The sequence below is a fragment of the Triticum dicoccoides genome, chromosome 2A, assembly GCF_002162155.2.
Source record: "Triticum dicoccoides isolate Atlit2015 ecotype Zavitan chromosome 2A, WEW_v2.0, whole genome shotgun sequence".
Lineage (NCBI taxonomy): Eukaryota > Viridiplantae > Streptophyta > Magnoliopsida > Poales > Poaceae > Triticum > Triticum dicoccoides.
In genome coordinates this window covers 390,739,801-390,803,769 of record NC_041382.1, presented here as the reverse complement: position 1 = coordinate 390,803,769, position 63,969 = coordinate 390,739,801, and the positions used below count along the sequence as shown (strand labels likewise).

At 46.1% G+C, this 63,969-nt stretch overlaps 3 protein-coding genes across 3 annotated transcripts; 2 read left to right on the top strand and 1 right to left on the bottom strand.

The window, feature by feature from the left end:
• Positions 1-3,616: 3,616 nt before the first annotated feature.
• On the top strand, positions 3,617-6,524 carry LOC119354660 (26S proteasome non-ATPase regulatory subunit 11 homolog). Its single transcript, XM_037621391.1, has 2 exons — positions 3,617-3,776; positions 4,986-6,524. Exon 2 carries the CDS (start codon positions 4,998-5,000, stop codon positions 6,273-6,275), a length of 1,278 nt encoding a protein of 425 aa, XP_037477288.1. The 5' UTR covers positions 3,617-3,776; positions 4,986-4,997; the 3' UTR covers positions 6,276-6,524.
• Positions 6,525-6,800: 276 nt separating this feature from the next.
• Positions 6,801-9,467, top strand: LOC119354659 (la-related protein 6C-like). Its single transcript, XM_037621390.1, has 9 exons — positions 6,801-7,432; positions 7,579-7,673; positions 7,768-7,839; positions 7,907-7,986; positions 8,092-8,173; positions 8,371-8,418; positions 8,516-8,584; positions 8,682-8,810; positions 8,911-9,467. Exons 1-9 carry the CDS (start codon positions 6,979-6,981, stop codon positions 9,235-9,237), a joined length of 1,356 nt encoding a protein of 451 aa, XP_037477287.1. The 5' UTR covers positions 6,801-6,978; the 3' UTR covers positions 9,238-9,467.
• A 221-nt stretch (positions 9,468-9,688) lies between these two features.
• On the bottom strand, positions 9,689-16,673 carry LOC119354658. The gene is made up of 6 exons (XM_037621387.1): positions 12,094-16,673; positions 11,847-12,023; positions 11,597-11,779; positions 11,357-11,533; positions 11,173-11,289; positions 9,689-11,082 (listed from the first exon to the last, which is right to left on the bottom strand). Exons 1-6 carry the CDS (start codon positions 16,486-16,488, stop codon positions 9,874-9,876), a joined length of 6,258 nt encoding a protein of 2,085 aa, XP_037477284.1. The 5' UTR covers positions 16,489-16,673; the 3' UTR covers positions 9,689-9,873.
• Between the last annotated feature and the right edge of the window lie 47,296 nt (positions 16,674-63,969).

Below are 63,969 nucleotides of genomic sequence, written 5' to 3'. Positions count from 1 at the left end.
CCCACTGCCCGCGCCCACGACCGCACGCTCGTGCCCCGCCCTACTTCTGCTGCTCGTTCGCCGAACCGCCGCCGGAGGCACTCGCTGGCGCACCGGCACACGCGCCCCGCCTCTGTCCTCGTTGGCCGTGGCCACGCTCGCCGGTGCCCGCTCTCGCGCGCTCCGCCCCAGGACTCCTCTCCGCTGCGGTGGCCGCCGGCGCTGCTGCCCCCACCTACCGCGGCCATCGCCGCCGGCTATGGCCCACGCTGGTCGCGCCCGCTCCGGCCCCAAACCGGCCTCGCCTCGCTATCGGGCAGGGGTGCGGCTTCGCCCGCACCAACCTGCCCGTATGCCCATTAAGGGCCTTGGCCCTATGACAAGTGGGACACACCCCCAGAACGTTAAAAAAAGTATATAAAATAAATAAAACAATAATTAAAAAAATAAATTTAATTAATTAACTAAATTAATTAAGTTAATTAACCTTAATTAATTAATCTAATTAACTTGTTAGCTTAATTAAACAGTAATTAGTTTAACTAAACCCTAATTAACCTAACAGAGTATGACAGGTGGGTCCCACTGGACCCACGCGTCAGTTCGACCCAGTCAACCCCTGTTGACTGCTGATGTCAGCATGACATCATGCTGATGTCATAAATCTATTTTGAATTAATTAAATAATTAATTAAATTCCAGAAATTAATAAAATCTTTAGAAAATCATATCTTTTAATCCGTAACTCGGATTAAATTATTTTCAACATGAAAGTTGCTCAGAACGATGAGACGAATCCGGATACGCAGCCCGTTTATCCGCCACGCATCCCTAGCATAGCGAACACGCAACTTTCCCCCTCCGGTTCGTCTGTCCGAAAACGCGAAACACCGGGGATACTTTCCCGGATGTTATCCCCCTTCACCGGTATCACCTAATACCGCGTTAGGGCACCCCTAGCACCGTTACTTGTCTTGTCATGCATCATTATGCATCTGTTTGCATTATATTCATTGTTTCTTCCCCCCCCTCTTCTTCCGCTAGACACCGAGACCGACGCTGCTGCTACCCAGTACGACTACGGTGTTGACGACCACTCTCTCTTGCCAGAGCAACCAGGCAAGCCCCCCCCTTTGATCACCAGATATCGCCTATTCTTATCTCTACTGCTTGCATTAGAGTAGTGTAGCATGTTACTGCTTTCCGTTAATCCTATTCTGATGCATAGCCTGTCCTTGCTACTACTGTTGTTACCTTTACCTGCTATCCTAATGCTTAGTATAGGATGCTAGTGTTCCATCAGTGGCCCTACACTCTTGTCCGTCTGCCATGCTATCTACTGGGCCGTGATCACTTCGGGAAGTGATCATGGGCATATACTATACACTTTATACATGTTCCATTACGTGTGATACTGTTCGGAGATGGGGGCTGAAGGGGCAGGTGGCTCCATCCCGGTAGAGGTGGGCCTGGGTTCCCGACGGCCCCCGACTGTTACTTTGAGGCGGAGCGACAGGGCAGGTTGAGACCACCTAGGAGAGAGGTGGGCCTGGCCCTGGTCGGCGTTCGCAGATACTTAACACGTTTAACGAGATCTTGGTATTTGATCTGAGTCTGGCTACTGGCCTATACGCACTAACCATCTACGCGGGGACAGTTATGGGCACTCGACGTCGTGGTATCAGCCGAAGCCTTCGTGACGTCAGCAGCGGAGCGGCGCGCGCTGGATTGGACTGGAACGCCTACTAGGCTAGGTCTGCTTCCGGCCGCCCACGCAGCGTGCAGGTGTGCTAAGGGCGATGGGCCCAGACCCCTGGGCGCTTAGGTTTAGACCGGCGTGCTGACCTCTCTATTGGTCTAGGTGGGGCTGCGACGTGTTGATCTTCCGAGGCCGGGCATGACCCAGGAAAGTGTGTCCGGCCAAATGGGATCGAGCGTGTTGGGTTATGTGGTGCACCCTTGCAGGGAAGTTAATCTATTCGAATAGCCGTGATCTTCGGTAACAGGACGACTTGTAGTTGTACCTTGACCTTATGACAACTAGAACCAGATACTTAATAAAACACACCCTTCCTAGTGCCAGATACAACCGGTGATCGCTCTCTCACAGGGCGACGAGGGAAGGATCATCGGTTAGGATTATGCTATGCGATGCTACTTGGAGGACTCCAGTCTACTCTCTTCTACATGCCGCAAGACGGAGGCTGCCAGAAGCGTAGTCTTCGAAAGGATTAGTTATCCCCCTCTTATTCTGGCATTCTGCAGTTCAGTCCACATATGATACCCTTATTCCATTTGATACCCATGCATATGTAGTGTAGCTCCTTGCTTGCGAGTACTTTGGATGAGTACTCACGGTTGATTTCTCCCTCTTTTCCCCCTATCCCTTCTACCTGGTTGTCGCAACCAGATGTTGGAGCCCAGGAGCCAGACGCCACCTTCGACGACGGCTCCTACTACACCGGAGGTGCCTACTACTACGTGATGCCCGCTGACGACGACCAGGAGTAGTTTAGGAGGATCCCAGGCGGGAGGCCTGCGCCTCTTTCGATCGGTATCCCAGTTTGTTCTAGCCTTCTTAAGGCAAACTTGTTTAACTTATGTCTGTACTCAGATATTGTTGCTTCCGCTGACTCGTCTATGATCGAGCTCTTGTATTCGAGCCCTCGAGGCCCCTAGCTTGTAATATGATGCTTATATGACTTATTTTTATTTGTAGAGTTGTGTTGTGATATCTTCCCGTGAGTCCCTGATCTTGATCGTACACGTTTGCGTGTATGATTAGTGTACGATTAAATCGGGGGCGTCACAACTGCACAGTAAAATGTTACACATATAGAGCATCACATTGTGAACAGCTGAAATAAACAAGACATACTGCAAACAAAAGGGGCTTGACAAAACAAATGGGTTCCTCCCTGTGAAGAGGCATGGCAAAACTATCAATTCGGCCATCCCCTCAGCCATGTCCGCGGGTGTTTTAAGATTTGTGCGAGTCAACATTTTGATGCGACCCAGTCAACAAACAACCCAATTTCATACTAGACGGACTTGGTTGGGCTATATGCGGCCTACCAAACATGCCCCTATTGCACGCTCTCATCCTCGTTGAAGATCTGGTTTTAAACAAAGTAAAGATGGCTTCTGACTGTCTAAGAGTCGTTCAAAATCTTCGGTCTGACACGTAGCTTGATGATAACTGCATGATCATTAAGGAGATAAACACCATGCAATCTTCTTCCTTGGGGCCATGAACGGTCCTCATGTAACATGAAGGCTCATAGACTAGCTCGTTTCGCTATAACTCTTAGTCTGGGATATACCTGGCCAAACCTCGGGCCGGGCCGGGCCTAGCCAAGCCCGAGGCAAAAAAAACCAGGACCAGGTACGGGCCGGCTCGGCCATCGGGCTCAAAATCTAGGCTCGAGCCTGGCCCGGGAGCAGCGTCGGGCCGATCCGGGTCGGCTCTTTTCGGGCCGAGCTTTCCATGACCAGGACTAGTCTGGAACGTCACTTGTGGCTGTCCTCACCTTCTGATCTTCTTTGTATCCAACTCAAACAAAATAACTTGTGAAAAGGAGAGAAATCTGAGAGTCAGGCAACCGGGACCCGTTTGGCAGGGAGACGTAGCAAACACTTCCACGTCCTCGACGCAAACTAGCAACCTCAAGAGAACAGACCAGCACCAGCTTTCTTCTCCAAGTCCAGTTCCTTCTACCCATTGGGCCGGCCGCCATTGAGAGTTTGCTTCCTCCGCTCCGTGTCATCTCTGCAGGAAATCCGCCATCGCTCGCCAGGTACTGCGGTCCCTCCCCCGTCTCTTCTTCTCCCGCCTTCCTCCCCCAATCTCCTAGATCCCGCCGTCCCAGTTAGGGTTGAGTCTTACTTCGGATTGGATAGCCCCGCCATGGCGAATTCGTGTCTTTATTTTGTAATGTCAGTAGGATCCAGTTTCTTCGATTACAGTCGTGGTCCGGTGCTTCTGTTAGCTCGCGCTGCTTGATTTGGTTTGAGGACGAGATCTGGCTCCTGAGGGCTCAAAGGGAGCGATTCTTAAAGGGGGATTCTCAGTTCTAGGTTGTTGCATCTTCATATGGATTTGTTCGTTAGCTGTCGAGCCAACTCTATTCGCAAAATACCCATGGAACCTCACCGAATTGAGAAGGGGAATCATCAATTTAATTTAACGCCTTGTTGCTTTCCATCAAGAAATCTGTCAAACGCCATTAGTAACTTCTTTTTCTCACCTGTTGGCATTTGATGAGATATAGGCTGAAGGCTTGGGGTACAATGGCGATTTCGCCCAATTTTCTTAACTTTACTTACTGTATCTCACAAGTCTTTTACTTACGGTATCTCTCAACTCTAATCAGTATGCATGTCAGCCATGACGGTGGTAGGGTTTAGGCCATGCCAGCTACCAAGGTGTCGGTACATATGTTCTAATTTTCAAGTCTGCAATGTGATGTAGCTATTCCAAAATGCATAGGAGCTGACTTACCTTCTGAAACCTTAAGCTGTTCTTTTGCATTTTAAGTGGCTGATATTAGGATCTGTACAAGTATATCTGCATCTCAAATCCTAATGTTAGGCCTAGTTGAATAACTATGTCTTGAAACTAGTTTATTGAGCCATTGTACTGGCTGAGCTCCTCTTAATACGTTCCTCTCCAGATGATTCAGTATAATGTTTGGTGTATTAACTAGGTGTTTTGTTGGTTGCCAAAGATGGTGAATTTAGTGTCTGATCTTAGGTTCTGTATAAGTATATCTGTTTTTCGTTCTTGACTTTGGGCCTCAGTAAATAACAAGGTGCTGCAACTAGTTGCGTACCAATTGAACCATTAAAGCTGTTTTTATTTGGTTTATGTTGGCCGAGCTTCTCTTCATATTTATGCCCTCCAGATGCTTGAGTATTATGTGTTGTCCACTCTATTGGTTATTATTTACACTGCCTTCTTCGTCGACCTGATTTATTTTTGAATAATCCATATCCTGTTGTGACAGGGTGTACTGACCATGTCTGCGATGCAATCATCGTATCTTCCTGCTACCACTGAGTCAATTGCAATGGCTCAGGAAGCTAAGGATGCTTCAGAGTCCATTTTAATCCTCTACCGTGTGCTTGAAGACCCGTCTTCTTCTTCAGATGCAGTTAGAACAAAAGAAGTTGCCATTACAAATCTGACAAACTATCTCACAAAAGAGAACAGAGCCGAGGAACTTAGGAATCTGTTGACCCAGCTCAGGCCATTTTTCGCACTGATTCCCAAGGCAAAGACCGCAAAGATTGTGCGTGGCATCATTGATGCCGTTTCCAAGATACCTGGAACATCTGATCTTCAGATCTCACTCTGCAAGGAGATGGTGGAATGGACACGTGCAGAGAAACGTACCTTCCTGAGGCAGCGTGTAGAAGCAAGACTAGCAGCCCTTCTTTTGGAAAGTCAGGAGTACACTGAAGCTCTTACCCTTCTTTCTGGTCTTATCAAGGAAGTGAGGAGGCTGGATGACAAATTGCTTCTTGTTGACATTGACCTTCTGGAGAGCAAACTCCATTTCTCTCTAAGGAACCTTCCAAAGGCCAAGGCTTCTCTGACTGCCGCAAGAACTGCAGCGAATGCCATTTATGTTCCGCCAGCGCAGCAGGGCACTATTGACCTGCAGAGTGGAATCCTTCATGCTGAAGAGAAGGATTACAAGACCGCCTACAGTTACTTCTTTGAAGCGTTTGAAGGGTTTAATGCACTGGATGACCCTAAGGCCATCTTCTGCTTGAAGTACATGCTTCTGTGCAAGATAATGGTCAACCAAGCTGATGATGTTGCAGGAGTAATCTCGTCTAAGGCAGGCCTGAAGTATGTTGGTCCTGATGTGGATGCTATGAAAGCTGTTGCAGATGCCTACTCAAAACGATCTCTCAAGTACTTTGAAACCGCTCTTGGTGACTACAAGGCCCAGCTGGAGGAGGATCCTATTGTCCACAGGCACCTCTCGTCTCTGTATGATACCCTCCTGGAGCAGAACCTGTGCAGGCTGATTGAAGCCTACTCAAGGGTGGATATTGCGCACGTAGCAGAGATGATCGAGCTGCCAATCGAGCATGTTGAGAAGAAGCTGTCACAGATGATCCTGGACAAGAAATTCGCAGGGACTCTGGATCAGGGTGCGGGCTGCCTTATCATCTTCGAAGACTCCAAGACGGAGGCGATCTTCCCAGCTACGCTGGAAACAATTTCGAATGTGGGGAAGGTTGTCGAGAGCCTTTACATGAGGTCAGCAAAGATCATGGCCTGAGGAGATGTTTTGTTCTTACCCGGCGTCTCCAGTTAAATCTTACACTTGAGCTCTGCTAGTGTCTCGAGGACATGAAATCCCTGCGTGTTGCCATTGTTTCTTCCTTGCAAATTGTCTTCTGTTAGCTCTATAAAATTTCTAGCCTCGTGGACAAGAAGATACCGTTGTTTCTGCGTGATGGAAATACAGTTAGCACTTGCTGATATCAACCATTTCCGTTCTAGTGCAATGTGCAATGTTCTGTTGTTTTTGGCCTCTCTTTTTTTCATACAAATCTGATGTCAGATCTTTAACCATGGCAAATCTGGCCTTTTTTTGGGAGCATCGCAGATTCTTTTTTGGTGTGCTGGTGCAACGTTGCAGTTGCAGATTTACTGCACTAGTGCAAGATTAGCTTGCTTGTTTGGTGATGCTAGCAGAGAAGGGGTTAGTGGCGATTGAGGTGGCAGATGAGTGGAGGCGCAGGTCGAAATTAGCAGGGAGATTTAGGGGCCCTAGATGTAAGCGGAGTCCCTCATTGGGGTCAAGGGTCAAGGGCGGGAGAAGACGAGACATGCGGGCGTGCAGTGCATGCGTGCGCGGGAGAAGCGGCCATGAAACGCACAGACCAACCATTCCTCCTCCCCCCACCCGCCTTTATATAGGCTCGCCGCGCCGGCCACGATCCATCCGTCATTCCTGGGTCTCCACCTGACCGCCAGCCATGGCCGCCGCGAAGGAGAGCAGCCCTAGCCCTAGCCCTGACCCCGACGCCAGCGCCACCGCCACCGCGGCGCCGCCCACTCCCATGTCGGCGCCGGCGTCCTTCAAGTTCAACGTGCACGCGCCGGAGTTCGTGCCCATGTCGCCCACCGCCACGCCAATGTCCGCGCCTGCGGGCGGCTACTACTCGCCCTTCCTGCAGATGCAGCCGGCGCCCGACTGGAGCTTCCTCCATGACCACGAGCCCGTCTTCTTCATGCCCGACTTCGCGCACGCCAAGTTCGCCGCCGCCGCGGCCGCCGCCAGCAACAGCGCCCAGGCCAAGGGCACCGGCGGCGGCGGAACCGACGTCGCACAGAAGATCGTCAAGCAGGTCGAGTACCAGTTCAGCGACATTAACCTGGTCGCCAACGAGTTCTTGCTCAAGATCATGAACAAGGACTCCGAAGGCTACGGTAAGCACAGGAAACAATGTTCATTCACAAGAGATTGTACGTACGTATTTCATTCTTCTGCAGCGCAGGCACGCAGCGAAAGAGTACTTCAGTATAAAACATTCAGACTAAGCTAGACATATTATTTCTTTATTACATGCATACAGTTCCCTTGTCAGTCATTTCATCATGGAAGAAGATCAAGTCTCTCGGAGCAACCAACCAGATGCTGGTTAAGGCTCTCCGCACCTCCACAAAGCTTGTAATTAAGCTGCTCCTTGCAACCTATAGCCATTGTTTGTTGAAGCTACCAGATGAAGCATCCTTCTCACAGGATAATGAAATTTTGGCTGCAGATTGTGAGCGATGATGGGAAGAAAGTTCGGCGCAGGCAGCCCTTCACTGAGAAGCACAAAGAAGAACTTCAGGTCTACAAAGACTCCATCTCATCTCTGGCCTGCCCACCCACAACTGAACCTTCTTTTGTCTGTGCAGTCTCGGATGATCATAGCGGAGAATTTGCCAGAGGACTCATCAAGAAACAGCCTCGAGAAGGTCTTCAGTGTCGTTGGAAGGTCAGAAAAGGCAACTAATTCCCCCACAGTTTTCAAATTGTCAACAAATAAACATATGTAGGAACTGATGACGTCCATTAACGATGTAACTGGCATGCCAACCAGTGTGAAGAACATCAAGATATGCCACCCCCAAGAGCCTAGCTCAGCCAGGGCTTCCAAGTCAGACACACTAGTGAGTAACAAGGTATTTATTTCACCTCTTCAACTCAACTCAACTCTTAGTGCACCACCAGAGGATCTACATGTGTCACAATCATACCATCTAGGGCTCATTGTGTAGATTGACAAGTTTGATGTTTGCCTAGATCAGGTCCAGAACAGTAAACATTTTTTTCCAGCAAAATTATGTTGTAACTATTTTACCTTGTGCTCTTGTGGAAGATGCATGCTTTAGTCGAATATGAGACCTCACAGCAAGCTGAGAAAGCAGTGAGTATTTACCACCACAGTGCTGGTCATTTTTTCAGGTCATTGGCTCTTCATGTAGTTAGACTGATGGGTGCACCTTCAAAATAATTCCTGGCAGGTAGAGAAGCTAAACGATGAGCGGAACTGGAGGAAAGGCCTCCGTGTGCGCACAGTACTCAGGCGCTCTGTAAGAACCCTCTTCTTGCAAATCAGTATTGATCTGCAGGCAATGCAGCATCAGCTACTCATACCTGTTTTACTGCAACTCCATGATTTTGTCACAGCCCAAGTCAGTAATGAGGCTCAAGCGGCCTGATTTCGACCACTATGCTGGTTCCGATGATGAATCGCCACACTCACAGGTGTCATCCGACTCCCCAACTTCAGAAGCTATCCATTCACCTGAAGCTCATGTAAGCACATCACTGGCTACAGTTCCAGTGCCGATTTCCATTCAGTTGGACAGGCAGTTGTTCAAGGTTTCTTGTCTCATGCAATCTGCCAATTTCACAGCAAGAGGATCACCAGAGTGGGGCCAAGAAAGGGTGGGCAAGAGGGCGAGGGAAGCTCCATATCGTGGCACCGCACAGCCCGCAGTCTGCTCCCGCAGGCGCAGTCGGCCACTTTGACCCATCGAGCCCTCGCCAGGCGTCCCAGAAATGCCCATTGAGCCCCAGGCAGGTTTCTCAGAAGTGCCCATTCAGCCCCAGGCAGCCTCCCCAGGGCCCGAGGATGCCCGACGGGACACGTGGGTTCACAATGGGCCGGGGGAAGCCAGCGGCATCATCAGTGGCAGCCCGGACGGTTGCTGCTCCTCCTCCGGCTCCTGTTCTTGTCTAGTTCAGTTCCTGCAGGTTAACTGCTACCTATAGTGTATTTCTGAGCAATGAACTCTGTATCTCTATGGATACAAGTGGTTGACGAGCCTTTTTTCTTACCTTCCTTTTTTTAAGACCCTATAAATAAAACTGGCTGGGTGTTGCCGTATTTAAATGCAAGGTTGTAATATTTTTACTGTTTCACGGAAAGTATGAGATCTTTTTTTAAACAGCTGAAAGAATGCTTGGTGATGAGTATTTGCCTTTGTTTTCATCGTTGCAAGCTATAACAGAACTAGAAGTTACTTATGTGTAATACGTGATTACACACCCAGAATTTTATGAGAAACTAACTTTGCACCAAAACCTACCAGCCAATTCGTCTTCTCAACTGGATCAATTTAGGCAGGTTAAAATTCAGCCACTACACATTAACTTCTGGAGGCCTATTTTATTTAGATTGCAACTCTCACCTTCATTCTGGAAAGCAAAGAATTTAAATAAACTTCACCCAAGATGAAAGGTGCATACCGACCTTCATGAGAATCAACACAAACGAAACAAACTAGCCTGCATCGGTGTTTGATCTCACAAAGAAAGTACAGTTCTACATGAAATTTTATGCAAACCTATCATTTAGCATGGAGCTAATTAAAGGTCAATGCCTTTTTGATCTGGAAATAACCTCACCAACATGATCCATGTTCATCACTTGTCTCTGCATGCTAGCAATCTGTGCCTTCAGTATTCTGATCTCCATCTCCATCCTAGTTTTCTCAGCAATGCGAGCATTTTGCACATCTTCTAAAATATTAAGTGCATATTGCTCTTGTCTCCATCGAGGCGTCTCTTCTGGTGGACCTGTCACCAACTCCAGTGCACGATCTCTTCCACAAACCCTCCCAGTATCATGCAATGGAACTTTGATATCCTTGCTGACTGAAACTGGTTCCACAGCTCCATGTCGAGAATAATACCCAACATTGTTTATATGTGTGTTCTTTGATGGATCAGAACGAATTCTTTCCTGATATACTGTGATGTCTTTCAGATAGACAGATATACTGCTACTATGTGTTCTCCTGACCTCTTCAATACTTGGTCGGCCAAATTTACTGGTCTGGCAACCAGTGTTTACTGGATCAGAAACATGCTTCCCATCGTTTTTTATCGATTCTTCAGCCCCTTTGTTATTATTCTCACCCCGGTGATCCATACCTGAAGGAGCAATTGAAGCACTCTCTGTGTAGGTCTGCTCTTGTTCAGACGCTTCATCATTCTCTCTACCAATGGACAACTCTGTCTTATTCTCTAAAATTTCTTGTTTCACTTCTATCTCATGTTCAAACTCTGATTGAAGATCCCCCTTGGACTCTTTTCTTGCAGTTTGATTCCATCCAGAGCCTTCAGCATTTGATTTATTGTGGTCTCCCAATGGCACACATTTCTGCTGGTTTTGGGAAGAAACTTTATCCTTTGCCATATTAACAGCTTGTGTACAAAGAGCATCATTATTCATTTGCATTGTCCCATCAGGTTTCGCTTCACCACATTCAGGTGCATCTGTGTTAACCAACACTCTCCCTGTGTTCTCATCTGTTGTTCTCTCGTCCTGCTTCTCCAGCACCGTCGGTTCCTGTGGATCTGATTTATTGTGGTCTCCCAATGGCACACATTTCTGCTGGTTTTGCAAAGAAATTTTATCCTCGGCCATGTTAACAGCTTGTGTACAAAGAACATCATTATTCATTTTCAAGGTCCCATCAGGTTTTGCTTCACCACATTCAGGAGCATCTGTGTTAACCAACATTCTCCCTGTGTTCTCATCTGTTGTTCCCTCGTCCTGCTTCTCCAGCACCACCAGTTCCTGTGGACAATATCCATCAGATTCTACTAGTATATGTATATAGAGAGACCCACATGCAAGGGGTGGGGTTAGGGCTCAAAGCTCCATTACATTCTCCATGCATAAATCCCACTGGTTCCGTGTTCCCACGTCACCACTATCATTGGCGCTCATGTCTTCCAAGATCCTCCCATCTCCAACACCATTGTCCTGTTTGTCCTGCCTTGCCTGCAAATGTAAAACAGCCTTGTCAGATTGAATCATAGTCAGATTGCTATTCTAAAGTTGTACTTGCCTCCTCACTGCCGCACGCTTCCATATTTTGTATTCCTTCAACACAATTCGCCTTGTTAACATCCACGATAGCCACAGTGGTATCTGCTCCACCACCACCAAGTGTATCGACCACTACCAAGGGTCTTGCATTTCCTTCTGTGATTATACACCCCAATTCTTTTTCCGATGCTTGTTCCTGTACAAGAGTATGATCAGATTCCACCAATCAAAGAAAACATTATATTGTCAGTAGACTCACTTCCTTAATGTCCAAATGCTCCTGATTCTGTATTCCTTTGGTAGACAGGACCTCATTAATTTTGGTCTCAGGTGAATCAGCTTGAAACTCACAGCACCCAAGCGTAATGACATCTCCTAACATTGCCATTTTCTTGTTCTCGATTGTAGGTCCTAAATCTTGTCTTTCCTCCGTTGTTTGTTGCTACAAAAGATCAAGTATCAGGACTCAGAAAAGATATTTCAGATGGAGATTCTGCAAGTGCACTCACCTTGTCCAAGTCCAAAGCCTCCTGGTTCTGAATTTCGACTGTAGACCAAGTTTCATCAACCTCCATAAGAACGAAATCATTAGATCCATTTCCTACCATATGGCTGTCTTCCAATATTTGTGTCTCCTTATTTGTGAATATTATTCCACACTCATTTATCTGTTTAATAGACACTTCCTGCAAAAGAGAACAATCATATTAACTACCCTACCAGTTAATACAGTAAAAGATTTACAAGCATACTCACCTCATGCATGTCCAAAGTTTTGTGGTCATCTACTCCTTGAATCTCCATAGCAGCTCCATCAGACAATGATTCCCTCTCATTTATCAACCCAACATCCTGAAGGCAGTGCTTCTCCGTCATGCCTTCAACAGGAACTTCCTTCTGCCCTTCTTTTGACTGTATGATGGCTGGGCTACATAACAAACTATTGGTTGAATTCTTTAAAGATTCCACTGTATCGTTGTCAAATTCTTTTTCCTGTTCTTGAGTGATATCTTTGGGATTTTCCTCAACACCTATCCTTGTGAGTGTTTTGCTTTGTCCATCCACCTGCTCCACTAGAGTAATTTCTTCAATGTAGTTGTACATATATCCTGCTGTCAGTGCTTCCCCTTGTCGTTCTTCTGCCTGTTTAACCCCAAGAGCATCCTTAGTATTCTCCTCGGTATCTTTCGCCCTTAGCACCTTGCGTTCCTCCCCTTCTTCTCGTTTCACTTGGTAAACCTCTTTGGACCCATCGACTTCTTTCTCTGGTAAATCCAAGCCACCTGCATTGGGATTTTGCTTTGCATCTTTCTCAATTGGTGCCTCATCGTTTATGTTCGCGTGTTTTCCTTGTGGAACTTCCGCATTATCTTCTTCAATATCTTTCTTGGCCTGCTTTGCATCTTTCCCAATTGGTTCCTCATTGTTTATGTTCACGCGCTTTCTTTGTGGAACTTCCGCATTATCTTCTTCAATATCTTTCTTGGCCAAGCACCTGGTTTCGTCCCTTGCTGGAAGGTCTATTTGCAAGATGCTGTCGGGCCTATCATTGCCCATCATGGTCCCATTGACTTGTTCTGCTTCCGCATTCACTTTGGGTACTGCCTTGACCTTATCATCAGTACTTTCCTCCATTGGCCCATGAGTGCCATCAATCCCTATACTTCTCAATTCAGAATTTTCTTCAAACTTCTTGTCTGCAACTCCCTTAATCAAAACCTTTGTATGTTTGGTTTCTGCATGCTCTACGTCAAAAACTTCCTGAAGCTTACCATCAGTATCTTCCTCCATTGGCTTATGAGTTCCTTTCATTTTTGTACTTTGTATATCAAAAACTTCATCAAACTTCTCATCTGAATCTTCCTTCATCAAATTCTTTACCTCTTCCATTTCTGCATGTGTTATACCAGGAAACTCTGCTAGCTTATCATCATCATTGTTCTCTATGAGCTCCCTAGCCTTTTCCGCTTCTGCATGTGCACCTTCAAGAACATCTCCAGGCTCCTCAATATCTCTCCCTGTTAATCTCTTACCGTCATCCATATCTGCATGCCCTGCTTCTGTAGCTTCCTCAGGTTTCTCAGTGTCAAAGTGTGCATGCATCTCTGCCTCTGCAATGTCTACATCCTCTACTTCAGCAACTTCGTTGTGCCCCTCATCTGCACCTCCATTTGCCATAGTATTAATTTGTACCTGTTCTGCATCCTCTACTTCTGCAACTTTCTTGTGCACATCTTCAGCATCTTTCTGTGTTAGATTCAGAGCTTTATCCACGTCTGCACTCCCTTCTTCAGGAACACCCAAAAGAACTGCAGCCATATTAATGCCAGTTGCCACTGCCTCCACTGTTTGAGGAACATTTTCGTGTTCACCCTCATTGTCTTTTTCCATAAGAGTAATGTCTTCTCCACATTCTACAATGTCAACTGGAGGAGCTTCCTGAGGCTTCTGCTTGCTATCTTTCATTGCCATCTGATCGCTTTCTCCTCCAGTCTCTTCTTTACAGGAAATCTCCCTCTCCTCATCGACGACAAAATCTAAAGCAGTTTCTTCATCATTTGTTGCCACTCCAGCAGCAGCACAAGTATCCTCCATTATGCATGACATTTCAACACATTCACCAACATCATTTGCCTGCTGAACTGGAAGTATTTCCTCAGGCAAAGCCACTGTCTCCTGAGGATTGTTCGTAACACCTGCATAGGCTCCTTGTTTGCTCCCTGACAAGATTCCAATAGAATGACTTGTTCCCTGCCCAACCCTTCCAACTCCTTCTGAAACTACGGTACCTTCAATAGCCACCGCTACATTATCCTTTTCTTCCATGTCTTTCGTGACAAGAGCAACGACTTCTTCGGGTCTATTTGACATACCACGAGACTCGTCAACTGCAAGTTTGGCTTTCTTCTCCAACTCCTGAGAAACAATGGTGCCTTCTTCTGGTCTACCTGTAGCATCAAGACGCTTATCTTCAAGAAGATTAACTATTTTTTCCTCCATCATCACAGCATCGCCTCCTTCAGGTGCACTGGAGAAATTTGTGAGCTTATCAACTGTGATAGCTTCCTCTATGACATCCTCACTGAAATCAACATCAGTCAAGAGATCACTGTATTCTTCTCTCTCCATAGATACTGAAGGTTTAACCTCCTCAGGCATATTAGGGACAGCAGGAGGTTCCCCTCTGATCAGCTCACTGGTATTTTTCAAAATCTGGTCACTCCATTCATCCTTGGCATCTTCACTGAATGTAGAGATTTCAGTTGACACCACTGTCTCGTCAAAATATGGCTCATTCACTAAATGATCTACATCACCTGCCATAGAGCCCTTCAAATACACACCTTTGTACTTTGTCCCAACCAGAGACTTAGCCATGAGGTTCCCATCATCTCCCCTGCCCAGATTCATATCCCTATCCTTCCTCAAATTTACAGTAGGAGTTGACACCTGCTTCCTTGGCACAAGAAGTACAATATCATCTCTAGTTCCAGCACTAGCTGACATGGACTTGTCTGATCCAGCAACAGATTTTGGCGAGGATCCCCTTTTGCAGCTGCCACCACTAGTTCCACTGCTCCCGTTCCTACCGGCTGCAAGCCAATCCGACAGCTTCGCATCATACAACTCCTCAAGTTTTCGCTTTTTATCATTACTAGGGGAGATTCGAGCCTTCTTCATTTTCCGCTCCCTCTCTGCCTCGGCTTCCATGGCTGCCCGTGTCTTCTTCACCTTACGCTTGGAAAGCTTCCCTTCCACAGAAATGCTTCCTGCCCCAACATCAAGGTCAGGTGGCAATGGCTGCGTCCACCACTCTGCATACCGAGCCGTGACTCCTGGTTCAGTGCAAGGGGTAAAGACGGCTACGTCCTTCCCCTCCAAATCGTAGGTCTCCCATGCAACCCCCCAATCCTCATTTGCTCGGCGAACATCCCCAGGCACATCTTGGTCCAGTCCAAACTGCATTGCAACGCGGTGTGGGAGGTACTGCTCAATGCAATCCATCCCCACTAGCTCACAAGCATGCAGGCAATGCGCGAGTGAAATCAATTCCTCATCTTCGTTTATATCACTGCCACGAACCCACCCGATATGATCCTTGCATGCATGCTCCGAGCTGGTATAGGGCCGCCATAAAAAGTTCTTCCCCGAATTGAGCACCTCGCGGATCATCATTGGATTCATCTTCTTGCTCACATCATGCCAGCTAGCAGCCCTTGGCTCGCCATCCTTGATGAGGTTGGGCTTTCCATCCCAGAGTACAGGGAACCGCTCCCACATCCATAACTGAAGGATGTAGAGGGGCGCATGAACTGACAAGGGAGACAGCAACTCTGCATTGCCGCCTGTTGCGCTTGCGGCCACCAAGTAAGTCTTCATCTCACGCAGGTCCCGGTACAGGGACGCGAGCACGGCTGGCCCAAGGGCGACGCGGTCACCGCGCGCCATGCGGACAGCAAGCGGGAAGAGGGACTGGCGCATGGTGGACTCCGGGTGGCCCGGGAGCACGAAGCGCGTGAGCCAGAGCGCAAGGAAGGAGGCGTGCTCGATGACGGCGTCCATGTCCGTGTCCGTGAGGAAATGCTTCATCCAGGCGGCGTGGTGCGCCTTCTTGCAGGCGCTCCGGTTGAAGTCGAGGCGCACCCCGTTGAGCGCCGCCTCGTCCGGGCGCCACTGGTGCGGCAGCGGCGCGGGCACGGGGGAGCCGTCGGCGGGGAAGCCCCCGAGCACGGCGACGTCCTCGAGCGTGATGGTGGCCTCGCCCCAGGGGAAGACGAAGGTGCTGGTGGAGGGGGACCAGAAGGAGGCGAGGTGGAGCACGGCGGAGGCGTCCCTCTTGATCCTGTAGGTGGAAGCGAGGACGGCGTCGAAGATCCCAAGTTCCCGCCAGAGGCGCTCGTGGATCGGGCGTAGCTTGGCGACCCAGAGCTCCCAGTGGCGCGGGGCGCCGAGCCAGCCCCTGAAGGCGACGCGGAACTCGGCGGCGGTGGCAGCGGAGGGAGGGGGAGGCGGGCGGAAAGGGGGCGGGCCAGGGGCACCGTCGATAGGGAGGAGGACGTGGGCCAGGCGGCGCTGAGGAGCGCCGCCGTCCGAGTGCATGTCCATGGGGAGCTCCTGGACAAGAAGGAGCTCGTCGTCGGAGGAGGACATGGCGACGGCGGCGGCAACGGCGATGCCGGTGGCGTCCCTTAGAAGAAGATTCGTGGGTTTAGTGTTGGGGGTTAGATCAGTGGATGAACAAATGGATAGATCAGAGGATGCATCTTCGTCTTGGTCTTGAATGCCCCAATTCCTCTCCCCTCACGGACTGACAGCCAGTCTTCTGCCCCCGCTTGGGTCATTGGTAATGGTGCCATCCGAGGCACTTTCAATTCTGCTTTAATCTGTCAAAAGGAATCTTCTTTTTTCATGAGAGGTGATCTTATCATTTATTTATTTCCTTCTGTTTTGCAGACGCAAATGCACAGTAGTTATTTGCCCCTGCACTAATGCTTTTCATGTGTGCCTTTTCCATACAAGTATGTTTTTCATAATCTTCCATCCTTCTTTAAACTATTTTTCTTCTCTCGAGTATTTTAGATTTTTAAGTTTTTCCCCTGATGATTACATTAACAACGCGTTTGGCAATATTTGAGAAGGGGAGGGGGAGTTTAATGTAGGGAGTTCTATTGAGATTAGACATGTGATGAGTCTTTTTATTACCAAAAAATCCACTGTTTGGTGTGTGATAGGAATTATATGTGAGAATTTGAGGAGAATTTGTATTCCCTTGTTTGGTTGACGAGGAACTGGATCAGAGAAGTGAACATAAGTTATGATGAAGGCTTAAAATTAGCGGCGGTTAGGGTTACACCTTCCCACCAAACAACTCCAGTGAGCCCGTGAATTAGTCTCCCCTCGGCCTGCCGCTCCGGCGGCTGGCGATGGGGAGGAGAATCCCGATGCCTCGACTCCGGCTAACAGTTTAGGTTAAGATTTTTCGTCCTCGCGGGGGCGGCGTTCAGGTGGATGGCGGTGCTTCTTCTTCGAGTTGGTCTTCCAGGCTTTAATCCAACTCGAGTTCGTCCAACTGGACGAACCGACAGAGCTCCGGCGTATATTCCTGCCATCTCCTTGGGGTGGTGAGGTTAGGGTTTCTCGTCGTACGTGAGCGTCGGTGAGATCTGATGTCAGGCACTTCAGATCGATTCAAGGGTTCAACGACGACGACTGGAACTCCTGGGCGCTGGTCCTTAGGGGCACGTGCATGAAGACTTCGTGGCTGACATCGACAAGGTCAGGCCGACTCTTGTAAGGGAGCGGCGATAGCGGCACATTGGCGGCTCGTTCTGACGGCAGTAGTGGCCGTTCGATGGTCTAGAGACTTCAATGTAGTTCCTATTATGTTTGGGGTGCTTTGTACTTTCCATGAACTTTTGTATTAAGATATGGATTGCTTTTTCACAAAAAAATGGTTAAGTTTGACTTGCTAAAGCAATTCCCTCCCAATTGCCACCCCTCCCCTCTTAATAAAACGGTGGGAGTTGGAGTCTCAAGTCCCATGCCTATTACTCTATAAGTTCCCAATCCCCCCAACCAAACAATAGATTTGAAATCTCGTACTCCTTTAATTCCCATTCACTGACTCTAATTACCCCCAACCAAACACGTTGCAAGGGTTAGTGATGCATTTTTACTGGGATGGCTTGATTTTTTTCCCGACAAAATAACAATAGGAGGAAGAGAGGCTCTTCCTTAGCTGTTGCGCTACTTCAAATATATGAGAGAACATGTCTCGACATGATGTTTTTTCAGTGTGGCGCCTCGTCGTCATCGGGTGTCTACTTTGCACGCTCACCTTGTTGTTTGCAGTTCCCCGGTTCCACTGACTTATCACTGCCGGAGTTTGAATGTCAATGTATGGCCTCCTCCCAAATGAGGCCTCTTTGTGTGGCTATTCAACAAGAACCACCTCCACATCTTCAATCAACTTCTCGCTTGACAGTGGATGAACTTGTATCTGCTAGTATGTTGGTGCAAACCTCGTGATGGCGCATCACTTCATAATCTCATGTTCGCTAGGATGACAAACGAGTGTGTTTGGTAACGCAGAGCTTCTGCATATCCAAAGCCATATCAAATTGTCCTCCACTATCCACCCGCGAAGATATCCACGGGGGAACAATTTCCACCTATGTTTGTACCTACCGGATATCCATGTAGCAAATACTAAATAATAGAAACACAAATTTGTACATTTGCAACAATGGTGAATAAAAGTCCTAACCGTACAAAAAGCCTCACTAGCATTTGCAAGCACGCCACAAGGGAGCGGTAGTTAGTCATAGGGAGAAGGATGACTAGGTGAGGGTTAGATTAGGTCATGGGGTTTGGTCTTTGGAGACTAGCACTACTGCAGGATGCTGCTAACGAGACACTAAGATCAGAGACCCTTCGACGAAACTATGTGCGATGCCACAATTGCAATGGTGGTGTAAAAAAAACCGTCAAAAAAGGTGCAAAACATTTGCGATGGTGGAGCCATCAAACATGGTTCAGATTTTAGTTGCGTGTGCGATGTAGGGCATACGGTTCAGTTCAATTAATTGTTTGTGTAGGATCGAAAGTATGTCCAGAGGGGGGTGATTAGACTAGTTGACCAAATAAAAATCTAGCCTTTTCCCAATTTTAAGTTTTGGCGGATTTTAGCAACTTAGAACAAGTCAAGTAAGCAACCTACACATGCAAGTCTAAGAGTATAGCAGCGGAATGTAAAACACTTGCATATGAAGGTAAAGAAAGGAGTTTGGAGGGAGCAAACGCAATGTAGACACGGAGATTTTTGGCGTTGTTCCGATAGGTGGTTCTATTGTACATCCACGTTGATGGAGAATTTAACCCACGGAGGGTAACGACTACGAGAGTCCACATAGGGCTCCACCCACGAAGGGTCCATGAAGAAGCAACCTAGTCTATCCCATCATGGCCATCGCCAACGAAGGACTTGCCTCACTATGGTAGATCTTCACGAAGTAGGCGATCTCCTTGCCCTTACAAACTCCTTGGTTCAACTCCACAATCTTGTCGGAGGCTCCCAAGTGACACCTAACCAATCTAGGAGACACCACTCTTCAAAAGGTAATAGATGGTGTATTGATAATGAACTCCTTGCTCTTGTGCTTCAAATGATAGTCTCCCCAACACTCAATTCTCTCTTAAGGATTTGGATTTGGTGGAAAGATGATTTGAGTGGAAGGCAACTTGGGGAAGGCTAGAGATCAGGATTCTTATGGTTGGATTGGAATATCTTGGTCTCAACACATGAGTAGGTGGTTCTCTTCTCAGAAAATGTATGGTAGAAGTGTAGGCACGTTCTGATGGCTCTCTCCACGAATGAAGAGTGGGTGGAGGGGTATAATAGCCTCCACACAAAATCTAACCATTACACACAATTTACCATACTCGGTGAGACCGAATCATAAAACTCGGTCAGACCAATTTAGTTCAAAATGTGAACGTTAGGCATTTCGGTGGGACCGACATGTCGACTCGGTGAGGCCAATTTCATTGGGGTTAGGGCATAACGTAATATCGGTGAGACCGATCACATAAACTCGGTAGGACCGATTTCTGTAATCGGTAAATAGAGAGTTGGTCAGGCAAACTCGGTGGGACCGAATCGCTCATTCCAGTGAGACTGAACGTTACGAAAGGGAAACAGAGAGTTTGCATTGCGAACTCGGTGGGATCGATCGCTCGTCTCGGTTGGACCAAAACGTTACAAAGGGAAACAGAGAGTTTGCAATCCCATCTTGGTGAGACCAAGATCCCTATCAATGAGACCGAAGTGACTAGGGTTTCCGGTAGTGGCTATGTCAAGAGAACTCGGTGGCGCCGGATAGATAATTTCGGTGGGGCCAAGTTTGACTTTTGGTTTGGGACATATGTGGATATGAGAAAGTGGTTGAGGGCTTTTGGAGCATATCACTAAGCATTTTGAGCAAGCAAGCCATTAAGCAACACCTCATCCCCTTTTAATAGTATTGGCTTTTCCTATGGACTCAATGTGATCTTGGATCACTAAAATGAAAAATGTAGAGTCTTGAGCTTGAGACAATTTGTGTCCTTAACATTTTGAAGGGTCCACATTTCTAATCCATGCCATGCCAATCATTGAACTTTCTGAAATGATCATCTTGAAATAGCATTAGTTCAATGAGCTAGATGTTGTTAGGAATTACCAAAACCACCCAGAGATAGTTGCACTTTCAATCTCCTTTTTTGGTAATTGATGACAACATATAGATAAAAGCTTCGACAAATGATAATAAGATTGAAATTCATTGTCGCTTTGAGAAGTATATGATAAGAAGAGCTCCCCCTAAATTTGTGCATTATTTAAAATTTGCTTTGAATGCAAATGCACAATCGATTAGGATCATGGGTTACTCTTCCATGTCATATACATCTTGGTGGAGCGCTCAAAATGATATAATGTAAAAACATGCACTCATAACCAAGTAAAGTGAATGATCATACATATAAGATATAAGACATAATATCATCCAAGCAAACATCGAAGTAGGATATGATCAAACACATGATCATACAAGTGTCTCACACACAAACATAAAGAGTATTAAACAAGCACACACAAAAGTATCAAGCAAATAGCAAGAGAGACAAGGAAGCAAAACACTCTATCTCGAAGCCTATGATCTATACATTTCTCCCCCTTTGGCAACAAGTTATCAAAAAGTTTGAAAATGCATAGTGCTATGCGTCTCTCTAGGCTTGGTCTTCGGGAGGTGGTGTAGAGAGGACTCCAAGGACGAAGGCATCAGTAGACGTTGTTGGAGCTGGTGGAGTGGCAACTGGAGGTGGTACTGAGGTTGTTGCTGCTGGTGCTGAAGTAGTTGCTCTAGTGTCAGCCATGGGCACTGCAGTAGATCTCTGACCTCTAGGCACTCTCTGAAAGTCATTTGTGGTAGCCTGCCCTTTCCTCTCCTCTGCTTCCTCCTGGAGCTGCTCAACAACTGTCTGCATCTCAGTTACTTTCAGATCAAGATCATATAATTTGGTCTCAATGATCCTCTCCAAGCTCTCCTGATTCTTGTTCAGGGTGGCCAAGCCCTTCTCAATCCTCAATGTTGTTTGAATCAGATAAGCAAGACGATCTTGTTTTGACTTTAAGAATACTTGAGATGCCTCCTCGGCACTTGGCATATTTGCAGCCTTCTCAGCCTTTGCCTTTTCTCTCTTCTCTTGTGATTGCACAGATGTAGGATCATCCTCATTCATCACAACAGTGTTGTCCTCAAATTCTGGTCTCAAAGGTAAATGCTTCTTGTCCAACAAATAAGTGCCTGTGCCCATCTTGGAGTTGATGGTCACCTGAATATGTGGAGCATACCCGCAAGATCTCTTCTGATCTGCATCTGTCCTTTTGATTGTTTCAACAATCAGGCTCATGACCTTGAATTACTGAGGCACATCAAATATCTGCAGCAAGTTGATTGAATGGCCTCTGATCATCTTGTGATCTCCAAACTTGGGCAATAAAGTATGCCTCAAGATTGTATTGATAGTAGCTAGACCAGACAACAAATAATGTACAGACCCAAGCTTGTGTGTTTCTAGTGCCTTATCTGGGATCTCCTTGTACATATTTGCCATAGACTTGTGGTATTTCTTCTTCTTGGCATAGACATCCAAATCATCTTCATGCTCTTCAGGGGCATTGATCAATTTTGCCCACTCCTCAACAGTTGACCGGTACCTTGTACCCTCACATTCATATAATTCTTCCATCTGGATAGAAATGAGTTGTAGAATAAAATTGCATAATGAGCTCATCATTCCACTTGGTAAGCTCCTGTCCCACAAACTTGTCAACACCACATGCTTTGAAGCTCTCATGAACACCTGGGAAGTAATCTTCATTCTCATCAATGTATTCCCAGTCGACCCACTTCATGTCACAGACTATGGGCTTCTTGTCAAGCAGAATGGTTTTATAGAAATCTTGTTGTTCTTTGGTGTGGAACCTGTAGTCCACTGCAGTTCTTCTCCTCACAACATAGGGATCAGACTGTCTCCAGAGTCTGAGACCTGCATCCTTCCTGATGTTCATGTCTTCTGTCACTGGATGGCTGTCATTATGATCCGGAATCTTTAGCTTAAGCTTTCTGAGCACTTGGGCTTCAGCATCTTCTTCCTAAACTTTAGGCACTGGGCCTTGCCTTGTTCTTTTTTGTAGCTAGAATGTTCCTAGTGCTCCTCTTAGGCTTTGGAGCTAGAGCAGAAGCTTTGGGTGCAGTCTTGGGCTTAGAAGGGGCAGCCCCAGACTTAATTGCATCCCCCATCAGCTTTTGGGACTTGGGTGCTGGTCCAGCATCCTCTTCCTCTTCCTCAGCTGGATCTCTCATTATAGAGGATCTACCAATGACTCTGGCAATGGTCTTCTTGACCCTCTCTTTCCTTTTCTTTCTCTCTCCAGCAGCCTTTTCAGTTGGCTTAGAGGTTTCAACAGTTGAGACCCTGGCCTTTAAGGTTGGCACCCTCTTAGTAGGGGCCTTCTTGTGCATCCCAGATTTTGTTGCAACAGTAGTACCGTATTCCTTCTTTAGGACTTTCTTTTTGGAGCTCACTTCCTCCTCAGCAGCCACATAGTCCTCATCCTCTAAGTCCGAGATTTTCTTCTTCCTCTGTCTAGTAGCTGCCTTGGGCAAATTGCTTGGAGTGCTCCTGCTGCCCTCATCACAGCTGCTAGAGGGACTAGTGCCCTTACTCAAGTTCCCTTGCTCTTCTGATTTGTTCTGGCTATCACTTTGGTCAGACATATTGGCAAGGCAAACTGACAGCAGACCCTGTAAATAGATATAGATGAGTGGATAGGATGAGCATCACAAAGTGCAGAGTTTCTGCAAAGCAGATGAATCAAAAACTTAGTTTAGTTTTCCCCAGAAAGCATCTTAGAGCTACCGATTTGTTAAACTCGGTGACACCAAAGCAACTTTTGGAGTCTAAACTAGTGAACTTGGTCAAACTGAGTCACAGTTCAGTGACTCCGAGATTGCTAGGGTTTCACAGAGAGTTGAACTCGGTCGCACCGATCTATTGCTTTCGGTCAGACCAAAAAGTGCAAGTGCTATGGCCTAGGCCAAATCGGTGAGACCGATTTCCACAACTCGGTCGGTCCGAGATGGGTTCGGCAGAAACCTAACCCTAAATTTTCGAATCAAACCTAATCTAATGGATGTTTTCTCTGGATAGATTGATCTCATACTTGGTAAAGAACATGGCATTGCATTGTGCTAAGAATCGGAGTAAGGAATTAGCACAAAAGTTCGAACTCATACCCTAGTTCGGCTGAGTTCGCTATGGCGGCAACGGCAGCATTGAAATCCGTTGATGGCGACGGAAACCAGCGGCGGGAGGTCGCTGGCAACGAGGAGACGATCTAGAGAACCGAGGCGGCAGAGCAGGACACGCGCGGGATGAGAGGTTTTGAAGAAATTTCCAAAATCTCACCCGCTTGTATATATATCCTGAGCCTGTCGGTGTGACTGAGTGGAACAACTCGGTGGCACCGAGATGCAGAATCGCAAGCGGTTACTGCAACTCGATGTGACCGAAAAGTTCAAATCGGTTGCACCGAATTGAAAAGCTAGATCAACTCAGTGAGCTCGGTGTGACCAAAGTGTATGGATCGGCCAGACCAAAATGCACAGAGAGGTTTTGGAAGTTTAAGTATGAAGAATCAGGGAATCCAAGTGCTCCTCACACAGAGTAGTTCGAATCTGACTTGATCGAACTTTGTGATGTAGCATGAATAGAGTTTGAGATGAGAAAAGCATAATAGCTAGAGGGAGTTCTTAGGCATTCTTGTGCATCCATTTGGCAAAAGAGAAAAAGCCAAACAATCAAAGCAACAAATGGATGTCCTTGAATGAGTAAAAATATGCAATCAACATGCTCACAGAATAAAATGGCAAATGAAATATGTGGCAAAGCATGCACAATCACTCTAGCATCTATCAAGCAATTTGCGATGACTAGGTCATCTATATATGAGTATATTGACTTAGGAGTCAAATAAGAACATTTGATCATAGGTCATACTCGTCGTTTAAGCACAAGTGGGGTTACCACTTTTTACATAAAGCATTGTTGTGTTCACACCATTAGAGTTGCTTTAGCTCAATTTCTAGAGTAAAGCTCCCCCTAGATGTGATATCCCCCTTAAGAGGGATGAACTAACCTTGGGTTCTGTCGATGATGACTTCATGTAAAAGTTGAAGATGTGGATGCTCAATGTTGATGCAGATCATTTGGAGCAACCCATTGGAGTGAGTTGCACTTTCAATACCTACATGGTTTAGTCCCACAAGGAACAAACAAGGATATCCATAGACATAGAGTGAAGTTCACATGAGATGATGTCCATTAAAGCATTAGGTTACCTTGTCCCTTGTCTTACTAACAAGAGGGTTTGTGACTCCTTGAACCAGTGCAAGATGTGGGAATTGTTTGCACTTTTCCTAGCCAAAATGATATGAGTGAAGTATGTTGGCGGAGTCACCCTCAAGAACTCTCTAGTTCTTCTTCTTCGGGATCCACATCATCTTGATGGGAATCCTTGGAGTTGTAGTTGTACTTGATGAAGTAGAACTTGATGTAGTCTTGGGAACCCACTTGACCAAGGCCTTATGAGCTTCTTCAAATGCATCAATTTCCTCTTGAAGCTTGTCCTTGCCTTTGTGCTTGTGGTCTTGTGGTGGAAGATCATCTTGAGCTTGTGTCCCTTGGAAAGAAGTGGGATCATACTTCTCTTGTTGAGGAACAAACTTCGTCTTGGGGTATTGATCTTCTTCCCACTCAACTCCATTGGCATTGAACTTTGGTTCAAAACCAACACCTTGATTCTTCCGGTGTCTTCCTTGCTTGCGTACAATTTCCTCAAATTGCTTACTCCCGGCAAGGCTCTTGTAAACACCTTTCTCTATAATTCCCTTCAATAAGCTATTTTCTTGCTCAAGTGTAACTTGGCTAAGAGAATCATTAGTGGAATCAAGAGAATTGCTAGAAGCAACAACATTGGATTTAGCATGATTATTGTTACTACTAGAAGAATAATCTTTCTTCCACTTGTTGCTAGATTTTACTTGTGGCATGTAAGTAGACAAGAGTAAATGCTTGGCAAGGTAAGAAGAAATTTTCTTGCGAAGATCATCATTGATTGCTTTTAAGAACCCATGCTCTTGCTCAAGGTTGAGCTTTTCAAAGCATAGCTTCTCATGAGTCTTTAAAAGCTCTCGATGATCTTCCAAGGTAGTTTCATGAGCTAACTTAAGAGTGTTTAGTTCTTTAGTTAGACGCTCAATCTCCTTCTTATCATCATCATTCGTTTTATCTTGATTAGCATGATTAATAGCAATTTCATCATAGTTTTCATTACTAGAGTTTTCAACAAGTAAATCATCATCACCTAGCAAATCATCTTCATCACTATTGAAATCAACATACTCAGGGTGTGATACCTTTGGGCCTTTAGCCATCAAGCATCTCCCAATTCCTTCATTTGGTGAGTCAAATATGTCGTAGGAGTTGGTTGACACAAGTGCTAGACCGGCAACACCTTCATCTTGAGTATATTCGGAGTCGGAGTGATAACTTCTCTCGGAGTGATTGTCGGAGTCGGAGCCGGATACCCATTCACCAACATGAGCTTGATGTCTTCGTTTTGTGTATCTTCTTGATGACTTGTCCTTCCTTTCAGAATCCTTGCTTCTCCAAGATGTTCTTCATTCATAACGATCATCTCTACTCCTTCTCTCTCTTGGAGGTGATTTTTCTTTTCTACTTCTCCTTTTGGATGAATCTTCTCTTCTATTGTAGGGGGCCGTACACTGCTACCTCTTGAGCACTGCGTTGGTTTTCCCTTGAAGAGGAAAGGGTGATGCAACAAAGTAGCATAAGTATTTCCCTCGGCTTTTGAGAACCAAGGTATCAATCTAGTAGGAGATCACGCTCAAGTCCCACGCACCTACACAAACAAATAAGAACCTCGCAACCAACACGATAAAGGGGTTGTCAAGCCCTTCACGGTCACTTACGAGAGTGAGATCTGATAGATATGATAAGATAATGTTTTTGGTATTTTTATGATAAAGATGCAAAGTAAAATAAAAGGCAAAGGAAATAACTAAGTGTTGGAAGATTAATATGATGGAAGATAGACCTGGGGGCCATAGGTTTCACTAGTGGCTTCTCTCAAGAGCATAAGTATTACAGTGGGTAAATGAATTACTGTCGAGCAATTGATAGAATTGAGCATAGTTATGAGAATATCTAGGTATGATCATGTATATAGGCATCACATCCGAGACAAGTAGACCAAAACGATTCTGCATCTACTACTATTACTCCACACATCGACCGCTATCCAGCATGCATCTAGAATATTAAGTTCATAAGAACAGAGTGATGCTTTAAGGAAGATGACATGATGTAGAGGGATAAACTCATGCAATATGATATAAACCCCATCTTTTTATCCTCGATGGAAACAATACAATAGGTGTCGGTTCCCTTTCTGTCACTGGGATCGAGCACCGCAAGATTGAACCCAAAGCTAAGCACTTCTCCCATTGCAAGAAAGATCAATCTAGTAGGCCAAACCAAACTGATAATTCGAAGAGACTTGCAAAGATAAACCAATCATAAATAAAAGAATTCAGAGGAGAATCAAATATTGTTCATAGATAATCTGGATCATAAACCCACAATTCATCAGATCTCGACAAACACACCGCAAAAGAAGATTACATCGAATAGATCTCCAAGAGAATCGAGGAGAACTTTGTATTGAGATCCAAAGAGAGAGAAGAAGCCATCTAGCTAATAACTATGGACCCGTAGGTCTGAAGTAAACTACTCACACATCACTGGAGAGGCCATGGAGTTGATGTAGAGGCCCTCCGTGATCAATGCCCCCTCCAGCAGAGCTCCGGAAAAGGCCCCGAGATGGGATATCTCGAGTACAGAAGGTTGCGGCGGTGGAATTAGGTTTTCGTGGTGCTCCTGGATGTTTGGGGGCTACGTGGATATATATAGGAGGAAGAAGTACGTTCGTGGAGCAACGGAGGGCCCACGAGGGTGGAGGGCGCGCCCAGGGGGTAGGCGCCCCCCTGCCTCGTGCCTTCCTCCCTTGTTTCTTGACGACCACTCCAAGTCTCCTGGATCACGTTTGTTGAGAAAATCATGTTCCCGAAGGTTTCATTCCGTTTGGACTCCATTTGATATTCCTTTTCTTCGAAACCCTAAAATAGGCAAAAAAACAGCAATTTGGGCTGGGCCTCCGGTTAGTAGGTTAGTCCCAAAAATGATATAAAAGTGTAAAATAAAACCCATTAACATCCAAAATAGATAATATAATAGCATGGAGCAATCAAAAATTATAGATACGTTGGAGACGTATCAAGCATCCCCAAGCTTCCTGCTCGTCCTCGAGTAGGTAAATGATAAAAGAAGAATTTTTGATGTGGAATGCTTTGTAACATATTTCTCAATGTAATTTTTCTTTATTGTGGCATGAATGTCAGATCCGAAAGATTCAAGATAAAAGTTTAATATTGAAATATAAATAATAATACTTCAAGCATACTAACTAAGCAATTATGTCTTCTCAAAATAACATGGCCAAAGAAAGTTATCCCTACAAAATCATATAGTCTGGCTATGCTCTATCTTCACCACACAAAATATTTAAATCATGCACAACCCCGATGACAAGCCAAGCAATTATTTCATACTTTTGATGTTCTCAAACTTTTTCAATCTTCACGCAATATATGAGCGCGAGCCATGGATATAGCACCATGGTGGAATAGAATGGTGGTTGTGGAGAGGACAAAAAGGACAAGATAGTCTCACATCAACTAGGCGTATCAACGGGCTATGGAGATGCCCATTAATAGATATCAATGTGAGTGAGTAGGGATTGCCATGCAACGGTGATACTTCTCCAACGTATCTATAAGTTTTGATTGCTCCAGGCTATGTTATCTACTGTTTTGGACATTATTGGGCTTTATTATCCACTTTTATATTATTTTTGGGACTAACCTATTAACCGGAGGCCCAACCCAGAATTGCTGTCTTTTTGCCTGTTTTAGGGTTTCGAAGAAAAGGAATATCAAACGGAGTCCAAACGGAATGAAACCTTCAGGAACGTGATTTTCTCACCGAATACAACTCAGGAGACTTGGACCCTACGTCAAGCCAACTAACATGAGGCCACGAGGTAGGGGGGCGCGCCTGCCCCCCCAGGCGCTCCCTCCACCCTTGTGGGGCCCCTGTTGCTCCACCGACATACTTCTTCCTCGTATATATACCCACGTACCCTCAAACGATCAGAGACGGAGCCAAAACCCTAATTCCACCGCCGTAACTTTCTGTATCCATGAGATCCCATCTTGGGGCCTGTTCCGGAGCTCCGCCGGAGGGGGCATCGATCAGGTAGGGCTTCTACATCAACACCATAGCCTCTCCGATGAAGTGTGAGTAGTTTACTTCAGACCTACGTGTCCATAGTTAGTAGCTAGATGGCTTGTTCTCTCTTTTTGGATCTCAATACAATGTTCTCCCCCTCTCTTGTGGAGATCTATTCGATGTAATCTTCTTTTTGCGGTGTGTTTGTTGAGACCGATGAATTGTGGGTTTATGATCAAGTCTATCTATGAATAATATTTGAATCTTCTCTGAATTCTTTTATGTATGATTGGTTATCTTTGCAAGTCTCTTCGAATTATCAGTTTGGTTTGGCCTACTAGATTGATCTTTCTTGCAATGGGAGAAGTGCTTAGCTTTGGGTTCAATCTTGCGGTGTCCTTTCCCGGTGATAGTAAGGGCAGCAAGGCACGTATTGTATTGTTGCCATTGAGGATAACAAGATGGGGTTTTCTTCATATTGCATGAGTCTATCCCTCTACATCATGTCATCTTGCTTAAGGCGTTACTCTGTTTTTAACTTAATACTCTAGATGCATGCTGGATAGCGGTCGATGAGTGGAGTAATAGTAGTAGATGCAGGCAGGAGTCGGTCTACTTGTCTCGAACGTGATGCCTATATACATGATCATACCTAGATATTCTCATAACTATGCTCAATTCTGTCAATTGCTCAACAGTAATTTGTTCACCCACCGTAGAATACTTATGCTCTCGAGAGAAGCCACTAGTGAAACCTATGGCCCCCGGGTCTATCTTTATCATATTAATCTCCTACTACTTAGTTATTTACTTTGCCATTTACTTTGCCTTTATTTTACTTTGCATCTTTATCATAAAAATACCAAAAATATTATCTTATCATATCTATCAGATCTCACTCTCGTAAGTGGCCATATAGGGATTGACAGCCCCTATTTGCGTTGGTTGCGAGGATTTATTTGTTTTGTGCAGGTACGAGGGACTCGTGTGTAGCCTCCTACTGGATTGATACCTTGGTTCTCAAAAACTGAGGGAAATACTTACGCTACTTTGCTGCATCATCCCTTCCTCTTCGGGGAAAACCAACACAGTGCTAAAAGAGGTAGCAAACGAATGCACTAGAGCTATAAGTATATGAAAGCTCAACAAAAGAAACTAAGTGGGTGTGCATCCAACTCGCTTGCTCACGAAGACCTAGGGCATTTTGAGGAAGCCCATCATTGGGATATACAAGACAAGTTCTATAATGAAAAATTCCCACTAGTATATGAAAGTGATATCATAGGAGATTCTCTATATGAAGAACATGGTGCTACTTTGAAGCACAAGTGTGGAAAAAGGATAGTAGCATTGTCCCTTCTCTCTTTTTCTCTCATTCATTTTTTTGGGCCTTCTTTTTTTGGCCTTTTCTTTTTTTCGTCCGGAGTCCCATCCCGACTTGTGGGGGAATCATAGTCTCCATCATCCTTTCCTCACTTGGGACAATGCTCTAATAATGATGATCATCACACTTTGTTTACTTACAACTCAAGAATTACAACTCAATACTTAGAACAAAATATGACTCTATGTGAATGCCTCCGGCGGTGTACCGGGATGTGCAATGATGCATGAGTGACATGTATGAAGAATTATGAACGGTGGCTTTGCCACAAATACGATGTCAACTACATGATCATGCAAGCAATATGAGAATGATGAAGCATGTCATAATAACGGAACGATGGAAAGTTGCATGGCAATATATCTCGGAATGGCTATGGAAATGCATAATAGGTAGGTATGGTGGCTGTTTTGAGGAAGGTATATGGTGGGTTTATGGTACCGGCGAAAGTTGCGCGATACTAGAGAGGCTAGCAATGGTGGAAGGGTGAGAGTTCTTATAATCCATGGACTCAACATTAGTCATAAAGAACTCATATACTTATTGCAAAAATATATTAGTTATCGAAACAAAGTATTAAGCGCATGCTCCTAGGGGGATAGATTGGTAGGAAAAGGCCATCGCTCGTCCCCGACCGCCACTCATAAGGAAGACAATCAATAAATAAATCATGCTCCAACTTCATCACATAACGGTTCACCATACGTGCATGCTACGTGAATCACAAACTTCAACACAAGTATTTCTCAAATTCACAACTACTCAACTAGCATGACTCTAATATCACCATCTCCATATCTCAAACCAATTATCAAGTATCAAACTTCTCATAGTATTCAATGCACTTATATGAAAGTTTTATTATTGCCATGTTGTTCTAAACGACTCTCAAAATAATATAAGTGAATCATGAGATAACAATAGTTTCTATAAAACAAATCCACCACCGTGCTCTAAAAGATATAAGTGAAGCACTAGAGCAAAAACTATATAGCTCAAAGGATATAAGTGAAGCACATAAAGTATTCTAATAAATTTCAATTCATGTGAGTCTCTCTCAAAAGGTGTGTACAGCAAGGATTATTGTGGTAAACTAAAAAGCAAAGAATCAAATCATACAAGACGCTCCAAGCAAAACACATATCATGTGGTGAATAAAAATATAGCTCCAAGTAAAGTTACCGATGGACGAAGACGAAAGAGGGGATGCCTTCCGGGGCATCCCCAAGCTTAGGCTTTTTGGTGTCCTTGAATTTTACCTTGGTGTGCCATGGGAATCCCCAAGCTTAGGCTCTTGCCACTCTTTGTTCCATAATCCATCAAATCTTTACCCAAAACTTGAAAACTTCACAACACAAAACTCAAAATAGAAAATCTCGTGAGCTCCGTTAGCGAAAGAAAACAAAACATCACTTCAAGGTACTGTAATGAACTCATTATTTATTTATATTGGTGTTAAACCTACTGTATTCCAACTTCTCTATGGTTTATAAACTCTTTTACTAGTCATAGATTCATCAAAATAAGCAAACAACACAAGAAAAACTGAATCTGTCAAAAACAGAACAGTCTGTAGTAATCTGTAGCTAACGCAAGTTATGGAACCCCAAAAATTCTAAAATAAATTTCTGGACGTGAGGAATTTATATATTAATCATATTCAAAAAGAATTAACTAAATAGAACCTTCCAAATAAAAATGGCAGCAATTCTGGTGAGTGCTAAAGTTTGTGTTTTTTTACAGCAAGATCAAAAAGACTTTCCCCAAGTCTTCCCAACGGTTCTACTTAGCACAAACACTAATTAAACACAAAAAACACAACCAAAACAGAGGCTAGATAAATTATTTATTACTAAACATGAGAGAAAATCAAGGAATAAAAATAAAATTGGGTTGCCTCCCAACAAGCGCTATCGTTTAACGCCCCTAGCTAGGCATAAAAGCGAAGATAGATCTAGGTATTGCCATCTTTGGTAGGTAATTCTTCAATGATACACCTATAACTCTTAGGAGTTTCTTTCTTTTTATTAATTATAAAACTCCTAGGCACAAAATCAAGAAAATCATTTGTAGCAAACGGTTCCTTAATGATAGCAAAAAGATTGGTATGAACACTTATTGATTTTAAATCCATAGTTTCCTTACTAGAGGATTCACCCTTATTTTTAGGAACATAAACAAGCTTGGCAATTTTAGTAGGAGGATTTGGAGTATTTTTAATGGAAGAAAAAGCGGATCCCAAGTTGGTGATAATTCCCTCAAGTTTATCGATTCTTGTAGAATCTTGATCTATTCTTTCATTAACTATGGGTTCTTTTTCCTTAAAAAATTTCAGAGTAACTCCCACCTTAGATCCACATTGGGTAATTTGGTTGTGGATCTTTTTATCCAAATTCTCAATCAACTCTACAGTAGCAACTTTATTCTCAATAATTTCAAGCCTTTGCATCACATGTTCCAAAGTTAACATAGTTCCATTAACCAAAAGAGGTGGTGGGCCAAACAAATCTATCATAGCATTATAAGAATCAAAAGTATGGATACCCAAGAAATTTCCTCCGGTAATGGTATCAAGAATATATCTATTCCAAGGGGTGATGCCTACATAAAAATTGTGAAGAAGAACAAAAGTAGATTGCTTCCTAGTAGATCTATTTTGAGTATTGCAAATTCTGTACCAAGCATCTTTTAGATTTTCTCCTTCCCTTTGTTTAAAATTAAGAACTTCATTCTCGGGAGACAAAGGAGTAGATAAAGGACTAGCCATAACGACGAAGCAAGCAGAAAAGAGGCGAATATGGAAAGAGAAGGGGAACAGAGAGAGAGGGGGAAAATAAAACGACAAGGGTGAAGTGGGGGGGGGAGAGGAAAACGAGAGGCAAATGGCAAATAATGTAATGCGAGGGATAAGAGTTTGTGATGGGTACTTGGTAATGGCGCCAGAAATGACTCGTTGTTGGAGTCAAATCTTGACTTGACTTGGCGCGAATCTCCCCGGCAACGGCGCCAGAAATCCTTCTTGCTACCTCTTGAGCACTGCGTTGGTTTTCCATTGAAGAGGAAAGGGTGATGCAGCAAAGTAGCGTAAGTATTTCCCTTAGTTTTTGAGAACCAAGGTATCAATCCAGTAGGAGATCACTCTCAAGTCCCACGCACCTACACAAACAAATAAGAACCTCGCAACCAATGCGATAAAGGGGTTGTCAAGCCCTTCACGGTCACTTACAAGAGTGAGATCTGATAGATATGATAAGATAATATTTTTGGTATTTTTATGGTAAAGATGCAAAGTAAAATAAAAGGAAAAGGAAACAACTAAGTGTTGGAAGATTAATATGATGGAAGATAGTCCCGGGGGGCATAGGTTTCACTAGTGGCTTCTATCAAGAGCATATGTATTACAGTGGGTAAACGAATTACTGTCGAGCAATTGATAGAATTGAGCATAGTTATGAGAATATCTAGGTATGATCATGTATATTGGCATCACGTCCGAGACAAGTATACCGAAACGATTCTGCATCTACTACTATTACTCCACACATCGACCGCTATCCAGCATGCATCTAGAGTATTAAGTTCATAAGAAAAGAGTAATGCTTTAAGGACGATGACATGATGTAGAGGGATAAACTCATGCAATATGATATAAACCCCATCTTTTTATCCTCGATGGCAACAATACAATACGTGTTGGTTCCCTTTCTGTCGCTGGAATCAAGCACCGCAAGATTGAACCCAAAACTAAGCACTTCTCCCATTGCAAGAAAGACCAATCTAGTAGGCCAAACCAAACTGATAATTCGAAGAGGCTTGCAAAGATAAACCAATCATACATAAAAGAATTCAGAGGAGAATCAAATATTGTTTATAGATAATCTGGATCATAAACCCACAATTCATCGGATCTCGACAAACACACCGCAAAAGAAGATTACATCGAATAGATCTCCAAGAGAATCGAGGAGAACTTTGTATTGAGATCCAAAGAGAGAGAAGAAGCCATCTAGCTAATAACTATGGACCCGTAGGTCTAAAGTAAACTACTCACACATCACTGGAGATGCCATGGAGTTGATGTAGAGGCCCTCTGTGATCAATGCCCCCTCCGGCGGAGCTCCGGAAAAGGCCCCGAGATGGGATCTCTCGAGTACAAAAGGTTGCGGTGGTGGAATTAGGTTTTCGTGGTGCTCCTGGATGTTTGGGGGGTACGTGGATATATATAGGAGGAAGAAGTACGTCGGTGGAGCAACGGAGTGCCCATGAGGGTGGAGGGTGCGCCCGGGGGGGGGGTGTAGGCACACCCCCCTGCCTCGTGCCTTCCTCCCTTGTTTCTTGACGGCCACTCCAAGTCTCCTGGATCACGTTTGTTGAGAAAATCATGTTCCTGAAGGTTTCATTTCGTCTGGACTCCGTTTGATATTCCTTTTTCTTCGAAACCCTAAAATAGGCAAAAAAACAACAATTTGGGCTGGGCCTCCGGTTAGTAGGTTAGTCCCAAAAATGATATAAAAGTGTAAAATAAAGCCCATTAACATCCAAAATAGATAATATAACACCATGGAGCAATCAAAAATTATAGATACGTTGGAGATGTATCATACACTCATTGGACTAGTGTCCGGGTCTTCCACAATTGTAGCAATTTCGATCACGACTAGAAGATCTTTTGTCATTGTAGGACCTTGACTTGGAACCTCTTTCTTTGATTCTACTCTTGTAGAACTTGTTGAAGTTTTTCACCATTAGGCTCAATTCTTCATTGAAGGCTTGTTTCTCACTTGATGATGTAGGAGCATCACATGAGGCTATGTATGCACCACTAGACTTGTTGTGAAGCTCTTCTTTACCCTTGAGTGATATCTCATGAGCAACAATTATTCCAATCACTTTCGTTGGCTTGAGATCTTTGTAGTTGGGCATCATTTGGATCAATGGGCACACGGTATCATATTTTCCATCCAAGGCTCTTAGGATCTTGTTGATGATGAATCTGTCAGTCATCTCTTCACTTCCTAAGCCGGCAATCTCATTTGTGATGAGAGCAAGCCTAGAGTACATTTCAGCGACACCTTCACCATCCTTCATTTTGAACTTGTCAAGTTGGCTTTGAAGCACATCCAATTTGGATTCCTTGACGGAGTCGGTACCTTCATGCAAATCAATTAAAGTATCCAAATTTCCTTTGCATCCTCAAGACGCCTGATTTTGTTGAATTCTTCGGGGCACAATCCATTGAAGAGGATATCGCAAGCTTGAGCATTCTATTGCAGCATCTTCAACTCTTATGCGGTAGCTTCACGGTTCGGTTCTCTCCCATCAAAGAGTTCACCTTGCAAGCCAATATACACAATAGCCCAAACGGCGGGGTTACGTCCAAGAATATGCATTTTCACCTTATGCCTCCAACTAGCAAAATGACTACCATCAAAGTAAGGACCTCTACGGTGGTAATTTCCCTCGCCAGACGCCATACTCTCCTAGGTTGTGAAACCAAGGCTATGATCACCAAAAGCTATGGAAATCAAGGCAAATGGAGACCAAAGCTCTGATACCACTTGTAGGATCGAAAGTATGTCTAGAGGGGGGGGGGTGATTAGACTACTTAACCAAATAAAAATCTAGCATTTTCCCAATTTTAAGTCTTGGCAGATTCAGCAACTTAGCACAAGTCAAGTAAGCAACCTACACATGCAAGTCTAAGAGTATAGCAGCGGAATGTAAAACACTTGCATATGAAGGTAAAGGGAGGAGTTTGGAGGGAGCAAACGCAATGTAGACATGGAGATTTTTGGTGTGGTTCTGATAGGTGGTGCTATCGTACATCCACGTTGATGGAGACTTCAACCCACGGAGGGTAACGACTGCGAGAGTCCACGGAGGGCTCCACTCATGAAGGGTCCACGAAGAAGCAACCTTGTCTATCCCATCATGGCCATCACCCACGAAGGACTTGCCTCACTAGGGTAGATCTTCACGAAGTAGGCGATCTCCTTGCCCTTACAAACTCCCTGGTTCAACTCCACAATCTTGTCGGAGGCTCCCAAGTGACACCTAACCAATCTAGGAGACACCACTCTCCAAAAGGTAATAGATGGTGTATTGATAATGAACTCCTTGCTCTTGTGCTTCAAATGATAGTCTCCCCAACACTCAATTCTCTCTTAAGGATTTGGATTTGGTGGAAAGATGATTTGAGTGGAAAGCAACTTGGGGAAGGCTAGAGATCAAGATTCTTATGGTTGGATTGGAATATCTTGGTCTCAACACATGAGTAGGTGGTTCTCGTCTCAGAAAATGTATGGTAGAAGTGTAGGCACGTCCTGATGGCTCTCTCCACGAATGAAGATTGGGTGGAGGGGTATAAATAGCCTCCACACAAAATCTAACTGTTACACACAATTTACCAAACTCGGTGGGACCGAATCATAAAACTCATTCAGACCGATTTAGTTCAAAATGTGAACGTTAGGCATTTCTGTGGGACCGACATGTCGACTCAGTGATGCCGATTTTATTAGGGTTAGGGCATAACATAGTCTCGGTGAGACCGATCACATAAACTTGGTAGGACCGATTTCTATAATAGGTAAACAAAGAGTTGGTTAGGCAAACTCGGTGGGACCGAATCGCTCATTTCGGTGAGACCGAAACATTTTTAAAGGGAAATAGAGAGTTTGCATTGCGAACTTGGTGGGACCAATCACTCGTCTCGGTTGGACCGAAATATTACGAAGGGAAACAGAGAGTTTTCAATCCCATCTCGGTGAGATCGAGATCCCTATCAATGAGACCGAAGTGACTAGGGTTTCTGGCAATGGCTATTGTCGGATGTGGGGTTCTGGCTAACCCTTAAGGTTCGAACACTGGGGTGCGCGCGAAGTCTTTCCTTCCTACCAATCTACGCCCTAGCTCACTATGATCTCGCGGATGAACTCGACGAACTCGCAACACAGAAATACACAAGGTTTATACTGGTTCGGGCCACCGTTGTGGTGTAATACCCTACTCCAGTGTGGTGGTGGTGGATTGCCTCTAGGGCTGATGATGAACAGTACAAGGGAAGAACAGCCTCCAGAGGTTGAGGTGTTCTTGTGGGTAGGCTCACGATCGGGTTGGATCAAGCTAAGGCGAGATGATGTCTCCCCGATCCCATCCCCTCTACTATGGTGGCTAGCTCTACTTATATAGGCCCTGGTCCTCTTCCCAAATATCGAGCGGCAAGGGAGCCAACAATGGCGGGCTAATTTGAAGGGGGACAACTAGTACAAGCTATCCTGACAAAATTGGTCTTTGCCTGCCAAAAGCTCTGGTGGTGACGCCGTCTTGGGATCCACGATGACCTCTGTCTTGCCGTCCTCCTAGTCTTGGTCTCGTTGCACCAATATAGCAACCTTTGCCTGATGCCTCGGTACTCTTCACCTGCGCTGGCTTCCTTAGCACCAAAGAGGAAACAAGGACGTTGCGTGCGCTGGTGCCCGCCTGGTATCGTGTGTCATGGCTCACGTCACGAGGGCCTCATGAGGTTTGCCCCGCCTTGATATCTCCGCTCCTCGTGATCCTGCCCGGCTAGGCCACTCCAGAGGAAGTCTTGCGTCGTCCGCCTCGCGAGGGTCTTGGATGCTTTGTTGGTGAAGATGGGTCGTACAGCCTGCTGGCTCCGCCACGCCGTGGGCCGCAGGCAGGCAAGTCTGGGGACCCCCGTTCCCAGGACGCTGACAGTAGCCCCCGGGCCCAAGGTGAAGGAAATATGCCCTAGAGGCAATAATAAAGTTATTATTTATTTCCTTATTTCATGATAAATGTTTATTATTCATGCTAGAATTGTATTAACCGGAAACATAATACATGTGTGAATACATAGACAAACAGAGTGTCACTAGTATGCCTCTACTTGACTAGCTCGTTAATCAACGATGGTTATGTTTCCTAACCATAGACAAAGAGTTGTTATTTGATTAACGGGATCACATCATTAGGAGAATGATGTGATTGACATGACCCATTCCATTAGCTTAGCACCTGATTGTTTAGTATGTTGCTATTGCTTTCTTCATGACTTAAACATGTTCCTATGACTATGAGATTATGCAACTCCCGTTTGCCGGAGGAACACTTTGTGTGCTACCAAATGTGACAATGTAACTGGGTGATTATAAAGGAGCTCTACAGGTGTCTCCAAAGGTACATGTTGGGTTGGCGTATTTCGAGATTAGGATTTGTCACTCCGATTGTCGGAGAGGTATCTCTGGGCCCTCTCGGTAATGCACATCACATAAGCCTTGCAAGCATTGCAACTAATGAGTTAGTTGTGAGATGATGTATTACGGAACGAGTAAAGAGACTTGCCGGTAACGAGATTGAACTAGGTATTAAGATACCGACGATCGAATCTCGGGCAAGTAACATACCGATGACAAAGGGAACAACGTATGTTGTTATGCGGTCTGACCGATAAAGATCTTCGTAGAATATGTGGGAGCCAATATGAGCATCCAGGTTGCGCTATTGGTTATTGACCGGAGACGTGTCTCGGTCATGTCTACATTGTTCTCGAACCCATAGGGTCCGCACGCTTAAGGTTTCAATGACAGTTATATTATGAGTTTATGAGTTTTGATGTACCGAAGGAGTTTGGAGTCCCGGATGAGATCGGGGACATGACGAGGAGTCTTGAAATGGTCGAGACGTAAAGATCGATATATTGGACGACTATATTCGGACATCGAAAAGGTTCCGAGTGGTTCGGGTATTTTTCGGAGTACCGGGGAGTTACGGGAATACGGGAGAAGAAGTATATGGGCCTTATTGGGCTTTAGGGGAGAGGGAGAGGCAGGCCGCACACCCCCCAAGGCCTAGTCCGAATTGGACTAGGGGGAGGGGCTGCGCCCCCTCCTTCCTTCTCTTCCCTCTTCCCCTTCCTTGTCTCCTACTCCTACTACATGGAAGGACTCCTAGTTGGACTAGGAAAGGGGGAATCCTACTCCTGGTGGGAGTAGGACTCCCCTAGGGCGCGCCATAGAGAGGGCCGGCCCTCCCCTCCTCCACTCCTTTATATACGGGGGCAGGGGGCACCCCATAGACACACAAGTTGATCAACGTGATCATATTCTTAGCCGTGTGCGATGCCCCCTTCCACCATAATCCTCGATAACATTGTAGCAGTGCTTAGGTGAAGCCCTGCGATGATAGTACATCAAGATCGTCACCACGCCGTCATGCTGACGGAACTCTTCCCCGACACTTTGCTGGATCGGAGTCCGGGGATCGTCATCGAGCTGAACGTGTGCTAGAACTCGGAGGTGCCGTAGTTTCGATGCTTGATCGGTCGGGCCGTGAAGACGTACGACTACATCAACCGCGTTGTGCTAACGCTTCCGCTGTCGATCTACAAGGGTACGTAGATCGCACTCTCCCGGCTTGGCTTCGCGGCGAAGCCAAGGGCCAAGTACGGAGCGCCGCGGGCCCCAGAAGCCTGCGGCATCGATTGACGTGTGGTGGATGATTGGATGTGGGCGTCTCCGCCTCCCCATGTTGCCTCGAAAACTGCTTGACTTGACAAAAGGCTGGCGCAGGCAGCACTTGCCTTTGTTGCTTCTTCCTTGCCTCGCTTCAGATCCCCTTTCTTGCTCTTCACCGCTGCTACCTCCAGATCCGCCCCGCCTTGCTCTGCATCTGCCGCCTATGGCGCCGCGCAAGGTCAAGACTTCCTCAGCACCGGCTTGGTACGAGCCTGCTCTTGAGGCGCCCACCATCATGGAGAAGAGCCTCGCCTCCGTGCGCCTGCTGACAGCGGGAGAGAGCAACGAGTGAGGAAAGACGGAGCTCCGGCTTGCGTCCGATGAGCCGGAGCTTGAGGGGAGCACCTTCTTCCCCTTCTTCTCGAGCAACATCGCCGTTGGGTTGGTTCCTCCCTTCTCTGATTTCTTCTATGAAGTCCTCGACCACTATGGGATGCAGGCGTTGCACCTCCATCCCAACTCTATCTTCCTCCTGTCCATCTTTGCCTACTACTATGAGGCGTACCTGGGCGTGATGTCGTCCGCAGCGCTCCTGTGCCATTTCTTCTTCCTCCGCGTCAACGGTGAGCACGCCTCCGGATGCGCTAATTTCGTCGCCTGCGGCAAGGCCAACTCGATCTCGAGCACCGGGAAGAGAGCTGACAACATTTGATCCAAGTGGATCATGATGGACGCCAAGCATGCCTGATACGTCTCCAACGTATCTATAATTTTTGATTGCTCCATGCTATATTACCTATTGTTTTGGACATTATTGGGCTTTATTATCCACTTTTATATTATTTTCGGGACTAACCTATTAATCGGAGGCCCAGCCCAGAATTGCTGTTTTTTGCCTGTTTTAGGGTTTCGAAGAAAAGGAATATCAAACGGAGTCCAAACGGAATGAAACCTTCGGGAACGTGATTTTCTCACCGAATACAACTCAGGAGACTTGGACCCTACGTCAAGCCAGCTAACAGGAGGCCACGAGGTAGGGGGGCACGCTTGCCCCCCCAGGCGCGCCCTCCACCCTCGTGGGCCCCCTGTTGCTCCACCGACGTACTTATTCCTCCTATATATACCCACGTACCCTCAAACGATCAGAAACGGAGCAAAAACCCTAATTCCACCGCCGTAACTTTCTGTATCCACGAGATCCCATCTTGGGGCCTGTTCCGGAGCTCCGCCGGAGGGGGCATCGATCATGGAGGGCTTCTACATCAACACCATAGCCTCTCCGATGAAGTGTGAGTAGTTTACTTCAGACCTACGGGTCCATAGTTAGTAGCTAGATGGCTTCTTCTCTCTTTTTGGATCTCAATACAATGTTCTCCCCCTCTCTTGTGGAGAACTATTCAATGTAATCTTCTTTTTGCGGTGTGTTTGTTGAGATCGATGAATTGTGGGTTTATGATCAAGTCTATCTATGAATAATATTTGAATCTTCTCTGAATTCTTTTATGTATGATTGGTTATCTTTGCAAGTCTCTTCAAACAGTTTGGTTTGGCCTACTAGATTGATCTTTCTTGCAATGGGAGAAGTGCTTAGCTTTGGGTTCAATCTTGCGGTGTCCTTTCCCGGTGACAGTAAGGGCAGCAAGGCACGTATTGTATTGTTGCCATCGAGGATAACAAGATGGGGTTTTCTTCATATTGCATGAGTCCATCCCTCTACATCATGTCATCTTGCTTAAGGCGTTACTCTATTTTTAACTTAATACTCTAGATGCATGCTGGATAGCGGTTGATGAGTGGAGTAATAGTAGTAGATCCGGGCAGGAGTCGGTCTACTTGTCTCGGGCGTGATGCCTATATACATGATCATACCTAGATATTCTCATAACTATGCTCAATTCTGTCAATTTATCAATAGTAATTTGTTCACCCACTGTAGAATACTTATGCTCTCGAGAGAAGCCACTAGTGAAACGTATGGCCCCGGGTCTATCTTTATCATATTAATCTCCTACTACTTAGTTATTTACTTTGCCTTTATTTTACTTTGCATCTTTATCATAAAAATACCAAAAATATTATCTTGTCATATCTATCAGATCTCACTCTCGTAAGTGGCCCTATAGGGATTGACAACCCCTATTTGCGTTGGTTGCGAGGATTTATTTGTTTTGTGCAGGTACGAGGGACTCGCGCGTAGCCTCCTACTGGATTGATACCTTGGTTCTCAAAAACTGAGGGAAATACTTACGCTACTTTGCTGCATCATCCCTTCCTCTTCGGGGAAAACCAACGCAGTGCTAAAAGAGGTAGCAAGAAGGATTTCTGGCGCCGTTGCCGGGGAGGTCTACGCAAAAGTCAACATACCAAGTACCCATCACATACCCTTATCTCCCGCATTACATTATATGCCATTTGCCTCTCGTTTTCCTCTCCCCCCAATTCACCCTTGCCATTTTATTCGCCCTCTCTCTCTATCCTCCCTCTCTTTCTCTATTTGCCTTTTTTACCCGCTTGCTTTTTGTTTGCTTGTGTGTTAGTTTGCTTGTTTGTCATGATGGCTCAAGATAATACTAAATTGTGTGACTTCACCAATACCAACAACAATGATTTTATTAGCACTCCGATTGCTCCTCTTACCGATGCTGAATCTTGTGAAATCAATACTGCTTTGCTGAATCTTGTCATGAAAGATCCGTTCTTCGGCCTTCCTAGTGAAGATGCCGCTACCCATCTAAATAGCTTCGTTGATTTGTGTGACATGCAAAAGGAGAAAGATGTGGATAATGATATTGTTAAATTGAAGCTATTTCCTTTTTCGCTTAGAGATTGTGCTAAAGCTTGGTTTTTGTCTTTGCCTAAAAATAGTATTGATTCATGGAACAAGTGCAAAGATGCTTTTATCTCTAAGTATTTTCCTCCCACTAAGATCATCTCTCTTAGAAATGATATTATGAACTTTAAGCAACTTGATCATGAAGAGAGAATGAAATTAATGATACGTAATTGCCCTACCCATGGTTTAAATTTGTGGATGATTATACAAAAATTTTATGCCGGATTGAATTTTGCTTCTAGAAATCTTTTAGATTCGGCCGCGGGAGACACTTTTATGGAAATCACTTTAGGAGAAGCTACTAAACTCCTAGATAATATTATGGTTAATTATTCTCAATGGCATACTGAAAGATCTACTAATAAAAAGGTGCATGCGATAGAAGAAATTAATGTTTTGAGTAAAAAGATGGATGAACTTATGAAATTATTTGCTAATAAGAGTGTTTGTTCTGATCCTAATGATATGCCCTTTTCTACTTTGATTGAGAATAATAATGAATCTATGGATGTGAATTTTGTTGGTAGGAACAATTTTGGTAATAGTGCGTATAGAGGAAATTTCAATCCTAGGCCTTATCCTAGTAATCCCTCTAATAATTATGGTAATTCCTACAACAATTCTTATGGAAATTATAATAATATGCCCTTTGATTTTGATTCTAATATTAAAGAATTTATTACTTCCCAAAAGAATTTTAATGGTATGATTGAAGAAAAATTGCTTAAGATTGATGATTTGGCTAGGAACGTTGATAGAATTGCTCTTGATGTTGATTCTTTGAAACTTAGATCTATCCCACCTAAGCATGATATCAATGAGTCTCTCAAAGCCATGAGAATTTCCATTGACGAGTGCAAAGAAAGAACCGCTAGGATGCATGCTAAGAAAGATGCCTTTATAAAAGCATGTTCTTCTAGTTCCTATGAAAGTAATGATGAAGATATAAAAGTTATTGATGTGTCCCCTATTAAATCTTTGTTTTGCAATTTGAATCTTGACAATTATGGGACTGAATATGATCCACCCTTACCTAGAAGGCATTCCAAGAATTCTGAATCTTTTGATCTTGATGCTAAATTTGATAAAAGTGAGATTGAAGAAATTAAAACCCTAGATGTTGCTAAACCCACTATTATGGATTTAAAGGAATTTAACTATGAAAATTGCTCTTTGATTGATTGTATTTCCTTGTTGCAATCCGTGCTAAATTCTCCTCATGCTTATAGTCAAAATAAAGCGCTTACTAAACATATCGTTGATGCCTTGATGCAATCTTATGAAGAAAAACTTGAATTGGAAGTTTCTATCCCTAGAAAACTTTATGATGAGTGGGAACCAACTATTAAAATTAAAATTAAAGATCATGAATTCTATGCTTTATGTGATTTGTGTGCTAGTGTTTCCATGTCCAAAGACTTTGTGTCATTTGTTAGGTTTCCGTGATTTCGATGATTGCTCTCTAAACTTGCACCTTGCGGATTCCACTATTAAGAAACCTATGGAAATAATTAATGATGTTCTTATTGTTGCAAATAGGAATTATGTGCCTGTAGATTTTATTGTTCTTGACATAGATTGCAATCCTTCATGTCCTATTATTCTTGGTAGACCTTTCCTTAGAACGATTAGTGCAATTATTGATATGAAGGAAGGAAATATTAGATTCCAATTTCCATTAAGGAAAGGCATGGAACACTTTCCTAGAAAGAATGTTAAATTACCTTATGAGTCTATTATGAGAGCCACTTATGGATTGCTTACCAAAGATGGCAATACCTAGATTTATTCTTGCTTGTTATGCCTAGCTAGGGGCGTTAAACGATAGCGCTTGTTGGGAGGTAACCCAATTTTATTTTTATTCCTTGCTTTTTGCTCCTGTTTAGTAATAAATAAATTATTTAGCCTCTGTTTTGGTTGTGTTTTTTGTGTTTAATTAGTGTTTGTGCCAAGTAGAACCGTTGGTAAGACTTGGGGAAAGTCTTGTTGAACTCGCTGTAAAAAACAGAAACTTTAGCGCTCACGAGAAGTACTGTCATTTTTATTTGGAAAGTGATATTTAGTTAATTCTTTTTTCAGATGATTAATAGATAAATTCCTCACGTCCAGAAATTTATTTTGGAATTTTTGGTGTTCCAGATATTGCGCTAGCTTCAGATTACTACAGACTGTTCTGTTTTTGACAGATTCTGTTTTGCGTGTGTTGTTTGCTTATTTTGATGAATCTATGGCTAGTAAATAGTTTATGAACCATATATAAGTTGGAATACAGTAGGTATAACATCCATATAAATAAATAATGAGTTAATTACAGTACCTTGAAGTGGTCTTTTGTTTTCTTTCGCTAACGGAGCTCACGAGATTTTCTACTTTAAGTTTTGTGTTGTGAAGTTTTGGAGTTTTGGGTAAAGATTTGATGGATTATGGAACAAGGAGTGGCAAGAGCCTAAGCTTGGGGATGCACATGGCACCCCCAATATAATATAAGGACACGTAAAAGCCAAAGCTTGGGGATGCCCCAGAAGGCATCCCCTCTTTTGTCTACTTCTATCGGTAACTTTACTTGGAGCTATATTTTTATTTACCACATGATATGTGTTTTGCTTGGAGCGTCTTGTATGATTTGAGTCTTTTCTTATTAGTTTACCACAACCATCCTTGCTGTACACACCTTTTGAGAGAGCCATACATGATTTGGAATTTGTTAGAATACTCTATGTGCTTCGCTTATATCTTTTGAGTTATATAATTTTGCTCTAGTGCTTCACTTATATGTTTTAGAGCACGGTGGTGGATTTGTTTTATAGAAACTATTGATCTCTCATGCTTCACTTAGATTATTTTGAGAGTCTTAATAGCATGGTAATTTTCTTAAAATCATAATATGCTTGGTATGCAAGATTAATAATAAAACTCTCTTATGAGTGTGTTGAATACTATGATAAGTTTGATACTTGATAATTGTTTTGAGATATGGAGATGGTGATATTAAAGTCATGCTAGTTGAGTAGTTGTGAATTTGAGAAATACTTGTGTTGAAGTTTGTGATTCCCGTAGCATGCAAGTATGGTGAACCGTTATGTGATGAAGTCAGAGCATGATTTATTTATTGATTGTCTTCCTTATGAGTGGCGGTCGGGGACGAGCGATGGTCTTTTCCTACCAATCTATCCCCCTAGGAGCATGCGCATAATACTTTGCTTTGATAACTTGTAGATTTTTGCAATAAGTATATGAGTTCTTTATGACTAATGTTGAGTCCATGGATTATACGCACTCTCACCCTTCCACCCTTGCTAGCCTCTCTAATACGGCGCATCTTTCGCCGGTATCATACACCCACCATATACCTTCCTCAAAACAGCCACCATAACTACCTATTATGGTATTTCCATAGCCATTCTGAGATATATTGCCATGCAACTTTCCACCGTTCCGTTTATGACACACTCCATCATTGTCATATTGCTTAGCATGATCATGTAGTTGACATAGTATTTGTGGCAAAGCCATCGTTCATAATTATTTCATACTTGTCGCTCATGCATCATTGCATATCCTGGTACACCGCCGGAGGCATTCATATAGAGTCATATCTTGTTCTAAGTATCGAGTTGTAATTATTGAGTTGTAAGAAAAATAAAAGTGTGACGATCATCATTATTAGAGCATTGCCCCAAGTGAGGAAAGGATGATGGAGACTATTATTCCCCCACAAGTCGGGATGAGACTCCGGACGAAAAATAAATAAAAGAGGCCAAAGAAGCCCAAATAAAAAAAGAAAAGAGAGAGAGAAAAAGAGAGAAGTGACAATGTTACTATCCTTTTACCACACTTGTGCTTCAAAGTAGCACCATGATCTTCATAGTAGAGAGTCTCTCATGTTATCACTTTTATATACTAGTGGGAATTTTTCATTATAGAACTTGGCTTGTATATTCCAATGATGGGCTTCCTCAAATTGCCCTATGTCTTCATGAGCAAGCAAGTTGGATGCACACCCACTTAGTTTCTTGTTGAACTTTCATATACTTATAGCTCTAGTGCATCCGTTGCATGGCAATCCCTACTCACTCACATTGATATCTATTGATGGGCATCTCCATAGCCCATTGATATACCTAGTTGATGCGAGACTATCTTCCCCTTTTTTGTCTTCTCCACAACCACCACTCTATTTCACCTATAGTGCTATATCCATGGCTCACGCTCATGTATTGCGTGAAGATTGAAAAAGTTTGAGAATGTCAAAAGCATGAAACAATTGCTTGGCTTGTCATCGGGGTTATGCATGATTTAAATATTTTGTGTGGTGAAGATAGAGCATAGCCAGACTATATGATTTTGTAGGGATAACTTTCTTTAGCCATGTTATTTTGAGAAGACATAATTGCTTTATTAGTATACTTGAAGTATTATTATTTTCTATGTCAATATAAACTTTTGTCTTGAATCTTTCGGATCTGAATATTCATACCAAAATTAAGAAGAATTACATTAAAATTATGCCAAGTAGCACTCCGCATCAAAAATTCTGTTTTTATCATTTACCTACTCGAGGACAAGCAGGAATTAAGCTTGGGGATGCTTGATACGTCTCCAACGTATCTATAATTTTTGATTTCTCCATGCTATATTACCTACTGTTTTGGACATTATTGGCCTTTATTATCCACTTTTATATTATTTTTGGGACTAACCTATTAACCGGAGGCCCAGCCCAGAATTGCTGTTTTTTGCCTGTTTTAGGGTTTCGAAGAAAAGGAATATCAAACGGAGTCCAAACGAAATGAAACCTTCGGGAACGTGATTTTCTCACCGAATACAACTCAGGAGACTTGGACCCTACGTCAAGCCAGCTAACAAGAGGCCACGAGGTATGGGGCGGGCCTGCCCCCCAGGCGCGCCCTCCACCCTCGTGGGCCCCCTGTTGCTCCACCGATGTACTTCTTCCTCCTATATATACCCACGTACCCCCAAACGATCAGAAACGGAGCAAAAACCCTAATTCCACCGCCGTAACTTTCTGTATCCCCGAGATCCCATCTTGGGGCCTGTGCCGGAGCTCCGCCGGAGGGGGCATCGATCACGGAGGGCTTCTACATCAACACCATAGCCTCTCCGATGAAGTGTGAGTAGTTTACTTCAGACCTACGGGTCCATAGTTAGCAGCTAGATGGCTTCTTCTCTCTTTTTGGATATCAATACAATGTTCTCCCCCTCTCTTGTGGAGAACTATTCGATGTAATCTTCTTTTTGCGGTGTGTTTGTTGAGACCGATGAATTGTGGGTTTATGATCAAGTCTATCTATGAATAATATTTGAATCTTCTCTGAATTCTTTTATGTATGATTGGTTATCTTCGCAAGTCTCTTCGAACAGTTTGGTTTGGCCTACTAGATTGATCTTTCTTGCAATGGGAGAAGTGCTTAGCTTTGGGTTCAATCTTGCGGTGTCCTTTCCCGGTGACAGTAAGGGCAGCAAGGCACGTATTGTATTGTTGCCATCGAGGATAACAAGATGGGGTTTTCTTCATATTGCATGAGTCCATCCCTCTACATCATGTCATCTTGCTTAAGGCGTTACTCTATTTTTAACTTAATACTCTAGATGCATGTTGGATAGCGGTCGATGAGTGGAGTAATAGTAGTATATGCAGGGAGGAGTCGGTCTACTTGTCTTGGGCGTGATGCCTATATACATGATCATACCTAGATATTCTCATAACTATGCTCAATTCTGTCAATTGCTCAACAGTAATTTGTTCACCCACCGTAGAATACTTATGCTCTCGAGAGAAGCCACTAGTGAAACCTATGGCCCCCGGGTCTATCTTTATCATATTAATCTCCTACGCTTAGTTATTTACTTTGCTATTTTACTTTGCCTTTATTTCAATTTGCATCTTTATCATAAAAATACCAAAAATATTATCTTATCATATCTATCAGATCTCACTCTCGTAAGTGGCCCTATAGGGATTGACAACCCCTATTTGCGTTGGTTGCGAGGACTTATTTATTTTGTGCAGGTACGAGGGACTCGCACGTAGCCTCCTACTGGATTGATACCTTGGTTCTCAAAAACTGAGGGAAATACTTATGCTACTTTGCTGCATCATCCCTTCCTCTTCGGGGAAAACCAACGCAGTGGTAAAAGAGGTAGCAACGCCCATCTGTGCCTGATGCTGCCGACGGAGGCGCCCCGGCAGGGCAAGGGGTGGCCCAAGGTGGAGCTTGTCGATGAGCGGGCATCGTCAGTGTTGGGGCAGATGATGACCGACCTGAAGCCAGGCAACGCGAGGGCGGACAAGATAACGGGGGCGATGCTTCTGAGGGTGTTCTTGATGCTGCGGGTTGCCCCACTCCAGGCTCGTGCGCGCCTCCTCTGGCAGCTCGAGGAAGAGGAAAACAAGACCCGCCTGAGGCCAGGGGACCTACCTGGCGATGAACTGGACGCTGTCCTGCGCCTCATAGTCGGGGACAACCAGGAGTACCCGCCTAGTGCCTTCATTCCCCTGTTCCAACGCAGGGACCGGGAGGAATTCGTCGCCTCCAGGCCGACTTTTGATGCGCGCGGGCTGGTGCCGTCGGTGCTTCCAGAAGCTCCTATGGCACAACAACCGTTAGAGGTGTCTTCTGGCGAGTCCTGCGGAGAGGGGGAAGAGGAGGTGGACTCGGAGAAGACCCCGGAAGAGGCGGGGGAGACTTCCCCTCTGAGCAAGGCCGAGATTCTCCGCGCCCTTCCTGATGATGCCGAAGCTGACGCCTACCAAGGGGAGAGGGAGCAACCCCTCATCCCGACGAAGGGTAGGTCGTCACTGGTGGTCCATGGTGCCGCCTCCACCCCAACACCTCCTGAGGCTGGATCCGGTTCTGCCTCCACACCGCCTGTCGCCACTGGAACCTGAACGCGTGCCCCACAGGTCCCGATGCTGTCAGGCCTCAAGCTTCACAAGCAAAAGGTGGAGTACTTCGTGGTGGACCGGTAGGTGTTTCGAGCTTCGCTTTATCCCTGCCGGTACTTGTTATTTCCTGATGCTCGCCCTCGGTTGATCAGCCCGGCATCTTCGGCAAAGAAGAGGAAGGAGGGTACATCGGCCGTGCCTCCCTCCGCAGAGAAAGGAGGCAGCAACGCCCGCGTCTCCCCAGCCCGGTCGTCCTCGCGGGGCCAAGAAGAACATCGCCGCATGGAGTCAGCCCCATGGCCCCGCTGGCTCCGGAGGTGCCAGCGCTTGGCGCGGCTGACAAGATCCCAGCTGCTCCGGAACCCGTGGCCTCCCGAGCCCTGGTGATGGTGTCACTTCCTCCCTCCGCAGCACCTCAACTCCCTGGTTCCTCTGCTCCTGCTGCTATCTTGGAGCGTGCCCTTTCGGAGATGACCCGACTGCAGGCGGGTCTCCTGAGCACGGACCCGCGCTTGGTGGCCGGGCGTCTAGAGCTGGCCTCTGGATGGCTTCACTCCGACCTGGCGGTTCGCGCAGCGCTGAGCCAGGCTGCTGCGGCTTCCGAGGAGGAGAAGCGAGGAGCCGCCAGTGCTGCAGCCGATCGTGAGGCGGCACTGAAAGATGCCAAGGCCGCCCGTGACCGCTGCCAAGTGCTGGAGGGCGAGTTGCAGAGCTTGCATGACAAGCACGCCGAAGAGGTACGCTGTCGCCAAGCGAAGGAGGAGGGGATGAAGGCCCGGGAGGAAGCCGTCAAGAACCGTGATGTTGAGCTGGCGGAGCTGGGAAGGAAGTAGGCCGCCGAGCGCAACCGGTTGGAAGAGTTGGAGCAGAAGATGGGGACAAGGGAGGCCGATCTTGATGCCAAGGCGCGAGTCCTGGCCGAAGACCGCGTGGCCTTCGCCGATCTCGAGAGGAGGTCTCGCAAGGCGCTGAAGACACTCTACGAGCACGGCCTGGAGAGGCCGCTGGACACCGATGAGGACGGCCCCGCCCAGCTTCTTCCTCTCATGGTGAAGGCGCTGGAGGAGGTCGTTGATGGCCTTGTGTCCCATGGCAGAGGCAGAAGCTCGGGTCCTGTCTTCAGCCGCACTGACTCGCGTCTTCAGCCATCTGCACCTCCGCGACCCCAGCGCTCGCCTTGACGAGCTGCTGGAGCCTGTGGCTGAAGATCACTGCGAAGCCTTCGCCGCGGCTGTACAAGGTCAAGTGGAGGCCTTGCTGGGGAGGTTCCATGGCTTTGTCTCCGGTCCTCTGTCGGGCGACGCCGCGGGCCCCGCGACTGGTGGTGGAAGTGAGAACATCGTTGCCCGCGAGGGAGCTCCTTCCGCAGGCGATGGCGATATCCAGGGGTGACCTGCGGCTACTCTTCCCGTTTTGTTCCTGCGACATGTATCAGGCCTCATGGAGGCGTTTAGACTTTTCATTTGGTATTATGAGAACAACATGCTTGTAATATTTGCTTCGAGATTTGGCGATTTCCTTCCTATTTGCTTTGCGTTCTGCGTCGGTAGAGCCCAGCCCCGCGCATACGTCAACCGCCATTGGGCCGACCGGAGACCAGGACGGACCAAGGAGTGAGGGGCTATGTGACCAGTTAGGCTCTTGAGTTGCGATGCTCAAGAGTCCCCCTTGACGCGCAAACAACATATAGGGAGAGTTCGTGAGGACAGATTAATGTTCTACGTCGACAGAGCCCGGCCCCGCGGATGCCTCAACCGCCATTGGACGGACTAAGGAGTGAGGGGCTACGTGACCAGTTAGGCTCCTGAGTCGTGATGCTCAGGAGTCCCCCTTGACGTGCAAACAATTTCCATACCTGCCCTCGCCGAGGCCTCGGGAGGGGCGCGCGACGCCCAGGTCCGGGGGACCTGGTTGGGTGGCGTGTGCTTGGGCGTGACCCGAGCGCAGCCCCCATGCCCAACCCCCTCATGCGGCTCTCCCGAGGGGAGGCGTTGTGGTGAGGCTGGGCACTGAGCTTTGGGCTCCCTGAGGTTGGTACGTCCGTGGGGCCGCCCTCAGTTGTTTATCACCAGCGCGGAGCATAGTGCTTCCGCTTGTGCACGGGCATAGCCGCTCCTCGGCAGTGTCATCAGCCAGCGCGGAGCATGGTGCTTCCACTTGGGCGTGGGATGGGGGCCCCCTCCGGGAGGAGCCCCCGGGGCGTGTATGGCCCCGCCCTGACACGTGGCTTGCACGACAGGTCTGCGAGGTGTATCTGGGCACTCATGAGCCAGCGCGGGACTCACGAGGCCCTACCTCAAGGTGGGTTGCGCCTGGTCTTGAGTCTTGGTGACTGTGTGTCCCTGCAAGGCGGTTAGATGCAAGCACTCTACGTCCTCAGGTCCCGGCCCTCGAGCGAGCTCAACCGCCGCTGGTATGCCAGGTCGCAATGCCGTGGTCAAGGCCTGGGGGTGAGGGCCGGAGAGCCAGTAAGAGCTCCTAAGTCGCGATGCTCAGGAGCCCCCTTTTAACGTGCAAGCGAATTGCATAGGATGAACAAACCCGTGGTGGGCAGCAACCGAGCGGGTGACAGCAGTTGGCAGGTTAAGCATGGAAAGCAGATCAACTTGGATAAATGCGGGAAGGTACATGCCACCGGGTCCGGCCCGAGCGGCTTGGGGATGATGCAGCCTGAGGGGCGCCCCCAACAAGCTAAGTTGAAGACATAAGCAAAAGGGATACATGCCGCAGGGACGGACCCACGCAGCCTGGGAATAATGCAGCCCGAGGGGCGCTCCCAGCTAAACGAGCTTGGAAGATGTCACCTGGTTTTGTAGACGAAGCAGAGTTGGTGCAGCTGAAGGCGTGCCTTGGAGAAATGACTCCTCATGCGCCGCCAGGACCCCGAGCCTCGGGAGGCTCTGGGGGCTCGGGAGGTTCCCTGAAGACCGTCTCCATCTCCTCCAGAACAGCGTGGTACCTGGCTTCCTGAGCCGCCAGGATACATCGCATGTTGCGCTAATAGGCCGACGCCACGCTCGGCAAGCCAAAGGGTATACGAACGTAGCTATGCGGCGGTCCCTCGCAGCGGCCCACGCGCGAAGGCCAGAAACGCTCCTGAGATCCGGCCCTGTTGAGTCCTGGGACGTCGATGCAGACGTGCAGCCCAACATCCTTGCCAGAATGTGGAGCTGCGCCTTGTGGGCGGCCGTTGCCGCACATGGCTCTTGCTTCTTGTAGTTCCTGGGTGGTCTTGGTGATAAACTCCTGAGTTGTGGGCACTCCTCGCCCCGTGCTCTCCTGAGGGTCATGTGTCGTGAAGCGCGCCGGGCGCGCCTTCCTATGCGATAGAGGGTGGCGCCCCTGGAGCGGGCGCTGGTCCTGATGTGGCTTCTGTTGCGACGCCGTCCTCCTGAGGTCCTGCATGGCGCGACTGCTTCTTCTTGGGGATGGCGTCCTAAGGGCCTTCATTTCTGTTGTCGGGGTCGTCGATTGCAGCGGCTTGAAAGGCGTGCTCGAGGGAGCACACTGCATCCCTCTCTTCACACGGGGCCGTGATGATTCCTCCGCTTCCTGGCATCTTGAGAATGTTGTAGCCGTGATGAGTGACTGCCATGAACTTGGCCAGGGCTGGATACCCGAGGATGGCATTGTACGGAAGGCGGATGTGCGCGACGTCGAAGTCAATGAGCTCAGTGCGGTAGTTCTTGCGCTCCCCGAAGGTGACAGGCAGGCGGACCTGCCCTATCGGTGTGGTGGAGCCGTCGGTCACTCCTGAGAAAGGCTTGGTGAGCTGGAGCTGCTCATATGGCACTTGGAGGTTGTCGAACATGTCGACGGACAGGACGTTGAGCCCTGCGCCGCCGTCGATCAGGGTCTTGGTGACCTGCACATTGCTGATGACTGGGGAACACAGCATAGGAAGGGTGCCAGCGGTGGCTGCGCACTTGAGCTGATCCGCCGACTTGAAAGTGATGGCACATTGGGACCACCTGAGCGGGCGCGTGGCCTCGAGTTTGGGGAGCGCCTCGTTCACCTCGCGAGCAAACTGTTTGAAGATGCACTGAGAGGCTGGGGCCTGGGCCCCGCCCAAGATGCAGGCGATCGCACGCGGCTCCTGGAAGCCCCCATCCCCCTCGTCCTTGTGGTGGTCGTCGTTCCTTCTTGGTGGCGGCAGAGGGGGAAGACCGGTGTTGCCTTGGGGGTGATCCTCACGCGACGGGCCCCTCCAGGCGCCCTCACGAGGTTGGTCCTGCCAGCGGTCCTCACGAGGTCGGTCGCGCCACTCCTGGCGCGGGCCACAGTCGTCCCAGCATCCGTCTCCACGTCCTCCTCCGCGGCCGTAGCCCCGGTCGTTGCGCTCAGGGCGTCGTCCGTAGCGTCCTTCTCGTATGGCTCTGAGCTCTTGACAGTCGCTGGTGTTGTGGGTGTTCAGGTTGTGGAAGGCGCAGAACGGTCGGCCATTCTTGGATGACTCGGGCTGATCTCTGCCTTGCTTGACGTCGGGCTCCGCTGCGAGCACGGCTACCTCCTTGCACTTCACGTCCTTTGCCTTGGCCTTCTTCTCCTCCGCGCCCATGGCTGGCAGCTCAAGAAGAGAGAGACGCCCCTCCTTAGCTCTTGCGCACTTGGTCGCTAGGTTGAACAGCTCCTGAGATGTGCAGAGCTCCTCGTGGATGGCGAGCTCTTTCTTCATCTTGACGCCGCGGACGCCGTCGGAAAAGATGGCCTCGTCCATGACCTTGGGGATCTTGAGGCGGGTGTTGTTGAAGCACTGGATGTACTTCTGGAGGGTCTCTCCTGGTTGCTGCCTGATGCGGCGTAGATCACCCGCGGCCGGAGGGTGGTCGCGAGTGCCCTGGAAGTTGGCGACGAAACGGTCGTGCATCTCGTCTTAGGAGGAGATCGAGCCGTGCTGCAGGTTCAGGAGCCAGAAGCGAGCTCCATCCTTGAGAGCCATGGGAAACCAGTTCGCCATGACCTTTTCGTCGCCGTTGGCCGCTTCGATGCTCAGCTCGTAGAGCTGCAGGAACTCCGCGGGGTCGGCGGTACCGTTGTAGCGAGGAGGCAGATCCGGCTTGAACTTGCCCGACCAGGCGACGCTACGCAGCTCGGGGGTGAAGGCGCGCCAGCCAGCCGTGGTAGCCGGGCCCCGCTTCAGAGGTGGAGCTTGGTCTTGATGAGGTCCGCGCTGCACCGCTGCGGGCGGTGCGCGGTCTTGACGAGGTGGCGCGAGGAGCGTAGGTGCAGCTTCTCGCGGCCGCGGAATTTCTTGGCAGCTTCTCTCTTCGCGCGCGGGCACCGGGCGCGGCGGATCACGTCGCAAAGCCGCGTGCCTTGGTGCCAAGGCGACATCTTGGGGCTGAGGTGGTGGAGGCGCGCCATGAGCCCCGTCGCCCGCGGCTGGTTGAGGGGGAGGCAAAGAGTGGGATGGCACCGGAGAGCCCCCCGCGGCGCGGACGAGCTCGACGACGCGTTCGAACCACTCCTCGTAGAGGTTGTCGATGGGGTGGTAGCGCAGGAGCTCGTTCGCTGCGAGGAGCGCGGCCCGTGCCGCCATGGGAGCGTAGTGCATGTTAGACGAAGAACCGGCAGGGGTCAGCGATGGAGTGGCAGTGCGGTCATCCTGCCGCACCGAAGGATGCAGCGAGGACGCCTACTGCTCGTTCCGCGCTGGGCCGGTGGCAGCGTTGGCGGCGGAAGACGAAGAACGGCGATGTGGCCCGCCGACGGGAGCCGTCTGAGCGACGCGGGTGGTGAGGGCAGCCCAACGCTCAGCTCGAGCACGGCGAGCGTCCGCCATGGAGACGACGGAGCGACAGAGCGATGAACTGATGGAAGGGAGGCTACGGCGCACCCCTACCTGGCGCGCCAAATGTCGGATGTGGGGTTCCGGCTAACCCTTAAGGTTCGAACACTGGGGTGCACGCGAAGTCTTTCCCTCCTACCAATCTATGCCCTAGCTCACTAAGATCTCGCGGACGAACTCGACGAACTCGCAACATAGAAAGACACAAGGTTTATACTGGTTCGGGTCACTGTTGTGGTGTAATACCCTACTCCAGTGTGGTGGTGGTGGATTGCCTCTAGGGCTGATGATGAACAGTACAAGGGAAGAGCAATCTCCAGAGGTTGAGGTGTTCTTGTGGGTAGGCTCTCGATCGGGTTGGATCAAGCTAAGGCGAGATGATGTCTCCCCGATCCCATCCCCTCTACTATGGTGGCTAGCTCTACTTATATAGGCCCTGGTCCTCTTCCCAAATATCGAGCGGGAAGGGAGCCAACAATGGCGGGCTAATTTGAAGGGGGACAGCTAGTACAAGCTTTCCTGACAAAAGTGGTCTTCGCCTGCCAAAAGCTCTGGTGGTGACGCGTCTTGGGCTCCATGATGACCTCCATCTTGCCGTCCTCCTAGTCTTGGTCTGATTGCACCAATATAGCAACCTTTGCCTGATGCCTCGATACTCTTCGCCTGCGCTGGCTTCCTTAGCACCAAAGAGAAAACAAGGACGTTGCGCGCGCTGGTGCCCGCCTGGCGCCCGCCTGGTATCGTGCGTCATGGCTCACATCACGAGGGCCTCGTAAGGTTTGCCCTGCCTTGATATCTCTGCTCCTCGTGAGCCTGCCCGGCTAGGCCACTCCAGAGGAAGTCTTGCGTCGTCCGCCTCGCGAGGCTTGGATCCTCGCGAGGGTCTTGGATGCTTTGTTGGTGAAGATGGGCCGTACAGCCTGCTGGCTCCGTCACGCCGTGGGCCGCAGGTAGGCAAGTTTGGGGACCCCCATTCCCAGGACGCTGACAACTATGTCAAGAGAATTCGGTGGTGCCGGATAGATAATTTTGGTGGGCCCAAGTTTGACTTTTGGTTTGGGACATATGTGGATATGAGAAAGTGGTTGAGGGCTTTTGGAGCATATCACTAAGCATTTTGAGCAAGCAAGCCATTAAGCAACACCTCATCCCTTTTAATAGTATTGACTTTTCCTATGGACTCAATGACCTTGAATCACTAAAATGAAAATGTAGAGTCTTGAGCTTGAGCCAATTTTTGTCCTTAGCATTTGAGGGTTCCAAATTTCTAATCCATGCCATGCCAATCATTGAACTTTCTGAAATGATCATCTTGAAATAGCATTAGTTCAATGAGCTATATGTTATTAGGAATTACCAAAACCACCTAGGGATAGTTGCACTTACAGTTTGCGACGAGGAGGAATAAAATAAACGGGCAACCAAATGGAGGTGTGTGCGATATACAACATACAATTCACCCAGATGAACTATTTGTCATTAGGCAACACAAAATAAACGGTCAGCTAGATGAAGGTGTGTGCGATATAGGGCATGCGGTTCACTCGGATGAACTGTTCGCGTTGAGACATGAGAACAAAAATTGTTGAACTTAACAAGATGTGTGTGATACGCGGCAAACAGGTCTGTAATCAAAAATGTGTGTGAAGACCGATAATAACACAGACGGTTGCTGCTAATAAGACGTGTGTGTTGTGCGATAGGATTGCATACAGAACCGGATTGGTCCGTTCTCGAACTCCCAAAAACACAAAATAGAAAAAGCCTGGCCGGTCCATCAAATGCCTCCGATCGGCCCACTCCCCACAGCACGACCTTCCCAACCACCCCCATCTCCCACGCCACCTCTGCCCCATCCTCCCGCCGCCGCCCTGGCTCCGGCACGCCTCCCGCCGCCGGCCCTTGGCTCTGTCGCACCTCTTGCCGCCCATCGCTTGGATCCAGCCCCCGCACCGCCCCTCGCCTGAATTTGGCCCCGGTGCCACCCGCGCCTGGGTCTGGCCGCCGCGCCACCCCCGCACCTTGCTCCGGCCGCCGTGCCGCCCCCGTGATAGGATCCGTTCGCCGTTAGCACGCGCTATCGCGTCCTACTGCGGCCTAGCTTGTTCCTCTGCCTGTGCATCTTTCAATGGAAGCGGCCGCCGCCACAAGGTCGCCGGCCCCGGCCACGTCCCTGAAAAACCTTCGCCCCTTCTCCTGGGGATGCGCGACCGCCTGACGAACCGACACCAAGGCCCCGCGCGTGGCCGTCGAGCTACCCACCCCGACAGTAGCGCCCCCTCGAGCCACCCACCATCTCCATCCATAAATGTCGGCTTCCGGATGGTCGTTTCCTGGCGAGAGTTCATGTGTATGTGGCATTGGTCCATCGAGGCATCTGAACCTGACCTTCACCTTGGATTACCATAGGAGTACAGATTAGCAGGAAATAATGCTGCTGATGGATAGTATATTGTATTTCTTCCTCTTGTATCCGTGCGCCGATGTTCGGCACAAGCTCCGGCGCCGCCGTTTGGTTGACTACTTGACTTTGGATTTCTCTTGTGGAAACCAAGCCGCCCAAAAACTGTCGCATGTCTTCAGTTTCCAATGTACTCGTCTTGATTGACAGTCAACCTCTCACTGTAATTTGTACACATGGTATTTTTTATAATCATGCTGCTGCTTAAGGGAAAAATTCTTGCAACTCTTGTATATTGTACTTCACATTGCAAAAAAAGCTTTGAATTCTTGTTTCCTGTTCACATGGAACAGTTTGAAGTGCGTGATCCTGGAAGATCAAATATGATGACCAAAAATGTGACGAATAAGAAATAGTTTAAACAAAAAAATACATAAATCTCGAATGACTCCCACCGAGTGGAAGTTCAACAACAAAAAATTGAGAGGTTCAAACTTGTGAGACAGGAAATGCGATAAAAGGAAAAAAAAGGCAAACTAGGAGTTCATAAATATTGGGGATCAAAAGTCGAGAAAAGTTCAAGAGACTTGGATTACTTTTGGGCGGCTTTATTACAAATTGAGATGTTTATTACAAAACCCGCATTTTTATCGTGACTAAAGAAGTGAACAAATTTCAAACATAAAAAATAGAGTAGTTTGAAGTTGATAAAAATACTCAAATTTGTCTCATTACCCACTAGAAGTTCAAATCAACATAATGAAAAGAGTTCAAAAAAGTTATAAAAAATGATTGTACATGCTCTGTAGGTTAAAAATTTGGCTTTAATTTATGTTTTGTCAAGGTCAAAATGTTGTGTTCGAGAAGGTCGAGTGTGTTATCTCAGCAAGCTCATATAAATTTGAACACGCAAGGTAAAACATCAAAGAGTTGCATTTTTTAGAATTTCGAGTGACAAACAAATTTGAAAAGATCACAACACAAAATTTAAGTCTAGAAAAGTCACTTCAAAACACTAACAAGAAAAAGAATGTTCTCTTTGTTAACAAACGCAAAAAGAAAAATTAATGAAAGGGGGAATGCAGTTTACACATTTTCTAAAAGAACTAAGAAGTTCGAATTAAACTAACAGAGTAGTTCGATTTTAATAAATAATTCTGTTTTTTCTGTTTCTATAAATAAAACAAAGAAGTTCAAATTAAAATAATGGAGTAGTTCAATCTTAATAAAAAAAATCATTTTCCAGTTTCTAATAATAAAACCAAGAAACTCGCATTGAAATAACAATTTTTTTGTTTGTATAACTAGGACTTTTCCGGTTACTAATGAATAACGCCAAGTCCAATTAAAAAAAATGAAGTTATGTGATGTTTGTAAAAAACTTAGATTTCCCCAATACTAAAGATTAAAATCAACAAGTTCAATTTTAAAAAATGGATCAATTCAATGTATATAAAAAACTCAGGTTTTCGCATTATTAATGAATAAAACCAAGAAGTTCAATTGGAAAAAGCAGAGCAGTTTGATATTTATATGAAAAAAATCAAAATTTTCCAGTTACTAAAGAATAAAACCAATAACTTTAATTCAAAATAAAGAAGAAGTTCGATGTTTCTAAAACCCCTCCAATTTTCACATTTCTAAAAATATACAATGAAGTTCAAATAAAAAAGGTAGAGCGATTCAGTGTCTATAAAAAACTATGATATTTTCACGTAACCGAGAGTAGTTTAGATTGATAACTGCGAGAAGGTCACGTACTACACGGTGTGCATTTTATATGAAAAAAAAGAATGAAAGAGCAAAGGCTAAAAATTTTGTTGCTAGAAGTTCAAGTGCTCGGCCCGAGAAAGTTCAAAAATTCTTGTGAGAGAGGTTGAACAAAAATACGTGACAGAAGTTCAAGGTGAAAACTACTGGAAGTCAATTACTACATGAAATGTGTTTCAAATAAGAATATAAGAATAGAAAACAAAAAGCTTAAAAGGTTTGTTGCAAGAAGTTCACGTGCACCTCCGTGCACGATTCAAATGTTATACTGCGGGACGTTCAACCTCCAATTACATGTTCTAAAAATGGCAAAAAATGACGTCTCACCTTGAATTGCGTGTAATTCAACGTATACTCAAAAAAATATGATAGAAGTTCATAGTGAAAACAACGAGACGTTCAAGTACTGCAAGGAATGCATTTCAGGTGAGAATAAAAGTATAAAAAAGCTTAAAAGATTTATTGAAAGAAGTTCAACTACTCTGTCCAGGGAAGTTCAAAAATTCTTGTGAGAGAGGTACACCTTGTATTTCCCATGTTCAAAAACACATAAAAGAAATTGTTTTTTGCGTTTTAAAATAATTCTCTTAATCCATAAAGAAGTTCAATTATTATTTGGAAGCAATTTGATTTCAAAAAGAAAATAAAAATTCAAATTGTCAAACGAAAAAAGTTCATGTACTACATGGTGTGTGTTTAATATGAGAAAAATGAATTAAAAGGCAAGGTTCAATTTTGTTGTTGTTATAAGTTCAAGTCCTCGGTCGAACAAAGTTAAAAAAATAATTGTGAGAGAAGTTTGTACACAAGGAATATCATTTGTGTAACACCGACGAATGAATGAGAAATTACAAACGAGAATACATCACAGAAGTTCAATGTGAAAACAGCAGGAAGTTCAACTACTACACTGAATGAATTACAGATGAATTTTTTTTAAAAATGTCGCGAGTTTGAAAAAATGATCAACGCGGGAAAGTTGCGTGTTTACAGCAGCTTTCCATCGGTATATCACTCGTTGAATACCGGGGAGTGGATGGAGAGCTACGAGTAGTGGATGGAGATCCGCGAGCAAAAAATGCACAACGAAAACAGAGTGAAGTTCAGGTAGACATGCCGAGAAGTTCAGGTTCTTCACACGGTGCATTTTTGAAGAATATGTTTTGCGATAAAGGCAGAACAAATGATCTCGCCATTTTCGCAATTACTTGAAAACGGCTAGGAATCAGAGAAAACCATCGACATGAAAAAGTTTCGCATTTTTCGTAGCTTTTCAACGGTATATTATTTGCGCCTTTCTGTTAAAGTTTGTAGAAAATACGGCGAAAATACATTTTTCGCCATTTTCTAAATTGACTTAAAACTATAAAGAATTGGGAGAAACAATACATACCAAAAAGTTTCGCATTTGTTCAAGCTTTCCAACGCCATATCATTTGCTGCATTCGGACGCACGGTTAAAAAATTAGCTCGAAAACATGAACTCGGTAGGACTTGGGCCATTTTCTAAATTACTCTTAAACCATTCAAAATTAGAAAACAACTTTCAAGATGAAAAAGTAGCGGATTTTTATAAGCTTTCCAATGCCATATGATATGCCTCAATTGGATTAGCCATTTACAAATGACATCGAAAATACGAACTCAGCTGTTCGGTTTACAAAATTTTACATTTTTTCAAATTACTCTTTAACCATAGGGAATTAGAGAAACCTTTCAACATGTGTAAGGAGCAGTTTTGCAGCAGCTTTCCAATGCCAATTTATATGCCTCATTCCGATAAACGGTTTAGAAATGTGATCAAAAAATACGATCACGTTTTTTGTGTGAAGAAAAAAGGTTTTCAAAACTGCTCTTAAACCGCTTATATTTTGCCCAAAATTTAAGTTGGGTCATGATATTGGTGTCCATAGCTTTCCAACGGTATATCGCAAGCCCATTTGGTCAATGTTGGCGGAATTTCAACCTAGTTCACAGGGAAATTCAATGTACTACTAGCGGGGCAGGTCAGGTTGTGATCAGAATATTATTCATCCCGTGATCAGAATATTGTTTATATATTTATATATATAGGACAACACTATTCTAATCCGAGGATTAGAATAGTTATTTGGATCACAACTGCCCCTATAAGGGCCCGACAGGGCCCTCCTGAACTTCTGAATTGCTGGCCCACCTGACAGGATCCACTGGATCCCGAGGCCGCCCCGACAGGATCCCGACCCCGAGCCGCCCCAGCCCGCCTCCTCGCCGCTCCTCCCCTCGATCCCCGACCTCCCCTCGTGGTCGCCGCCGATCTTCACCGGATCCGTCACCTCCAGCTCCTGGCTGGCCGGATCCGCCACCTCCCCTCCGTCTCCAGAGCCTGGTCGACCGGATCCGTCGCCACCTCCTGGCCGACTACCGGCGCTGGCGAGCAAGCGACGGCGGACGCTGGCGCGAGGGAGCATGCGTCGCCTGGACGCGGCGAAGCCGCCATGGACTTCCCGAAGCCACATCCTCCTTCCATCCTCACCGCCCGACGCCTTGGTAGAGTAGATGATGGCCCCGACGGAAGCTACGGTGAACGGCACGGCCAACGGAGCAACTCTGCGGCGGAGGCGGCATCGGCGGCACCTTCAAATCCAGCAATGGTACATGAACTTCCTCCCACTTGTCGCCTTCTTCTTCAATCTACCCTTGCCTGACCTTCTTGCTTCGTGCAGATGAACTTCGTGCCCTATTCAAGATATGGATTGTCATGCGGTTCCTCTCCTAGCTCTCCGACAAATTGCTCACAAGGTGGCCTATCAGCTGCTGGAAAAAGGTTGGCCGAACTTCTAGCCAGGGTATGGTTGAACTTCTTCCTTCTGTTTGTTATTTTCATACAACCATGTGAAGTTCAGGTGGTGTGTGAGCATCAGTCCAGGCTACAAAAGCTTTTTTAAAATCTGCCTGCTTACAACCATGTGAAGTTCTGGTAGTGTGTTAGCCTTAGTCCAGGCTACAAAACAACATTGTAAAATCTGCCTGCTTACATGCATGTGAAGTTCAGGTAGTTTGTGAGCCTCAGTCCAGGCTACAAACACTATAAAACCTGCCTACATTCACATTCACATGTGAAAAAGCCATGTGAAGTTCAACTAGTAAGTGTGCTAGAGTTCAGGTTGGTATGTATCTGGTTGTGTGCAAAATAAAAATAAAAGGAAAATAGAACATGCATGTGATCTCACATGAAGGTCAGGTTGGTATGCACTAGTAGTTCAACCATTCAAACTCATGAAGGTTCAAGCTTTTTAATTGTAGACAGTATTTCCCCTTTACAAAACAAGAAGTTCAGGTTGTGGAGAGTGCTCAGTTCAGGTACATATAAGTAATCAAATAGTGTAGAATTAACAGGATGTGAGGTTCATTCTATGAAGGGTGCTCAGTTCAGGTACAAAAGTATTGGCAGATGCTCAGCTCAGTGCATAGTGTGATGGCTCTCCTAGCGGAAAAATATGTACATGAACACCACTTTTATATGAGAAGTTCAGGCTGTGAATAATGCTAAGTTCAGTTACAAAGGTATAGGCAGATCTAACTTGTGTGCTAATAGACATTTTTTCTTTTATGTCAGCAAGACGAGAGATGCATGAAGAAGCTTAGAAGTTCCCAGCACCAAGTATACAATCCAAAGCCTGTACACATTGCACCACCCCCTCAATGGGTCACACCTCAAACGCACCAACAACATTACCATCCTACTCCAGACCAAAAATGGATGACACCCGAAACACATGAGACTTCCAAGATGCTGGGTCACAGCCATATCCGCACAACCTTGCGCCTCCACCTAATTGGGTGACGTAAGAAATCCCCCGCGGATTCTTTGTATCCACCAGCAGGCTCCCAAGCACGCCGATGGAGGAGGGGGTTAGCTCAAGTCCTGCGTGTAACTCTGGAGGTTATCCTAGTGTGCCTCATCAATGCCAAAGCGAAGCAACTAAACCGGATCCCAGGACAAATCCAATAGGAACACACACACGGAGGAGAGTGCTCTGCACACTACCACCGCAGGATCCTGCGGCTGCTACTACAAGTCAGAATTGTACGGGACATAAGGTAGATGGATTGCTTCACAAAACAAAAGAGCAAACCAAGACCAGGATCACAATACCTCCACAACCACCTCAAGGAAAAAGGACACAAACAAGAGAGAGGCCATCTTCATCCCTCCTTCCTCCTCGTGATCCACTGCTGCATCCTACTATGATTACTCCGCCGTGCCCCATCCCAGAGGGACAACAGCAGACACCGGCGGAGTTGCGATCATACACGCACGTAAGTGAAACAAAAAATATTTATATACGCATCTTGTATTATCTGCAAATTTTCTGCTCCCTCTAGGATAACAAGTTCATAAACTGCATTTTAACGTGCCATTTGGATTTTTTTTCTTTTTTTACAGACGCCGGATCTACCGGATTATCTAATACCAAAACTAAAGATGATATACCAAGATGTAGAGAAAGCAAGGGAATTTTATAACAGATACGCCAAACACGCTGGTTTTGGAATCAGGAAGACGGGGGTAAATGACAACCACAAGTATTTTGTTTACGCCTTCCAAGGGATACACACATCTTCTGTTT

Excerpts from the sequence above, each read along its gene's own strand:
- LOC119354660 (XM_037621391.1), top strand. The coding sequence starts at position 4,998 with ATGTCTGCGATGCAATCATCGTATCTTCCTGCTACCACTGAGTCAATT.
- LOC119354659 (XM_037621390.1), top strand. The coding sequence starts at position 6,979 with ATGGCCGCCGCGAAGGAGAGCAGCCCTAGCCCTAGCCCTGACCCCGAC. Across the intron at positions 8,585-8,681 it reads GCACAGTACTCAGGCGCTCT|CCCAAGTCAGTAATGAGGCT; the intron begins GTAAGAACCCTC and ends ATTTTGTCACAG. Across the intron at positions 8,811-8,910 it reads TCCATTCACCTGAAGCTCAT|CAAGAGGATCACCAGAGTGG; the intron begins GTAAGCACATCA and ends CCAATTTCACAG.
- LOC119354658 (XM_037621387.1), bottom strand. The coding sequence starts at position 16,488 with ATGTCCTCCTCCGACGACGAGCTCCTTCTTGTCCAGGAGCTCCCCATG. Across the intron at positions 11,290-11,356 it reads AAGCGTGCGGCAGTGAGGAG|GCAAGGCAGGACAAACAGGA; the intron begins GCAAGTACAACT and ends TTACATTTGCAG. Across the intron at positions 11,083-11,172 it reads GGGATTTATGCATGGAGAAT|GAACTGGTGGTGCTGGAGAA; the intron begins GTAATGGAGCTT and ends TATTGTCCACAG.